General features: G+C 40.8%; 1 protein-coding gene, 1 long non-coding RNA gene and 1 pseudogene across 2 annotated transcripts; 1 reads left to right on the forward strand and 2 right to left on the reverse strand.

The window, feature by feature from the left end:
- Positions 1–8780: 8780 nt before the first annotated feature.
- LOC126266924 (dnaJ homolog subfamily C member 22) lies at positions 8781–55338 on the reverse strand. Its single transcript, XM_049971615.1, has 5 exons — positions 54932–55338; positions 54178–54325; positions 38168–38369; positions 34239–34506; positions 8781–12400 (listed from the first exon to the last, which is right to left on the reverse strand). Exons 1-5 carry the CDS (start codon positions 55169–55171, stop codon positions 12194–12196), a joined length of 1065 nt encoding a protein of 354 aa, XP_049827572.1. The 5' UTR covers positions 55172–55338; the 3' UTR covers positions 8781–12193.
- On the reverse strand, positions 30581–30697 carry LOC126268468 (5S ribosomal RNA; annotated as a pseudogene).
- Positions 55339–55552: 214 nt separating the features above from the next.
- On the forward strand, positions 55553–57515 carry LOC126267469 (uncharacterized). Its single transcript, XR_007549012.1, has 4 exons — positions 55553–55631; positions 56316–56906; positions 57065–57175; positions 57335–57515. It is a non-coding gene; the product is annotated as an uncharacterized LOC126267469 (long non-coding RNA).
- Positions 57516–72089: the final 14574 nt, after the last annotated feature.

The following is a 72089-nucleotide window of genomic DNA, read 5'->3' on the forward strand; positions in this document are numbered from 1 at the left end:
TTATTACTGCTTACCGGCGTTTTATGCCAGCAGGCTAGCGATTGTGTTAATATGAAGTGGTTTGAAAATGCTATTCTCAAAGCTTATTCTCTGGTTAACTTCACTAACCCTGCCACAATCACCAGTTCAGTTATGCCGCGGTTATTCTCTGGTTAGGCATTATTACGTGTTTGCACAATGCGTTTTCCACACTATTTCGAGAATTGAACATAAGCAGCTACTAACTGGGGACATTTGAGTGCTGTAGGTTATCAGAGTATCTTATACTACAATTTCTGCTTCTCTTTCACTCATGTGCTAAATGCCAGTCATTGAAGGTTAACTGACGTACATCTGCACAACTTTAAACAAATACAGTGAAACAATGTGTGTATTACTTTCTTTTCAAGGTAACCATGAATTATTTCGACTATGTAACACAACTTTTCTCCCTTCATCTAGTATATTCATAAAACTTGTCTGGTTATTCTGATAACTGAGGACAGAATGTATAGTACTCGCCACATTCTTTATGAGACAGGAAAGCTCATTCACATGCATTTGGCGTCTCTTTAATAGCATAAGTCAATATGCAGCACTCGTATCCAGGCACATATGCCTCATGGTATTCATCCCACCCTAAGATTTGAAAATCTAACCTTCTACATACATAGAACAGATTCTAACCTAATGTCACCTCCTTTGACACTGCCAAAAACTGACGAAGGAGATCGGATGCACTATGACCAAACTATCAGCTGATGTTTTTGGGTCATCTCTGGCCACTGTGAACGCAGCCTTAATACCGCAGTGATCTGGCAAAAACTGTCTGTCAGAATTTCATGTTCTTGGACATACCAAGACGATAATATGTAATTTTTCTTACCCATTATTCCTGTTAGCTGTTTATTTCCACTCTGGTAGCCTGAATCTATAGAGTTCACTAATAATTATAATGCTGATTATTCACCCACCAAATAAACCATGTAAACAAACATCGATTGGCTGTCACCGGTTCATGTTTATTCAGCTCAGTCGTATAGCCCCAACCACCTTTGTCTGCAGTAAAGTTTTTTGTTTTCAGATGCGATGGGGATTCCCCTGGCACAGACATCACATACATAATGAAAGAAATCAAAAATCAACTTATGATTCCTTCAGAAATCAAATTATAATATGTTAAAAATGTTCAAAAAGCAGCCGGGATGTGTTTCAAAACCATATGAATAATCAAAAGACAAACATGCTCTAGATGCTAGCCACTTTGTGAGATAACGGTCCCTCCCCCCCCCCCCCCCCCCCCCCTTTCCGAGAACATGATTTTTTTTTTTAAAATTAAAAATTAAGTGCGTGGTTTACAACTTACCACAACAGGTCTGACAAAATTCTAGGTGTCCTGTGAACATGTCATTTTCTAAGCTTCCTAAAAGGCTATAGATCATCAAAAGGTAATGATTTTGCAGCTAAAAGTAATGATTACAGATATGCAGATTATGTTAGATTTCGTGCCATTTTGTATAGTGTAATAGCTGAGATGGTTTTTCGTTTCTTATAGAAGTTATTGTCATTATAAAAGCAGATCAAATACTATTTATATTTAAAGTGCTCCTCAGACCATTAGTTTAGATACACACATGTTGCAACCATGGTTGTAAATATAATATATTTAAAAAAAAAAGCAATACAGATGGTCGTACTGTAGGTGCAACCACAACGGAGGGGTATCTGTTGAGAGGCCAGACAAACGTGAGGTTCCTGAAGAGGGGCAGCACCCTTTTCAGTAGTTCCAGGGGCAACAGTCTGGATGACTGACTGATCTGGCCTTGTAACATTAACCAAAACGGCCTTGCCGTGCTGGTACTGTGAACGGCTGAAAGCAAGGGCAAACTACAGCTGTAATCTTTCCCGAGGGCATGCAGCTTTACTGTATGATTAAATGATGATGTCGTCCTCTTGGGTAAAATATTCCGGAGGTAAAATTGTCCCCCATTCGGATCTCCGGTCGGGGACTACCCCAGAGGACGTCGTTATCAGGAGAAAGAAAACTGGCGTTCTACGGATCGGAGTGTGGAATGTCAGCTCCCTTAATCGGGCAGGTAGGTTAGAAAATTTAAAAAGGGAAATGGATAGGTTAAAGTTAGATATAGTGGGAATTAGTGGAGTTCGGTGGCAGGAGGACCAAGACTTCTGGTCAGGTGAAAAATCGTAGAGGGAGACCAAGAGATGAATACACTAAGCAGATTCAGAAAGATGTAGGTTGCAGTAGGTACTGGGAGATGAAGAAGCTTGCACAGGATAGAGTAGCATGGAGAGCTGCATCAAACCAGTCTCGGGACTGAAGACCACAACAACAACAGTGCCAATTGCCACTTTTCGCACCGTACAGAAATTCTCTCTAGATCATTTTGTAATTGGAATTGATCGTCTGAGGATTTTACCAGATGGTAAATTACAGTGTCACCTGCAAACAATCTAAGGGGGCTGCTCAGATTATCACCTAGATAATTTATGTAAATCAGGAACAGCAGACGGCCAATGACACTACCTTGCAGAACACCAGATATCACTTCTGTTCTACTCGATGGTTTACCGTCTATCACTATGAACTGTGACCTCTGAGAGGAAATCACGAATCCAGTAATACAACTGAGATGATCTCCATATGCAAGCAATTTGATTAATAGTCGCTTGTGAGGAACAGTATCAAAAGCCTTCTGGAAATCTAGGAATATGGAATTGATCTGAGATCCCTTGTCCACAGCACTCATTACTTCATGCACAAGAATGATATTTTCTGAATCTGTGTTGGTTATGTAAGTCATTTGCTTCAAGGTGATTCATAATGTTAGAGTAGAGTATATGCTCCAAAATTCTACTGCAAATTGAGGCCAGTGATATGGGTCTGTAATTCAATGGGTTACTCCTATTTCCTTTCTTGAATATTGGTGTGACCTGTGCTACTTTCCAGTCTTTAGGAACAGGTCTTTCATCAAGTGAGCTGTCGTATATGATTGCTAAGAAAGGCAGTATTGTGTCTGATTACTCTGAAAGGAACCTGGTTGGTATACCACTTGAAGCGGAAGACTTGCCTTTCTTAAGTGATTTGTTTCGCAACACCTAAGATATCTACTACTTTTATGTCACTCATGCTAACTGCTGTTCTGGTTTCAAATTCTGTAATATTTACTTCACCTTCTTTCGTGAAGGAATTACTGAAAACTATTCAGTAACTCCTCTTTAGTTGCACCATCATCGGTAACATTTCCATCACTATCGCACAGTAACAGTATTGACTGTTTTTTTGCCACTGGTGTACTTTACATACAACCAGAATCTCTTTGGGTTTTCTTCCATATTTTGAGAATATATTTCATTGTGGAAACTATTAAAAGTATCTTGCATTGATGTCCGCACTAAATTTCGAGCTTCTGTGAAACTTAGCCAGTCTTGGGGATTTTCGTTCTTCTCAATTTGGCATGCTTTTTTCGTAGCCTCTGCAACAGTGTTCCAATGTGTTGTGTGCGCCATGGTGGATCAGTTATGTCTCTAACTTATGTGATATGTTCTATCTATTGCTATCAATACTGTATCTTTGAATTTGAGCCATATCTGGTCTACACTTACATAATTAGCAAGGAATGGAGACAATCTTAGGAAAGCATCAAGTGAATTTTTACCTGCTGTTTTAAATAGATATATTTTGCATTTATTTTTCAGTGGTTTTGGCTGATATGGTTTTGAGCCTCGCTACAATGACCTTGTGTTCACTAATCCCTGTATTCATCACGACGCTCTCTATTAGATCAAGATTATTTGTGGCCTCACAGTATATCTTATTTCTTATGTGCTTTGTAATTAAAGACCACTCCATGTACAAGATTAACAGTACCTATCATGACCATGATACAAGGTCAAAACATGACTTGCATACCAAGAGTAAAATCTTCGAGTCTCGTTGAAAAACTCTGTTTACCCTCTAGATGAATTTTTTAATTTAAGAGGCTAATCTGGAAAGTAAGAACATTTTGGTTTAACTAAATAAAAACAAAATATATCAATACAACACTTTATTAACCAAGATACAGCACCTTACTCGATTTTTCAATGTAGTCGCCGTATCTGTCAAAGCACTTATTGTAACGTGGGACCAATTTTTCAATTCTCATGTTATACTTCTCTACTGACAAAGATTTGAGCCAGGATGTCACTGGCTGTTCGATGTCCACTGTCTGCAAATTGTTTTCTACCCAAAAAATCCTTTAGTTTCAGGAGTAAGTGAAAAACTGCTTGATCCCGTGTAAGACATTTTAATTATTGCTGTGTTTGTGCAGATGCCATAATGCCTTATGGCCTACGATTCCGATCTTCAACATGCACACTGATTAAACATAATGCATCATTTCCTCACTGAAGACCCATTCATTGCACTATCACCAACAACATTTTTCATTTCCCTATAAAATTTGATAGGCTGAACATTTTGTGTGTTTAGAAAATGAATGACACTACACATTTCACATTTGCTGGGATTTTCTGCGAGTGCCAAAATTCCAAGGTGTGCTTGTTCGGCATCAAAACTCAAGTCACATTGAGACGGAGGAAGGAGCTAACTGGCAAGCTCGTGAATGCCTTGACGGGGGATTGGGGCTGGGTGTGGGGGACAATCTTCTTTCATTTCTGGACAATATTTGTAATTATTTCTCCGGTGTAGTTTGGGATGATAAACTGTACAATTAATAATTGTTACTACCATTTCAGAAAGGAATACTGTACCCTACCTCCCACTGAAATTTTTGTTTTTGCAGGGAAATACAGCCTCTAAATGCTTAACACAAGCGAACATGGTCCACAGTAGGTTGTACGTGCAGTTTAATGAAGCACTTTAATTTTAGAAATTTTCTAGCTAATCATGTGAAATAATTGTTATCTATGATTGTATTGTTTCAGACTTCTGTCTAACTGTAGTAAATGATCAAATTCAAAATTATTTGCATTTTTGGTTGCTGTTCCTATACTTCATTTTTATGAAAAGAAAAGTTGCCATTCACCATATAGCGGAGATGCTGAGTCACAGATAGGGACAACAAAAAGACTGTCACAAAATAAGCTTTTGGCCAACAAGGCCTTTGTCAAAAATAGACAACATCTCCACTGTATGGTGAACGGCATCTTTCCTTGTCATAGTATTGCTACATTCCATCTTGGATTTTCCATTCTTTGATAACACTTCTTTTTTGTTTTGTTTTTTTGTATCTGACTCGTTCTAAATCCACACAATTCTTTTGTTTACTGGATCAGCAGAACAGAAATAAATACATAAATAAATAAATGATAGTAGATTCTCAGATACTGGCTACAAGATGATGGAACTTCACAGAATTTCAGGCAAAGAGCATCTAGCCGTATGTAAATACTCTTGTGGGCGCATAATTGATACTACGGAAAAACTGAGCCACCATGACCAGATGGCTCACCATTATTATCACACAGATGAGCCCTGTGATACATAGAAGTCCATTGATTGTGGACTCTTCTGACTTTTGCTGTTGCCTCAGAAGATTCCACAACTGCAGCCAGAGCACTACTAAGACTCTTGTGATGTACGAATATTGACTCTAGTTCAGACTGTTTACTGTATGGACTGTGCACAAACTTAGCTTGTAATTACAGACTTGGGTTGAAACCTTTTGCGCCACATTTTGAGCTAATGTGCACTAAGCAGGACACTCCATAGACTTTCCACTGCACAAATATTTTCGTATCTCCACAAGATTTTCAAGTGGTGCAAAGACTGGCAAGTTGCTCAAAATGTTCAAATACATAGATGTAAAAACACAGAATCCTGAATTACTGTATCAGTGGGTCACAATTAGACGTAAACTCATCTGGATGATCAGTTTTTAGGGAAAAGAAATGAAAACAAAGGATAATCAAAATTGAAGCATGAGAGACTTCAGTTCATTTAATGGTAGGATAGTGTAAAACTGCAATCAGCTGACAATGGAAATTGCTTTGTGATAACTGAGTGGAATTACGGAAAGAAACTGCTTACTAAACACTCGTGCTACTATGCATAGAGTATTACTGAAGTGTCTGGGACTCTTAGTAAATAACACTAACAGGGCATACTGAACTTTTACAAAGAAAGACAGCATAAATGATTACAAAGTTAGGTTTGACCCCTGAAAAATCTGAAGTGGCAGATGCTCGAAGATGGACACCAACTATTCCGTTAAAGCCAACATACGAAGTTTCAAAACACAGTATTAAGTGAGAAATCTCTAGTCGGGTCTGCCCAAGTTGGCCTCTGACAGTTGCAGTGAACAACTTTGTGAATCTTCCTCAACCAATAATGTAACATGATCTTGTAAAAGTCTCTATGGCAACACCTCAGTGCTACCAACTCTGCACACAGCTAATATACTGTTTAAGACTGCAGCCTATGTGCTTTGTAGCTGAAAGCTGGCAACAGTGCTACGAGCTGTCAGGAGTCTTCTTAGGCCATCTTTACTATATTTTACCTAGTTCATTCTACTGCACAGAACTTACATCATTTTGATGCATTTGAAATACTTTTTTCTATGAAATAGTGCAAAGAAACACACTTACATCAGACCCTGTTTTCTTATATTAAACTGAAAATTTGTTGCTTTCACGACAAATATTGTTTATTATTTTTGTTCCCTAAATGGAGATTGAATTCAAAGTTATTGGTACTAAAAATAAAGTTGTTTGAGAATTTAGTTTTTTAATCAAAATTACTTAGATATATTTGCGTCAATATGAAAAATTTTTAACGATTTTGGAACACAAAATCCTACATCACATTTTTCACAATAGTAATAGCCACTTGTCTTGCTTCATTCTCCACAAACCTTACATAATCTCCAATGCTGTTTCGACATTCTGTTGCTGGAATCAAATTAGGAAAATCCAAAATGAGATTTTTCACTTTGCAGTGGAGTGTGCGCTGATATGAAACTTCCTAGCAGATTAAAACTGCGTGCCGGACCGAGACTTGACCTTGGGACCTTTGCCTTTCACGGGCAAGTGACCTTGCAGGAATGCTAGTCTGCAAGGTTCGCAGAAGAGCTTCTGTGAAGTTTGGAAAGTAAGATACGAGGTACTGGCAGAAATGAAGCTGTGTGGACGGGTTGTGAGTATTGCTTCGGTAGCTCACATGGTACAGCACTTGCCCACGAAAGGCAAAGGTCCCGAGTTAGAGTCTCGGTCTGGCACACAATTTTCATCTGCCAGGAAGTTTCAGTTTAGGAAAATGTCTTCCACTGAGTCCATTTACAGGTGAATGATTTCTAGTTGAAGTTCACTCATCTTATCAAAGCTGCTGTCAGCTCAACAATGAAGTAAAGATGACTGCTAGAGCACCTTAGCTTTTTACATAAAACATACGAACTTACAATGAGCACAATGAAAATATCAAAAAAATCTGTATTCCTCCACTTTGTCTCCATTCAAAAGGGTAGTAGCCCACTATCTGGTTGTTATTATTAGAATTCAAAACACAGATTTCATATTTTCTGCATTTCTTTCTTCTGACATTGACATTGGATGCGGTCACTTTGTGTTTTGGCATCAAAAGAATTATGTCCCCAGTGTCTTGACTTTCACAAATAGCAACTGAATGATCCTGTTTGCAAAACAGAAAGTTCACTTTTTTCAGTTTCTAAGCAATTAGATGTTACCTAACTCTTTTCTATTTTTGTGTACTGTAGTGTAAAACTATCTAGAATATAAATACAAAGCTTGTAGCAGATGACAATCTGTTCTCATTGCACTGTGTGTGACTTTGTGGCTTTGCATGCTGCAACTTAAATACCACAAATAAAGTAACATGCAATGTTGTCTGTATCCTTTCCTGCCAATATGAGTGACAAATGCTGCCCCATGTTTTTTTGCGCCAGTATGAACATTAGAGTATCTTCATAGAGATTACATATTTTATATATAGCTGCACAACAGCAACAGTTTCACGTAATAAAATTACAAACAGCCGACCAATTGCAATGTTACAGTATGGGAGCATTGATACAAATAATGTAGTTATACATAAAAAAGGCAGGTGGCACTTACGCCGAGAAACTTACGCCCAGTGGCATATACAGCCAAAATATAAAAAAATTACATTACTATATTAGTGAAGCCCACAAACGGTATACATGTCAGAACTTTAAAATTGACAATAATGGCTCTTGTCAAGAAAGAATTACGAACACTGGTATATGATCCTGTTAATACACATCCACACGAAAAACAAAATTTTAGAGCCAGGCAAAATCACATAAGGGCCAATGTGGTAGCAAAAACATACATTGTGACAAAACGACCATTACATACACATTGAAACTGGTCGGCTGTTTATAATTTTATTTAGAGATGACGGACTTAATACAAACACTGGAATATATTTACAAAGCTGAGAAATATCTGACATTGGTCCTCATCACTTGTTCTTTTGGAGCATAATATGCACGACATAGGAGCTACTTGGCTCATCTCCAGAGCGGTAAGCTATCATTATTCCGTGCCCTATATATAAATGGAACGGGAATCAAGCCCAATGTTTCATACAATGGGAAGTACCCTCTGCAATGCATATCATGGCAGTTTGCAGAGTATATGTGAAGATACACAGATACATGCAGCAAAAATGGAGAAAAATGATTACACTGAACACACAATAACAAAACACATTTGCTTCCAGATCATCATCATGCATGAAGTTAAAAGCTCACACATGTACATATATCTTACAAGGGCAAGAGAAAATTTTGACACAGAAATCAAACTTTGTGAAAAAATATTATTTCTGCAAGAGTATACATATAAGAAATTATTTTGTGTATAAAAAATCTTTGAGCCAATGAACATATTGAAGTGCTGTGCAACTTCCAAAACAAATGCTAGAGACTAATTTAGAATATCATTAGTGAATTTAGGAATGTTTAATTACTGTACTCAGAATGAACTGGTACTTTCATTTAAAAAGCAAACATGTAACACTTGATATTTTTAACAAAGTTCTAACACTAATCCTATGGATCAGGAACATGTTTTAGACAGTATTTTAAGCTTGCATTCATTACTGAGCAAGATATATCTTTGTATTGCACATGAAAACTTAGATATACTATGTTCAAACATGATGAGAAGGACGGAGTAATACAATAATATACAAACAGTTTGTAACATTGTGCTATCGGTCATCTACTTCATAAAAAAATTGTTTTCAGAGTTTGGCATAATATAATTGTGATACGCAAAGACTATATGGAAGATGTGATATATGTGATGTTAGAGTGCTTTGTTAAAGTGTGTTTGTAACGTGAAATGTGTAAGTTACTAAATAATATTTTGTCAGTTACTAAATAATATTTTGTCATGAATTAATGAACTGAAAATGTTTGTGTATGTAATTTCATGTATTTGTGCAAGTTGTCATTTGTATAAAATGGTACACGCTTAGGGACAATGTGTAGGATATGCGGTATGTAAAAGATGTTGAGGTCTTGTACTGCCCGGAAGTCACTGTGAGAAGTGTAAAAGGTGGCTTGGGCTTTTGAAGCACTACCTACACAGAAAGCAGGAATGAGAGGGCACAGTCTGTAGTCTGAAGTGAAAGAGGACTAAGCAGGTGATGCCTTGCCTGGAAATTGTTGCACAACTGTCCCCGATCACAAACTGCTGAATTGATGTAGGTCGTTAGGCTAAGTTACGGACTTTAAAAGATGCCAAGAAGAATTTCAAGAAACGTGTATGCCATACCATGGATAGTATAGCCACCATTACTATCTGCCATGCCCAAAAGGTTAAGAAATGTATAAATAGAATTATAGAAGTATGAACCATTAACTCAAAATTAATTTTTTAAAATAATTATTGTGTTGATCACAAAATTTTGTTCATCCTGTTGTTTTACTCTTAATTACTGGCCTATATAGGGTCCTTTCCTGGTGTTTGATTATTCCGAGTAAATCTGTTATAAAAACATTTTAAGTACTTCATTCAGTATCTACAAGCACTAGTTTTCATATCTGAATAAATGTCTGTAACTAATTGTTGGGAGCTAATTTTTACAGCACACATAACAGTACTGTATGATTTAAGTAGTAGAAATGCTGAGGTGAAATTTTGCTGAAGCACTTAAGTAAATGTTTTCACATGAATTTAACGATTTTAATATTTTTACTCTCTCTTTGTGGTAGTAAGTAAAGTGAAAGTGATTAAATAAGTTTTGCTAAAAAGATTAACTTGTCAAGCATAAATACTGAGGTTTTGCAAGATTAAGCTTTCAGTGAAGTAAAGATAAATTTCTTTCAGTTATAACTGAAATTCAGTAAGATACAGAGTTATAAAAATAAAATTGCTTATGTGGCTCAGTAACACTAAAGTACCATTGCATGAAAATACTGAATAACCATATAGAGTGATCACACCCTACCTTTTTCTATTGACAGATAATTTGCTAGGATAAAGATATGAACCATGTGTCTTAACAAATTTAAATGTGTGTATTGTGCTATTAGAATAGTTAGGTATTTAATTTTTTTGTTACACAAAATGCAACACAGAAGTATCCACTGGCCAGTTCTTTTTTAGCACATAGTGACAATTGAAAATTTGTGGCCTTTCTAGATGAAAACTATGTATGTATGTGGGTGTAGCAGCTAAAAGATTCCTGTGTCTTTCTCAAAACCATATCCTGAAAAGTTATATTTATTTGTTAAGTTAAGTTAGGGAACAGCAAGAAAGTAGGCCAAATTAACTTATTCTGCTTTTCCTAAACTTAACCATTTCTTCGCTGAGATAGGCTAGCTACTGTAAATCCATTAGACAAACCACTTAATGAACTTGCTACAGAAAGGTTCTAGATTCAGTATTATTCCATTTTTTAATGTGTTTCTTTCTAACACCTAGGAAACTCTTAGGAGAGGAACTAATAGTCTGACTTCCATATCCATTAGTTATACATCAAGGTCAAGTTCTATAAAAAGGGTTACATTATTCGACAGTTGTGGATAGTAGGCACATTTATGATGTGTAAACTATAAGCACAATTTCCCGTATAAGAGTGTTGTAAGTGGCTTTTCCCATCACAGGACTATTTCTTTTGTCGAAGTGTAGAAGTCAACAGAATGGAGCTACTTACAGACACCTGTGTTTCACTAAATTTTAGTTACACATACAAATGTGATACTAAATAACACACCTTTCTACAACTAATTTAGGCAAATCTCACAATCATTAAACAGTGATTATTATTTGAAAAATAAAGTGGAAGTAGCTGCACCAATCACTAAAATAAGTACTTCACAATTTCTACAGGTATTCATCTCCTTTTGTTCACATATCATATTACGTTGCGATGACCTCTCACATCCGTTTCATTATTATGCAGATGGACTTGGACATGGCTTCATAGAAAACTGTCAATTTCACTTTATTTCTTGATGTTTTGAAATGGCACCTTTAATCCTGAAAGTATGAGGTTCACCCTTTTGCGCTGTCAGCAGAATTGCAGATAAAATGAAATTTTGAATTAATCTCTCTGTAAATAATCACCTGAATAACTGAGACACTGGAAAAGGAAGAAAACTATACAATCTAAGGAGTTCAACCAACAATAACAGCGTAACTTCTATGTGTGCAATATAGTCAAAGCCGTAGATTACACCAGGAATGCAAGCAGCTTCATGATCCACATGCTTATTTACCTCAATAAAATATCTTTGTTTCATTATTTACATCAACAATAGCCCAATATAAAAAAGGTTTCAAGAACCTTTCAGTTATAAAAATAAGAAACATTGTCTGAATTACTTCCTTTGTGTGTCAGATGTTTATAATCACATGACTCTCAACAGATCACAAAACATAGAAATATTCCTTACAGCCTGAACTCTTTTCACAAAATGCTAGGTGAACTCATAGTTACACTTATCATTAACAATACCGGGTCAAAAATACACTTAAATCTATTTTTAAGATTGATTTCCCCTCACAGAACTCAGATATATTGCTTTGGTAAAAACATTAGTAAACACTATAAAATAAATAAACCACGAAAAACTCTAGAAAACGCAACAGCACGTGCGCGCCACACACACACACACACACACACACACACACACACACACACACACACACACACACACACACAAACGAAAGTCCTCACAGGGATCCATGTTCTCCAACATTAAGGATTGTATCTTTTGTTTCTGCTACTTCTCTTTGCCCTAATGCTGGAGACAATTTCATATGCCTGCTGAATTTCCATGAATTTTTCCTGTGCCTCTCGCCGTTTGTCTGGATCTTTCACTTTATCTGGGTGGTATTTTCTTGACAAAGCTCTCCAACTGGATGTTATCTCAGCCTGTGTCGCACTGCTTGATACTTCCAAAACCTGCAGTGAAATATTATCAGATAAGTCAATGAAATATCATTATACCTTACCTGTGAAAATAGCTTAGCAAACATTAATAGACAATGAACAGCACAAACAGAATAGGACAATAACGTTTCAAATCAAATTTGTCTCCAACAGAGTTGAGAGTAAATGGTATTCCAAATGTAAGAACAACAACCAAATGCCAAAACAAGATAAGAGAAGGACTGAAAGCCTTGTCAATGAGGAAACACAAACATATCAAACTACTTCTTCTAGAAAATTACAACCAAAAATTTATCATCAGATGCAAAGCATTCTGTAAGCTACAATGAGGAGCACACTTACAAACACAGAAACAGTTCGCATTTTAAGTTGAGCTTTCTACTGATACTGAATATCATAGTCACATACTGATATTAAATATCTTGGTTACACTTGATACCTTCACTGTAGCAATGTGCTTCAGACTGCATTAGGATATTTTAAAAGATTGCCAAAAACATAAACAGCTTTTGGAGGTAGCCTTGTCCAGGGACACTTCTTTCAAAATTAACCATTTTGTAGGACAGTTGACAGCACAGTAAAAGTCAAATGATTGACTACTTGTCCTTATGCTTTGGCATATGACGATTTGTGTTGGGCGTAAAAAGAATTTCATCTCTACCAGAAAGACTTATTTTAGGAACAAAGCCAATTACATCACTCAAGATATCTCTTGATTTATAAGATTGTTTTGCAACAGTCATCACCAGATCAAAACTTAGAACTTGTGAAATAAGGTTCAGTGACAATAACAACAGATTCCATCACAACTAACACTGGACCTTGTTTTACACATTCTAAGTTTTGATCTGATGACAGTAGCAGCCAAAAAAATGTTATAAATAAAGACAGCCACTGTTTTATCGGGGGGGGGGGGGGTTGATCATTTTCAATGTACAATACAACTGATTCCCATGCTTTCAGAATTTGTCTTATTGCACCAGAAGATTGTTGCTTTGCTGATACCGCCTCCTCCGCCTCCTCTGAACTTCTCTCCACAACTTTCTGCTGTGAAACACACTGCAACTCCATAAGCTCTTCGGTGATCATTTCTTGGCTGTGATCTTCCACAAGTTCATCGATATCATTGTTATCCACTTCTAGCACCATGCTGTAGGCCAAAGACACAATCTTGTTGGCTACAAGCTCCACAGGTACCGACTCAAATGCCTCAGTATCACATTCAATAACACTCCAGCCAGAGCTTCTTCGAATTATAAGGGAGAATTCTCTTGGTAACCACTTCCCATGCCTTTTGGGTCATCTTGACGCAGGTAACAATGTAGAAGTGATATTTCCAAAACTCTCAGAGCGAGAGAAGTAGCATCAATCAACTCAAAGCAATGCTCAAAGAATGCTTTAGTGCATAGCTTCTTGAAGTTATAAATAATCTGCTGATCCATAAGCTGGAGTAACAGGGTGGTGTTGGGAGGCAGAAACTGAATCTTGATGAACTGAAATTCTTCAAGGTGGTGGTCTTCTAGGCCTGGAGAATGGGCAAAATCGTTGTCCATAGCAAGCAAGACACGATGGAGTGGCAGATTCATCTCAAGCAAATATTTTTACACTGAAGGATGAAACACTTCATTGATCCAATCACAAAAAAAGATCACATCACCCAAGCCTTGTTGTTGGACCTCCACATCACATTTAATCTGCACTTCTGGACTTTACACTTCTTGAGGGCAATTTGCGTATCAGAATGGTAAACATGCAGCATTTTAGTTTTCAAATCGCCGCTTACACTAGCACAAAATAGTAATGCGAGATGGTCTTTCACTGGCTTGTGGCCAGGCAATGAATTCTACTCTGCTTTTATAAAAGTACGCTTCAGCATCTTTTTATAGATTAGACCCATCTCGTCACAATTAAAATCCTGTTACGGCAGGTAACACTCAGAATTCATTAGTATCTTGAAGTTGCTGATTAAGTTCTCAGCTGCCATTGTGTCGGCACTGGCTGCTTCGCCATCCTCAATGCTGTGGATGCTGGTTTTACTCTTAAACTTCTCAAACCACCCATGACGTCCCTTAAATACTTCTTCGGCCACTGATGATCCTGGCAGACTGCATTATGTACTAAAGATATTGATCATATGCTTCTGCCAACAATGAAAGGTGTTCATACTGTTGAATATTTCCCCAGCCGTGCACAAACGGCTGGTGATATTACATTAAATCTTTGTCACTCACTGTGTTTCAGAGAGAAGAAATGTAAACTGTCAGAAATCTTGTTGGAATTTAAATTGTAGGTTGCTGAGAGACTTACCTCTCTGCATTATGTGTAACAAAATACATGGTCAAATCATTATGCCAATAAGGTTGTAACAGAGCAATGTGGGAGTATCCTAGCTGTTCTTATACCACCCCCCAACATCAGTATTATTTTGTTTTAACCTGATCTAGTTTTATTAATAATATAATTCCTGTGTAATTTCTCAATCACTACTGACAATAGTACAGCTAGTTCAACTTTAGAGAAATATTCATGACTTACTACACACATTAACTATGCAAAGGCGAAACCTACGATGAGCTGAAAGATGTTTCTAGATTGCTACAGCTCATTTCAAAGCCCTAATTTTTCTCTTTACAAAAATTGTTTAACTTACTACAAAGTCTTAACATTTCAAAACTTAAGCATGTTCAAAATTTCAGTGGCCTAAAATGTTCCAACCTTAAAAGGTAATGATTTCCAAAATTCAGTACCACATTGTTATGACCCTGATTTTTTTTGTTGGAAACAGCTAATTAGTTTGGCCTCAGCAGCAAGTGACTGTGGTAGTGTGTGCATGCGTGCACACATGCGTTGTTCCAATGAAGGCCTTTTTGGATGAAAGCTTACTTATTTGACAGTCTTTTGTTGTGCCTATTTGAGACAGAATCTCTGCTGTATGGTGAGTAGCAATTATTTTCATATTGCCATTATTCTACCCTGGATTTTCCACTGTATCATTGGTCCTTTAATTATTCCAGAGCTTCCAGTGAATTTTAGGAATCATCTTTCACAATGAAATCCTCTCTTATAAAAGTGTACCTATAATTTGGCTACCATTTTCTAATTATAGTGCTATTAGTTAAACAACTTCCACAACTGCCAACTGTACTTTGTTCCTTTCAATTTTCCTGGTTTTTGTATTAATATCTAAAATGTAATAGCAACATATTTCAACAAACAGTAATTATCCATATCATGTCTTAAATAGGTATCGTACAGCCTGTAGCCTGATGTGAGTTAGAGGCTAGTAGTTATCATACAAACAACCTGTCTTTGTAAACATCGTGTAGTTGTTTCTATAGAACATACAGGTATTATGTGTGTGTCAGAAAGGCCACAGCTGGGAACTTGCACCTGATCTACATTTCACCATTGCTACTACGTGGTTACTACATCATAATCACGTAAAATAATATATTACTCTGCCACAAATGAACGTCGTGGTATGGTATCAACTCGTGTAGCTTACAGATCTGGTTCAAATATTAAGATTGCTCCATGTAACAAAGCTGATCATATGAACAGATCGTTGTGCATAAATAAATATGAAAAGTTTGAAAAATCATTTTCTACAGTACAACATACTTTATTCAACATATGTTCATAAAGTCCATTATTAGCAGGAGGGCAATCAACAACAAAAGACCAAGAGATGTCTAAGCCATATTTGCAAACCAGTGAAGTTATTAGGCGATGCTAAATGTGTGAGGTATATGGGGGAAAAAATCATCATCAGTAGAAAATTCAAAAGTTTAGAGGCAATAAATTTCACTCTCATTGTTCAAAAATTTCGTGTTTATTTGCTGAGCCTAGTTTGAATTTCAGAAAGATCAGTGAACACACAATGGCAAACTAAAGTCTTTATATTATATTTACTCCTTCTCTTCTACTTTGATAGATACTTATAATACAAGTTTATAAGTGATCAGCCTGTCTGCAAAGTAAATTTTATTGTGGACCAGTAACTTATAATATTTTTCTTCTCCTGGAAATAAAGTCTTTCATAGCTACACTGTTTCTCTATTTGTTAAGTACCAGTTTCCAGGCTAAAGCTTCGTTTCCAAGCACTCATGCATTCAGAAGTTGTCAAAAAGCTTTTTTCATGGAGAAAAAATATAAGCTTTAACACTTTCGAGACGAGCGACGTAGCTCCTACGTCGGCCGTTTATCAGCAATGTTAACGACTCGCAGCGCATGACTTTCATATTCTGTAGGTTTAAAAGTACTGTCTGGTTAACCTAGTACCAAGAAAAAAATTATAGATGGCAGCATATGTCATTGTTGGTGGTGGTACAGGAGTATATTTTGAGTCATTTGCTTTGCCGCGCTCACGCTCTACTTACAACAGGCGCGCGGCAATTCAAAACTTTACATTGTTGTTGGCTGATAGCTTCGCACTTTATTTTCGTCGTGGCCTTGTGGGATAAAGAAATTGCAGATTTTGACATTAGTGATGTAAGCTATTTTTTGTCCGAATTTTCCGTAATTCTGAGGTTTGATTACTGGTCAGAAAAAAGATCACTTTTACGAATTTTCTTATAGACGAAAACAATCCCTCTGACGGTGAACCGTCAGGAAAACCTGAAGATGAGGCTGTTGACATCGCTGTCACAACAAACACAACTGGTCATTGCAATTTGCCATATTCTTCTGGCCAGTGGACAGATGACGGTACAACCACTCCCCAGCTTCCTGTTTTTTTCTGAATCCTGTGGAATTCAAGATGGGATTGACCAACATTCTTCAGTGTTTGTTTGTTTCACGTACTTTTTCGATGAAGGACTGGTGACACTGATCAAATGAGAGACAAACTGCTTCGCTAGAATGGCAATAGAGACAGTAAGTGCTACAGAAAAACTGAAGCCTCCATCAGTATGGCGTAAGTGGACAACAGTGAAACTCAGTGAACTGTATACATTTTTTGGTATTAATTGCATATGTGCTTAGTCAAGAAACCAAAACTGTCTGACTACTGGTCAACAAATCCCGTGTTGCAGTCCTCATTTACAGCAAAGTGACTGCCAAGAGATAGATTTTTGTCAATTCTACAAATGTTACATCTCGTAGATAACGCAACATATATTCCTAAAAACCAGGTGGCCACAATCCTATTCATAAGGCAAGACCTATATTCGACAGATGCGTGACCCAAAGTGGAAAGGCTTACAAGCCAGGCGAAAATATTAGTATAGATGAAGGAATTTGCCCTTTCCGTGGTAGACTGAGTTTTAGAGAGTATATGAAAAATAAGCCTAATAAATATGGCGTAAAATTTTTTATGCTATGTGAAAGAGAAAGTGGGTACGTCCTGAACTGTGAAATTTATTTTGGGAAACAGTCTAATGCCGATAACAGCATTTTACACATTGTAAACAGATTGTGTCATTCGTTTCATAATAAAGGTCACACATTATACATGGACCGATTTTACACCAGCCCTGATTTACTGGATTATATGTGGGGGCAAAGAACTAAGGCAATTGGTACTGTGCAGAAAAATAGAAAAGGACTACCAAGGGGGGGGGTCTTGCCGGCAAAAAAAAAAAAAAAAACAACAACAACAACAACAACATTCGTTTCACAGACGAGATCACTTACTGTTTGTAAAATGGAAGGACAACAGAGACTTTTTTCTTTTGACAACAAAGCATAAAATGACTGCAACAAATGTCAGTGTAAAAACTAAATTTGTAATGGTGGAAAAAAATGAAGCCAGACTGTGTTTTGGACAGTGATAGTGAAAAAGCTGATGTGGATCATAGCGACCAGATAATGGCGTACTATCGTTTTGAACTAAAACAAATAAAGCGGTGGGATAAAGTTTTCTTTCACATTTTCATGCTCATGACTGTAAATTCATACATTTTGTACAAAATGCCGCAAAATACAAGCAAACATCTGGTTGAATACATTACAGAGTTAGCAGAGAACTTGGTTCACAAACGTGGCCTCTCAGACTCGTGCACTTCTCAGAACAGTTCACCCATCAACAGACTAAGCGGAAAACATTTTCCAAACTTAATTCCACCCACAAAATTGTCTAAGTGGCCTTAGAGAAGGTGTAAAGTATGCGCAGAAACAAGCAAGGCCAGATATGGTAAAGTTTCAAGGAAAGATACGTGATGTTATTGTGAAACCTGTGACATAGGGCTTTGTTTTCCAAAATGTTTCGAAATATTTCATACAAAAGCCAATGTAACTGTGTGATATTAATAAAATAAGCCAATGTAACTGTGTGATATTAATAAAATAAAAGTTCATATTTCAACAGTTATTCATTTAAAACTAACAACTTCAATCCTATGTCCCTTAGGGGCCCTAAAACTTTTTTTTTCCACTGTGAAAACAGCATACACTCAAATTAATATAAAGCCCTTGTCACTGACATAAATGTTTATTTCTTTGCAGTACTCTGAAGGGAATGGACGTAGTTTTTAAATGCAAAAGACAATCTATTTTCTGTGGTATAGAATCTGCTGTAGAAAATTCAGAAAAACTATGAAATCGCTCAGTACCAGCCAGTTGAGCATCCACACTCGCACTCAGTCCTCAAAGTGTTAAAAATTCTTCAACTGAAGCTCGTTCTCGATGACTGAGAAACCTTAAACAGCAAACAATAATACTAGAAGAGATGAGTGTAACAGTAGTTGGAAAATGAGGGAGGTGGTGGTGGTGGTGGTGGTGGTGGTAGTGGTAGTGGTAGTGGTAGTGGTAGTAGTAGTAGTAGTAGGAGGAGGAGGAGGAGGAGGAGGAGGAGGAAAGGGCGAGTGCACACGTAAAGGTCCTCATAACATAATTCAGCAGTCAAGTCTATAGATGGCACTTGCAGTATGTAATTAGCTACAGTTCACTGTAACTATATTTCTACAGCAGATGGAAGATTAGCTGGTTTAAAGGTGGGAGAAGGGACCAAACTACGAAGGTCCTAATAAAACAATGCCTCAAGTGTGAGAATAACATGGACTAAACATGTAACACAAAACGGAAAGAAAGGAAAAGCCACAAGAACGAAGAGAAGGCAACAAACACTAAAAGGAACAAAAGAGGAGAAGAAAACAACATAGAGACGCTAGAAACAGAGAGGAGTAAAACATGAGAGCAAATTACAGTGGCTGGCCAACCACGAGAATAAAAAGGGAAAGCCAGCCAATCTACTACACATTAAAACCTCCACTCTAAAAGCACTAGGGTGGAGGACACAGAGGGACAAAGGACATGCACTAAAACCTACATAGAAGTATAAAACCCACTCTCATGGATAAAACTTAAAACTAAAGCTGCTGTGCAGACACTGTCGCCCAACACCGAAGCAAGGTGCTTGGAAAGTTAAAAGTCTGCCGCAGAGCGGCTAAAAGTGGGCAGTCCGACAAGAGGTGGACGACTGTCATTTGGAAGATACAGCAACACTAAGGTGGGTCCTAGCAATGGAGTAGGTAACCATGCACTAGTCACGTATGGCCAACGCAGAGCCGGCAGACGACAACTGATTCCCTGTGAGAGGCCTGCATGGAAGACTTCCACACATTCATAGTCCCCTTAATGACACATAGTTTGTTGTGCGTGCTGTTACGCCATTCCGTCTCCCAAAGCCGGAAAACCCTGCAGTGTAAGACAGAATGCAGGTCAGTTTCGGAGATGCTCATCTCCAGAAGCGGTTTCCATGTCACCTGTTTTGCCAGCCTGCCGGCAAGTTCCTTGCCACGGATTTTGTGTCCTGGGGTCCACACAAACACCACGGAACGGAAGTACTGTTCCGGGGCATAGATGGACTCCTGAATGGATGCTAACACAGTGTGGTGAGGGTAGCACTGGTAGCTTGTAGGCTGCTCAATGGCTCACCACGGCATGAGCGGATGTACTCAATAGCACGAGATATGGCCACCAGCTCTGCAGCGAAAACACTGCAGCCAAGTGGCAAGGAGTGCTGCTCAATATGTCTTCCATGTACATGTGCAAAGCCTACACGACCATCAGCCATTGAGCCATCAGTGTAAACCACTTCAGAGCCCCGGAACACGTCAAGAATTTAAAGGAAGTGACAGCGGAGAGTGGCGGGGTTAATGGAGGGAGTCCTTAGGGCAAAGCAAAAGGTCCAGACAAAACTGCAGCTGAGGCATACACCATGAAGGCGAACGTGAATGGACCGCAAGTAGAGGTGGTAAAGGGATGGACTCCAGTTCAGAGAGAAGGGACCGCATGTGAACCGCAATCGTTTGCCCCAATCTGGGCTGCCGAGACTGCCGCGGGTGGGAAAAGGAGACGGTGATTCGGATGCTCGGGGAACTATGACTGTGTGCTGCGTAACGATTTGCACCCCAATTGGTGTTGCTCAAGCAAAGGAGGGCATTGAGGTGCTGCCAGCACTTCTGCTTAAGCTGACAAAGATGAGGGAGCCAAGTCAATCGAGCATCGAAAACCAGTTTTAGGAATTGATATGTCTCCACTACAGTGAGTGGATCGTCATCAAGGTAAAGTGCGGGTGCTGGATGAACGGTACAATGCAGACAGAACTGCACGACACACGACTTTGTGCCTGAAAACTGTAAGCCGTGGGCTACAGCCCATGACTGCCTTGTGGATGGCTCCCTGGAGGTGCCACTCGACAACAGTACTGGAGCAGCAGTACGAAATGGAGAAGTCGTCTGTATACAGAGAGGGTGAGACGGAGGGCCTGACAGCTGCTGCTAGACGGTTAAATAAAGACACAATTAATACAGAGCACTGTGGGACTCCATTCTCCTGGATATGGATGGAACTATGGGAGTCGACAACTTAGACAAAGAAAGTACGAAGCGGCAGGCAGTTCTGGATAAAAATTGGGAGTGGTCCCCAGAGACCCCACTCATAAAATGTGGCAAGGACATGATGTCGCCAGGTCGTGTCGTATGCTTTACATAATTCAAAAAAAGACGCCAATCAGGTGTTGCCATCTGGATAAGGCTGTTCGGGTGGCAGACTCAATGGACACAAGATTATCAGTGGTATAATTACCCTGGCGGAAGCAGCCCTGATTTGGAGCCAACCCAACCGCCGACATACCATATGTTCCAGTAGCTAACAAAGAATACTGATGGGCCGATAGCTATCCACATCAAGCGGGTTTTTACTGGGTTTGAGCACTGGAATGATGGTGCTCTCCCGCCATTGCGATGGAAAGATGCCATCGCACCAGATCCGTGAGAGATGTTTAATCATCTGGCTGTGGATGCGATCAGGCCCAGGAGCTGTGTCGGCACAATGTGTAAGGACACTGAGGAGCTCCCACTCTGTAAATGGGGCGTTATAGGATTCACTGCAGCATGTAGTGAATGAGAGGACGTTCCCATCCAGCCACCATTTGAGTGTGTGAAAGGCTGGGGGGTAATTCTCCGTCACAGAGGTGGTTGTTGTTGTTGTTGTTGGGATGTTTAAGGGGGACTAAACAGCTAAGGTCATCAGTCCCCCATTCCAAAAAACCGGCGAAACAAAATTTACGGAACAGGTAAAACCCCAAGGGGGGAGGAGACACCCCTCCCCCCAGTCACTGAAAGAACACCAATGTGTCAGCGAACACTAGAGACAAGAAGAGTACAGACGAACACTGGACAGAAAGAAATGGAAGAAAATAAGAGGGTCGGAGACTGGTTGACTGACCATGGGTACAAAAATTGGGAAAGAGTCAACCATCCGAATACACACATTAAAATCTGCAACCAATGAGACACTCGAGGACAAGATACACAGAAAGGGAAAGGGACAGGTCCCCCCTAAATGGAACCATACAAAGGACTACCACGGATAAAATTTAAAACGTCGTCAGCCATGGAGGCATCGTCGCATAAAACCAAAGGCAACGTGCCCGGGAGATTAAAAGTCTGCCGGAGGATGCGCAGGCGGGGACACTCCAACAAAATGTGGGCGACCGTCAACCGGGACCCACACTGACACAGGGGGGGATCCTCCTGACGCAAAAGATGTCCGTGCGTCAGGTAGGTATGGCCGATGCGGAGCCGACACAGGATGACAGAGTCCCTGCGAGAAGCCCGCAGGGAGGACTGCCACACATCGGTCGTCTCCTTGACAGCCCGCAGTTTATTCGGAGAAGTCAGGCTACGCCACTCGTCACGCCACATCTGAAGCACCTTACGGCGCAACGCCAGCTGCAAATCACGAGCCGGGAGGCCGATCGCCAAAGTGGGGGCGTCGACCGCCCCTTTGGCCAGCCTGTCGACACGTTCATTCCCCGGGATGCCAACGTGACCTGGCGTCCAAACAAAGACCACCGAACGACCAGAGCGGGTAATGGCAAAAACAGACTCCTGAATAAAGGATACCAGAGGACAAGAGGTATAGCAGCGGTCGATAGCCTGGAGGCTGCTCAGGGAGTCACTGCAGATGACGATGGACGTACCTGAGCAGGAACGCATATGCTCAAGAGCGCGCAATATGGCCACCAGCTCTGCAGTAAAAATACTGCAGCCAGCCGGCAAGGAGCGCTGTTCAACATGGGCAGCGTGGGCAAAAGCGTAGGCAGGACGACCATCCACCAGGGAACCATCAGTGTAGACAGGCTCACAGCCTGAAAACGAGGCGACGAGCGCAAGAAAACGGTGACGGAGGGCCACATGCGGAACCGAGTCCTTGGGTTCCCATGCCAAGTCCAGGCGGACGGACGGACGGGTCATACACCAGGGAGGCGTGGGTGCACAGGCCCGGAAGGGCGGCAGAAGAGGGAACGACCCCAGTTCCGACAGCAGGGACTGGACACGGACAGCAATGGAAAGCCCAGACCTAGGTCGCCGGTCGGGCAGAGGGAGGACCCTGGCAGGGAAAAGCAGGCGATGATTGGGATGGCCCGGTGAGCAATGCACGTGGACAGCATAGTCGGCGAGCAGTCGGTGGCGGCGAATCCGCAGCGGGGGAACCCCGGCCTCCACCAGCGGACTATCCACGGGGCTCGTACGGAAAGCACCAGTTGCAAGCCGAACCCCACAGTGGTGTATGGGGTCCAACAACGTCAACACTGAGGGCGATGCAGACCCATAGGCCAGGCTCCCATAATCAAGCCTGGACTGCACAAGGGCTCTGTACAATCGCAACAGTGTGCTGCGATCTGCACCCCAAGACGCATGGCTCAGGCAGCGGAGGGCGTTGAGGTGCTGCCAGCACTTTTGCTTCAGCTGAGTAATATGAGGAACCCATGTGAGCCGGGCATCAAAGACGAGTCCTAAGAAGCGGCTAGTGTCCACCACTTCAAGTAGGTGACCGTCGAGGTAAAGTTCCGGATGAGGGTGGACCGTCCGACGCCTGCAGAAGTGCATAACTCGAGTCTTGGCCGCAGAGAACTGAAATCCATGAGTCAGAGCCCATGATGCCGCCTTGCGAACGGCTGCTTGCAGCCTGCGTTCGGCGACTCCCGTAGTCGTTGAGCTAAATGAGATGCAGAAGTCGTCGGCATACAAAGGAGGAGACACCGACGACCCCACAGCTGCAGCCAGACCATTAATGGCCACTAGAAATAAGGAAACACTCAATACCGAGCCCTGCGGGACCCCATTTTCCTGTATATAAGATGAACTAGAGGCGGCACCGACTTGCACCCGGAAAGAGCGGCGCAATAAAAAGTTTTTGAAGAAAAGCTGGAAGCTGACCACGAAGACCCCACTCGCGCAACGTAGCAAGGATGTGATGCCTCCATGTTGTGTCATATGCCTTCCGCAGATCAAAAAATACAGCAACGAGATGCTGACGGCGGGAAAAGGCCGTACGGATAGCAGATTCCAGCCGCACCAAATTGTCCGCAGCAGACCGGCCCTGACGGAAGCCACCCTGGGATGGAGCGAGGAGACCGCGCGACTCAAGGACCCAACACAAACGCCGCCCCACCATACGTTCGAGCAATTTGCACAAAACGTTGGTTAGTATAATGGGGCGATAGCCGTCCACCGCCAGAGGGTCCGCACCGGGCTTCAAGATGGGAACGATAACACCCTCTCGCCATTGCGACGGGAACACGCCGTCGCTCCAAATGCGGTTAAAGATGGTGAGGATGTGTCTCTGGCAGTCCCTGGAGAGATGCTTCAGCATCTGCGCGTGGATGCATTCCGGTCCTGGCGCTGTATCAGGGCAATTGGCGAGGGCAGCGAGGAATTCCCTCTCGCTGAAAGGAGCATTGTATTTTTCAGAACGACGTGTGTGGAACGATAACGGCGTCCGCTCGGCGCGCTCCTTTAGAGAGCGAAAGGCAGGAGGGTAAGTTGCAGTCGCAGAGCTCGTAGCAAAGTGCGTGGCAAGGTGGTCAGCAATGGTGGCGGCGTCCGTGCAGACAGCGCCGTCCAGGGAGATTCCAGGGACACCCATAGGGGTCTGGTATCCATAAATCCGCCGGATGCGGGACCACACGAGCGACGGGGAGACACGGGAGCCCAAGGATGAAATGTACCTCTCCCAGCATTCCTGCTTACGCCGTGCAATAAGACGACGGGCCAAGGCACGGAGCTTCTTAAAGGCGATGAGGGTCTCCAGAGACGGGTGCCGCTTATGACGCTGGAGAGCCCGCCTACGGTCGCGAATAGCCTCAGCAATCTCCGGCGACCACCAGGGGACAGACTTCCTCCGAGGGAGTCCAGAAGAGCGAGGGATGGCAGTCTCGGCCGCAGAAATAATTGACGAGGTCAAGACACGGACCACCTCGTCAATGTCACCCTGTGGGAGAGAAGCAATGGTGGCAGCGGAAGTAAAAGCCGGCCAGTCAGCCCTGTTGAGAGCCCAGCGGGGCAGGCGCCCAGAAGAATGACACTGGGGCAGTGACAAATAGATGGGAAAATGGTCACTACCACACAGGTCAGGATGCACTCTCCAGTGAAGGGATCGGACAAGTCCGGGGCTGCAAAGAGAGAGATCGATGGCCGAGAACGAGCCATGGGCCACACTGAAATGCGTGGGAGCACCGGTGTTCAAGAGGCTAAGGTCGAGCTGAGCCAACACATGCTCCACAGCGCGACCACGGTCATCGGAGACAGTCCCACCCCATAGAGGGTTGTGGGCATTGAAATCGCCCAGAAGCAGCAATGGCGGCGGGAGTTGAGCCAGCAGCGCAGCCAAGACATGTCGGGGGAGTTGCCCATACGGAGGAATGTAAACAGAGCAAACAGTAATAGCCAGCGAGAGCTCAATCCTGACAGCGACTGCCTCTAAAGGCGTCAGAAGGGGTACTGGTGAGCTACAGACAGTGGTGAACAAAGAGGCAAACTCCACCTGAAGCTCGTTGACAGTCAGCGCGGTTCTTATAGTATCCCCGATAACCGCGAAGGGCAGGGGTCCGCATTGCTGGAAACCAAGTTTCCTGAAGAGCAATGCACAGAACAGGGGAAACACTCAAAAGCATCCGGAGCTCAGGCAGGTGGCGGAAATAACCGCCGCAATTCCACTGGAGAATGGAAGCAGGAAGGGACTGGGAGGGCGTTAAATCCACTAAGAGGCAGACGGCGCCGCAGAGTCAACGGCCGCCACCGAGCGAGAGTCAGCTGTGTCCATAGGAGAGGTCCCCGAGGGTTCCGTGAGGGCGAGATAAGCGGCAGAGGCGAGGATCTCCACCGCATCCCCAGAGCCAGAACTATTGACAGCAGGCGGTACTGAAACTGCCGGAGTGTCCTTCTTCTTGGACACGTTCCGGTCCTTCTTCTCGCGTCTGTCCTTTGGCTTAGAGGGCTGGGAGAGTTTCTCTGAAGGAGCGTCGGAGGCTGACGACGACGCAGAAGCCCTACGACCAGCAGGTGGATGAACCTTCAGCCACTGGCTGACATCCGGCGGGGTAGCAGAAGAAACGGAAGAAGGGAGGGCCCCGAGGGACCCCTTCCGCGAGAGAGGAGCCGGCAGAGACAATGCCGGCAGAGAAGGGGGAGGGGGAGGGATCGAGCCCCCTGGTTTTGGAGCAGATGTCACTCCTGAAGCATGTGCGGGGGGAGTGACAGAAGGGGGTTTGCCCCCAACTGCTAAGGGGGCAACAGAGGAAGGCTTGCCCCCAGACACAAGGGGGGCAGACAGAGATGGACGGCCTCGAGGGCAAACTGAAGGCGGCACAGAGGAGGCGACAACTGCCGCCCGCGAGGGCGACGATAACGTAGCTGCAGCATAAGAAGTTTGAAGAGGGACAGGATGCAACCTTTCAAATTTCAGTTTTGCCTCGCGATAAGTAAGCTGGTCCAGGGTCTTAAATTCCATAATCTTCCGCTCCTTATGAAGAACGGGGCAGTCCGGCGAGCATGGAGAGTGGTGTTCCCCACAGTTGACACAGACAGGCGGAGGCGCACATGGAGAATCGGGATGGGAGGGGCGTCCGCAATCTCGACATGTGGCACTGGATGGGCAACGGGAGGACATATGCCCAAACTTCCAGCACTGGAAGCACCGCATCGGGGGAGGGACGTATGGCTTGACGTCACAACGGTAAACCATTACCTTGACCTTCTCAGGCAATACAGCACCCTCGAAGGCCAAGATAAAGGCACCGGTGGCCACCCTGTTGGTCTTGGGTCCTCTGTGCACACGACGGACAAAATGCACACCACGTCGTTCCAAGTCAGCTCTCAGCTCGTCATCGGACTGTAACAAGAGGTCGCGATGGTAAATAATCCCCTGGACCATATTTAAGCTACTGTGGGGAGTGACGGTAACAGGGACGTCTCCCAGCTTATCACACAAGAGCAACGCCCGTGACTGGGCTGGGGAGGCCGTCTTGAGGAGGATGGACCCATTCCTCATTTTAGACAAACCCGCCACTTCCCCAAACTTATCCTCCAGGTGTTCCACAAAAAACATAGGCTTTGTCGAAAGAAAGGAGTCACCATCACTTCTGCTGCAGACAAGGTATTGTGGTACATAAGGCTCCTGCTTGGCACTAGATCTGCGTCCCTCCCATGGCGCAGCCAACGAGGGGAACGACTGAGGATCATATTGTGCAGCATCGAATTCAATTTTGCCTCGCTTAGAGACGCTGGTGGCAGTGCGACCACCAGCTTGCTGAGATTTATTGCGCTTCATTGCGCCACATCCGCCCAGATGCCACCTACTCCGAACGAGGGCTCTCCCCAAGGGCGCCACCCAGCCAAAGCAACGGGTACCTGGCCGATATCCCATTTCCCGGAGTCCCCGTGCCCCAGACAAGATGGGCACATACTCCTTGGCATGCATGGGGAGGAAACAGCTCTGGCATCTGTAGTGCGATCCCTGCGTGGTCAGGGGGCTACCACCAAGAGGGTACATGACGACCCCACCACAACGGACTGGCTACCGTGCTGGATTTTAGGTGTTGAAAGGGTCCACAGTTGCCGTGGGCGCTAAGAAGGGGATTGCGCACAAGACGAGGAGGCAACCCAGAAGACATGGGGTGTAAATCCCTCCACACGACAATAGATAGCATGCAATATGGAGGTGCACGATGGACCAATAGAAAAACACCACGTAAGGCGTCCTTCCCCAAATGGCACGCACTAACAACGGAAATTTTGAAAATGGCAGGTCAAACCCAAGTGGGGACCATCACATAAGGCCGAAACTTTGAAGACTCCTTTTAGTCGCCTCTTACGACAGGCAGGAATACCGCGGGCCTATTCGTACCCCCGAACCCGCAGGGGGGCCGTCACAGAGGCTCGAGCAAAGTGCTCAGCAATCGCGTTTGCATCGGTACATAACTCACCATTTATGGTAACACCGGAGACAGCTGTTGGGGCCTGGTACCCGAAAAGACGTTTGATCTTTTCCCAAACTTGGGAAGGTGATGTGTGGCACCCAATGGTGGAAACGTATCTGTCCCAACACTCCTCCTTCCGTTGTTTGATAAGATTGCGAACATGGGCACGGAGCCATTTAAAGGCTATGAGGTGCTCCAGGGAAGGGTGGCACTTATGCCACTGTAGAGCTCGCTGACACTCCCTAATTGCTTCAACGACTTCTGGCGACCACCAAGGGACTGCCTTACACCTCGGGCAACCTAAAAAGCGAGGGATCATGTTTTCTGCTGCAGAAACAATTATGCTAGTCACCTGCTCAATCATCACATCAGAGATTCAGAAGTGACAGGAGAGGTGAAAGTTCCCCAGTCCGCCTTGTTCAAAGCCCATCTGGCAGGCATCCGTGTGCCTGACGCTGGGGCAGTGACAGGAAGATGGGGAAGTGGTCACTACCACACAGGTTATCGTGTGCTCTCTAGTGGATAGATGGGAGAAGTCCTGGGATTTAAACTGATAAATCAAAGGCCGAGTAACTACCATGAGCCACACTGAAATGTGTGGCGGCCCCAGTATTTAAGAGACAGAGGTTGAATTGCGACAGTAAAGTTTCGACACATCTGCCAAGGCCAGTAAGCATGGTACCACCCCACAAGGGGTTACGGGCATTAAAATCTCGCAGAAGTAGGAAAGGCTTAGGGAGTTGATCAATAAGTGCAGCTAATACATTCAGGAGCACTGCACCACCTAGAGGAAGATTTACATTGCAGACAGTTATTTCCTGCATCGTCCTTATTCTGACGGCCACAGCTTCAAGAGAGGTTTGAAGAGACACTTGTTCACCACAGACTAAGTTTAGGACATAAATGCAAACTCCACATGACACTCGATTATAGTCGCTACGGTTCCTGTAATATCCCATATAGCCGCGGAGGGCAGGGGTCCGCATTGCTGGGAACCAGGATTCCTGGAGGGAATAAAATCACGTGACGTTTCAACCCGTCAGTGTAGATGAGAACAGGGATGTCAATGCTCTTACAGCATTTTGACATTGAACGGAAAATACAAAATGATTTAAAGTGACACCTCACAGTATCAAAGATGGTATTACTGAAGTGGACAAGCCCATTTAGCTCTTATTTCCACAACAAATAGTAGTTTGTTATTTGTAGCTGGATGAGTAAAATCAATTAATACTGAGCAGTGTGTATATGTAGACAAGGAAAAAAAATTCCCAGATTTTTTGGTTAAAAATATACTTTCTCCCGGGCGAAAGTACACTTTTTCTATGTTAAGTGACAGTATACTCTTCCTCGGCACTGTAAAACTCTCCTTTGAATGTTTATTGTTTTATATACCGACGTAGAGTTTCCCAGCACTTTAGAAAATGAATCTCAGGGGGGAAAAACACCTTTGATGTGCAGCAACATGTGCGCTGCATATTTTCGTATTACGAAAGTATAAATTTGAATTCCACCAAACACCGCATGGCACTTTCCGAAGCACTGAAATCGAGATTGCGATACACTTTTGCAAGCGTGATCTCGCCAGCTGATGACAGCATAGGACACGTGATGTAGTCAGCCAATAGCAATATCACTCTTAAGTATCGCGAACACACAAATAACGAAAGTTAATGGTTTAAATAAACATACATAGCACTCACATATAATATTGGTCTCTAAGTTTAATAAGCTGGAAGAGAAGCTAAGTTTCCACATATAATGTTGATCTTTTTTGCGCATGTGGCACTTTAAATTACATCACACAAATGTACCAGTAAAATTTTTAATAAAGACGTAAATGTCTGATCTTCTGGACTCTAAAATTCTTCTAAATGGTCGTCCTGAAAGAGTTGACTTTTAAATGAGAGTGAAACGCTTTGCGATTTAAGAAATTCATCGTACATTCTTGCATATAGTTCATCTTGCGTATAAGTAAATATGCTTTGAATGTAGCGCTTTTCAAAACACCATTCGCAATATTTTCCCGCGACCTATTAGACATAGGTTCGGTTCAGCAGTTGCAACAGAGCGCCAGATAATAGGCGTCATCGCACTTGCGCAGCTACGATAACGCAGGAAGCCCTTATTTTTGTACGTGTAAAACATTAAAAGATCTTCCACTGTGTCATAAAAGGAACAAGACAAAAGGGGATACTTCAAAAGCGTCGGAATTTCATGAACCATACTAAAATGCATAATTCGGCTTCAAATGCACAATCATATGTAAATTTTCTTGGAGTAAGCACTCCATCTTCACGCCACAAGTGGCCCATTGGGACCATCCGACCGCCGTGTCATCCTCAGGTGAGGATGCGGATAAGAGTTGTGTGTGGTCAGCACACCACTCTCCTGGTAGTTATGATGGTTTTCTTTGACCGTAACCCCTACTATCCAGTCAAGTAGCTCCTCAATTGGCATCACGAGGCTGAGTGCACCCCGAAAAATGGCAACAGCACATGGCGGCCGGATGGTCACCCATCCAAATGCCGGCCATGCCCAACAGCGCTTAACTTCGGTGATCGCACGGGAACCGGTGTATCCACTGTGGCAAGGCCGTTGCCCAAATTTTCTTGAAGTACCAGTACTATATTATCTCATGTTTGGTTCAATATAACAAAATGCCATACGTGCACTTGAAATGCAGCGAAAAGTTGAAACTAGCCAATAGTGTGAAATCAAACACTTTGTTTCAAATAAATTGACTGTCTCAGCAGAAAAGATTAATAAAAACCGGCAAAAATAACTTCATTGTTCTGTAAGGCAATTAATGCTTGACTGTCAGAAAGGTGGAAATAAAATCTGAAACTAAAAACATATTTTAGCCTTCTGTAATTATGTGAACTATTTTAATTAATTCAATAGCTCACGGCCACAAAAATCCGTTTTGTTATGGTTTAGCGTGCGAGCAATAAACGAAGAGGAAACAACAAAATCACTGAACGTGAACACAGGTCACGTGACGACGAACCACTTCCCCACTACAACTCAGACTGCCCGGTTTTCTCCCGGATGAAAAAATTCCCGGGTTTTTCCCCAGTTTCCCGGTTGTCCTGGGTCTTATACACCCTGCTGAAGCATCATAAGTTAGGCCACTAGTCAATATTTTTGATTTCACTGATACAAATAGTGAAATGAACTGGCTGCAGTCCATTCCAGGGCTCTGGGACCACAGTTCACATGTTCCAAAGTAAAAATCTATATATAGACATGCCTCTCCCTATCACTTTTAGGGATGTAAGGCCACATAAATGAAGAAGAAATATATACTTTGAAGTACAATAAAGCTGCCTGATGGCAAGCACTATTTTAATTTCTAATACTTTTAGCATACAGATCATCCTCTGCACATTAAATCGGTCTGAATGTACATAAACACAGTAGCAACAATATCTGAGTCAATTATTCCTTCCACAACTCATTCTGTGATCTTCGCAAAATAAATGTATTTTTTATGAACTTTAGTATGATTGTGAAATGATGTGTTTAATGTCTCACCTTAAAAGAACTGTTGTAATGATTCCAAAATGGGCTTCGCACCCGCAATCATCAGTTTGACATTTTGATGATATAAACAAACACATATGGAGATTGTCCCTGAGGATCCAGCCAAAACACACCACTTAGGGCACAGGTCACAAAATTTTGACCTTCCAATTTCGCATTCAGGATGAGAATTTTTGAAAGTTACATAAAGTTCATTTAAATTTGACATAACTAGGTGTTTATGCTTTGTTACTTTAACTCATTTATAACAACTCTTGCTGTTTTTGCAACCTGAACACATTCTATTGTTTTCATCATCTTCAAAAAAAGCTGCTGGATCTTTTTAATTGTTTCTTCACTTATACCTAGGCCTACTCCTTTCTTCTTTCCTAAAACTGGAAGAATGTCTTGCTCTTTCAATAATTTTCGGGCTAGTTTAACCAAACAATGAGAAACGTTAAATTCATGAACTATTTGTTTTCTCTTGATCATGAGTTGGGGAGCAAACTTTAAATTTAAAGTTTTTCCTTTTAGATGTCACTGAACATTTAATTTTTAATTTCTCTATTAAGCTGAAATATTCAGTGTCAGATGATGCCGGTGGCAGGTTCTCTTCTTCTTTAGAAACAATGTTGGTATCTGTATTATTAAAGTACGACTCCAAGTATATTCCAATTTTGTCTGAAATTTGCTCTACCTTCTTTTCAATAGCTGATTTTCTTTTTCTGCTATTTAATTTTATTATTTTCAAAGCAGGAGATGCATCTAACCTAGAACAAGCAAAATCCAATATGCTAATAGCTTCCTTATTAGGAATATAAATGTCCTTAACAAGGTTACGTGATTCTGGTTCTGGATTCACAACAAATACTTTTGAATAACAATTTGGGCACAGGGAATTTCCAGGAATCACATTACATTTCATTTGGGAAGCTGTTTCACTCTCGCATACAAAGGACAAATGTTCAAGTTTTATTTCCCTCAAACCTTTAGCAACAGGTATTTTATGAACTTTAGTGGATCACAACAATTTTACCAAAAATGTGGTTGTACTTCAGAATATATTTCTTCTCATGATGCTCATACACTGATCTTACTGAAGAACTTATTCGAAATTTAAACAAAGTTTGTCTAACATCATCAAAGTCACTGACATTTTCATTTTTCAAATTTTCTGAAACTGAACCGTAAACTGTTTCGTGACACCCTACACTTGCTACCTGCCCAACAGAGCACTGTTCATCCATGTTACTGAATTACAGTTAATGTCTGAAAATTAATTACAAATTACACACAGAACAAAGCATATAACACATTCTACACTCTGTACTCTGACAGACGTTTCACAACACACTGACTACAACAATGCCACACCCAGCAATAATGTACTTCTTTATTGACAATAAACATAAATGTAAATGGTCATTTTTATTACCATAGAACAAAAGAGAAAGCTAATAAACTAAATGAATATTGGATGATAATGTTAACTAAATATATGTCGCAATTAAGTTTTACTACAATGAAACAATAAAACTTTTAAATAGGCAACAGCCATAAGATCAATTGTAGAGTAATGTGAATTATTTCTTAATTTTCAAAAATTAATATCTTTGTTCACAGTCTGATACCAAAGTTGAAATTTTTACAGTAGGTTGTAATCATATAGGTGTACAAACTGTGCAAAAATCATATTTTTATATTCAGTCCCACTTGAGATAACTAACCCCAAACTTTACAAAAAAAAAATGAAAATTTTCAAATTTCAAAAATTCATAAAAATTAAGGAAACATTTGAAGGTGTTCTTGCTCTATATGAGGCTAGTAGTGTATGATATCTAGGTATAGGAAAAAATAGACTCTCATAAACCACTCGTTTGTTATTTTTTTGGACCTAAAAAGTGGATTTTTGAAAATTTGGATACCAAACTTTGGAGGTCATTTTTACTGGTTATTTTCCAATTTAGGGTATTTTGTGTAATAGACAATGTTGAAAGGACACTTCTCTAAAAACAGTCATGTCAATTGCAATGTTCTAACTTAACCCAGTGCAGAGATATTCAAATTTTCACTAATGTCACCAAACTGAAAAATCATCTGGTGCCTACAAATAAAAATGGCCACCATCCAGTAAAGGAGCAAGATAAATTTTAATAAACTGTTTTGAACTTCTCAAATATAGGGCAATCACATAGATATAATATAACATAAAAATAAAATATAGGGCAAATTAAAATATTTAAAAATGATGAAGCAACCATTACTGGACCACTTCATACAGACTGGGCCATTTATGCAATATCAGTTAAGGTAACAGTCAAAGAGTGTTGCATCAACTTTGCTTGAATAATCAATAACCAGTTACATAAATGCTATCTCAAGTTCAATGACATTTTTAATGGTAGACAGACATATAAAATGTCAACCCAAGTAGTCATGTAGTATTAAAATAGCTCCTCATTTTTCTTAAAAAAAATTTTGAAGGACTTCACTACACTCCAAACTAGAATCTTGAGACATATTTTTTGTAATTAAATTAGCAGCAACAATATCACTGGTAATTACGTTAACAACATAGTATTGTAACAAAAGAATTCAAAGATTTGAAGAAAATTTTACCTTGTAGGCATTTTGCTCCCCATGAGGATCTGACAAGTCAACAACCAATTTCCATGTCTCATACCATCCATGATGCTGAGCAAAGTTGTATGTGTCTTTTAATGACTGTTTCAGGTCGGTCCATAGTGGAGATGTAAAAAGATGATGCAAAGCTTCATGCACTCTAACTTCTTCACCATTACTGTCTGTGAGTTTAGCATTGAAGTATATGTAGCTACACCACAATGACATATACAGTGATAAACACAATGTGAACACTGTCAGCCGCCTGAGAAAATAGAAAAGAAAATTATTACCATGGTGGACACACACTGTTTAGGGTTTCTGACCAATATAACATGTCACTAGACATGAAAATATTCAGTGTTAAATGATGTAATTACAGTTATAGTTATCGTGGTTAAAATATGATGGGCCAAAGCTAAGATTCAGCTAGACATCTTGGAAAATCGGATTTTCTGCTGGTAACCTGTGTTTTATGTACACAATATTTCGATTACATAACTCGCCTCCTCCATCAGATGCTCCCCGAAGCTGAATCCAGTGTTTAATGGGTCCAGTATTTATGCCTATGTGGGACTATGCGCTCAGTCATCAGTCTGCGCCACACAAGGCTCTCCATCCAACATAGGTGTCAGTCATTAGCAGCAACATATCTGTTCAGACTGCTGTTTATTGTCAGTTAATAATTATGTCATTGGAAATGGAGAAGTACGGACAAAAATTTCTCATGCTTTGATGTTCCTGTCCAGAGGAAGACAGGTAGCACTTTTGATCATAGCACTTACCAAAAACCAATTCACACCAATCTATATCCATGAGCCAGTGGCTGCCACTGTCCAGCCCAGAAGAATGGTGTGCTCAGAACTCTGGATCATAGGGCACAAACTCTTTTGGTTCCAGACAACTTGATAATGGAGAAAGAACAACTGGAGTCTGTGTTCTACAGGAATAGATATTTTTGCAGAGATACTCTGGAAGCTCTGCATCCTGCTTCTATGGCAGAGGAGTCAGCAGTAGCACAAGAAGAAGCAAAGAAGGCTGCTTTTTGCCATATACCGGACCAATATATGCCAAAATCAGCAGAATTCTTCTCAAATATAACCTCAAGAGTGTTTTCTGCTCACCAAATTAGATTGAAGCTTTGACAGGGAGTGTTAAGGATGACCTGGGCCAACAGAAACTGGGCATTTCACATACCATGTCAATGTTGTATGTCAGATATTGGCCAGGCCACCAGAACCACTGACATCATGTATAAGGAGCACCAACGGCACACCAGACTCCAACAGGCTTCCAAGTCAGCTGTAGCAGAACATTGTTTAGATAAATCAATCCATGAACTACGATTATGTCAAGATTCTGATACAGATACCTGTGACAAAGCAAGCTCGGGTCTCTTAATTCCTCTCTCTTTTTGTCATCTGCCTTCTTAACTTCATTTTATTTTAATTTTTGCAAAAGTGTCATTAATGTGCATGAGTATAATTTGTGTTTCCATAAAAGAGAAACATTGGCCCTTAGTCTTAAGGAATATAGCACCAGGTCTAATTCTCTGCTTAGTTTTGTGTATGTAATTAATTTCCTCATTTATTTTAACTATTCCTAGTTAATACCTTTCGCTACAGATCATTACAGGGTGAAATCAGTAATTGTTTCGGACTTAGATTCTACTGTTAACTTATAAAGAAATATAAATACTGTACTAATTATAAACATCTGGAAGAAGACCCATTAGGATTCTTCAAGTATTTATTTGGCTCTATTCAAAAACATTAGCAAAGCTAGCCCTTAACTAACTCCAAAATGATTAACAGGTTTGTCAAAAGTATTGTTTGTATAACTATATCTGTTAATTTCATTATGAATATAATAGAGGGAAACATTCCACGTGGGAAAAATATATATAAAACACAAAGAAACCAACCATTTTCTTGAATGCCTGGAATCCTTACCCAATCTGTTATCCCCGGAAACAATCCTTGTAACTATTGATGCCACTTCCTAATACACAAATATCCCGCACATCCAGGGCCTCGCTGCGATGCAGTACTTCCTTTCACACTAATCACCAGCTACCCTACCTAAAACCTCTTTTCTCATTACCTTAGCCAGCTTCATCTTAACCCACAACTTCTTCACTTTTGAAGGCCAGACATACCAACAATTAAAGGGAACAGCCATGGGTACCAGGATGGCCCCCTCTTACGCCCACCTATTTATGGGTCGCTTAGAGGAAGCCTTCTTGGTTACCCGAGCCAGCCAACCCAAACTTTGGTACAGATTTATTGATGACATCTTCATGATCTGGACTCACAGTGAAGAAGAACTCCAGGATTTCCTCTTCAACCTCAACTCCTTTGGTTCCATCAGATTCATCAGGTCCTACTCCAAATCCCATGCCACTTTCCTTGACGTTGACCTCCATCTGTCCAATGGCCAGCTTCACACATCTGTCCACATCAAAACCACTAACAAGCAACAGTGCCTCCATTATGACAACTGCCACCCATTCCATATCAAACAGTCCTTCCCTACAGCTTAGGTCTTCGTGGCAAACGAATCTGCTCCAGTCCTGAATCCCTGAACCATTACACCAACAACCTGAAAACAGCTTTTGCATCCCGCAACTACCCTCCCGACCTGATACAGAAGCAAATAGCTGGAGCCACTTCCTCATCCCCTTAAACCCAGAACCTCTCACAGAAGAACCCCAAAAGTGCCCCACTTGTGACAGGATACTTTTCAGGGCTGGATCAGACTCTGAATGTGGCTCTCCACCAGGGGTATGACTTCCTCAAATCTTTCCGCCATCCACCCAACTTTCAAAATCTCTTGGTTCATCCCTATGAAATCCCCAAACCACCTTCCCTACCCTCTGGCTCCTACCCTTGTGACCGTCCCGGTGTAAAACCTACCCATGCACCCTCCCACCACCACCACCACCACCTACTCCAGTCCTGTAACCCGGAAGGTGTACACGATCAAAGACAGAGACACTTGTGAAAGCACCCATGTGATTTACCAACTGACATGAATACATGAGAGAGTGAGAGAGTGAGAGAGAGAGAGAGGGGGGTGGGGGGGGGGTTCGTAGAATGGATCATTATGACAGGAAATCCAACTGCAGCACATAACCACAATGACAACATATAGACTTTAATTCCATAGTGAATTTTACTTTTTTACAGTCATTCTCTTCCTTTTTGTCCTCTTCGCACTGATCTGCCACGACTGTGGCCCATAGTCTTGATCATACCAAAGCATTATCACAGCTGCACTCGTCTGGACATGCACAGCAAGAAACTGCCAACAGTTTGTCAATCTCTTAAGATTCTTCTGCATAGCCCAATCAGCATTTTGATCAGGTGCTCATAGATCAGAAGGGATCTTTTATTGTTAAATACATCACAACCCAAGTCAGTAAAAATTTTTACCAATGCCAGAGGCAAATGCAGTTGTTGTAAAGCATTTCGTACAAGGATGGCTTGTAGGCTTTACACTACACCATCACATAACCACAGATCAACAAGAAATGTTCAAATTTATGGTCACACAGAACTCTGATACTGTTACTGCAAACAAAATGTTTTGAGAGCTATAGCCTACAACATAGCCACATGTGACATTGCAGAGCAATTGTGCCACCAGTCCACAACTGTGCTCAAGGGGCACACAACATAGGGTCAATGAGTTGCTCATTGATTCTGCAGAGACTACACACATGTTTAAGGAAAAAAGTATTATAATTTATCTTTAAGAAAAGGAAAGCAGCAGCAATAGATATAGAGCAGAACAGTTATCTCACTGCCTTTCCTGTAGAAAAGGAGTGGTTGATAAACTTTCCATAAAATTAACAGATGATTCCTAAGGTGAAAAAAATATTCTAACTCATCTCTGATTTAAGAAAAATAATATTTCGCAGTTACCTGCAAAGAGACCTCCTCTTGTGTGTCCTCCTCCATTGTTTGGATTTATTATCAAATGCTGATGCTGATAAAAAAGTCATTGTAGTAAGCCATGTGGAATCATCTGGAAAGTATGTTCGGAAAGGATATACTGCGAAGGCTGCGGCTAGTGCCCACCATATTGTTCCTTTCTGTCGGCCAATATTACCCACAGCCCAAACACCTGCCAGTGAATATACACCAAAATATTGAGAATGTAACGGTGACAAACTGAGAACAAAAAATGCACAATAAAATGACACAAAAATGATAGTGTACAAGTGGGAAGACAGATGGCACCCTTACAAGCCAATGAAGATGAAAAGGAACATAAAGAACAAAATGAAATGACACCATGTTTACAGAATGACAATTATATGAAAGGTCGTCTGATATGAATTGTCCTGTGCTATTATGTCCAATAACAAAGCTGCCAACCTTCAGAAGAGGCGGTTATTACTGTAATCACATGGCAAATATGGAGGAGACCAAAGGAGCCATCCCCCCCAAAACATTTTGTAAATAAGAAGTCTGACAGTCCTTTAGGCACTACGTTTCACACACATTCTGATCCTAAATAAAGAAGATTTTACAGGATAAAGAATTGCAAAATTGAAAAGATCAGGTTCAATGGACAAGGCTAAAAATTTGTTTAGTTAACATCAAGAGTGCTGTAGAAACAGTTTAGTAATTTTCAAATACTACAGAATCAATACACATATATCTCAACTAAAAAACAGTGTTTTTTTTTAATCTAAAAAGATGAATAAAATCACTGAACACACATAATGCACAAAATAACTGAAAATATCATCAGTCTATAATACCTTATGTCCGAAATTTTTTTTAAGGCTTTAAGGAGACGGCTGTTACTATAATAGCATCAGTGTGGAGTGTAACACTAAGTACGAATGAACAGAGGAACTGCACGTCTTGTCACTTCACGTGTTAAGAAAAACTGCAGCAGCTTACAAATGCCTTGAGCCTTGTGACTTCACTTTATACGAAAGCAGTTTTATTCCTATCCTTTCAGTTGATATGAACAGAACGAAAAATTTTGACCTCACTCAGCATAACCATCTTAGTATACTGTGGCGATGAAAAAGTTTGTTGACACATTTACTATATACTCAGGAAGGAAACCATTACCACCTGTTAACACACTTTACTAGCAAATGATTAGTAAAAGGTGAACAATAACTATCCTGATTTTTTTGTGACATCAAATTGTAAAATGTCGATTTCTGTAATCTTTTAGTAACTCCCCTAACTCCATAATTAAGGTGACAAAACTGTAACAATTTGGACATCCGTAATAGTTGGCAGCCATGCTACAAGCATGCAACAACATGGTGCCTCCTGGAGAAATTTGACAAAAGTCTACCAGTACTCTTAACAGAGAGTGTACAACATGGAACACGCAAACAGGAAAACCTGAGACAGCATTTGATTGGAAAAAAGCCTCCCAACACTATTTTTAAGGCTTAATATGGGAAACAAAGAGAAAATGAATGCATCATACAAGTGTAACCTTTATCACAATTCTCTCTCTCTCTCTCTCTCTCTCTCTCTCTCTCTCTCTCTCTCTCTCTCTCTCTCTCTGTGTGTGTGTGTGTGTGTGTGTGTGTGTGTGTGTGTGTGTGTGTGTGTGTGTGTGTGTGTTTTCTGGAGAATAACAAGTATTTAAATCCACCATCTGTGTTTCACTTTTTGTTTTTGTGCCCACCTATTACTTACTGCCACAACTACACACCGAGCAGTGTCTTTACTCATTCTACTGTATGTATTCTACTAAGAATTTTTTAGTAGAAAAAGAACAACATTCTCATTTTCAAGAAGGGTCACAGAACAGTTAACATAATTTTAGGGCTACATCACTGATGTCATTCTAATCCAGAATTATGTCACATCACATACATTACAGAATTTTGGAAATTTTAAGTGTTCGTTTAAAAGTAAGATTTATTATTTATCTATCAGGTAAGTGTCAAATGAGTATTTCACTTGTTTACAATTACTAAATGTCTTGTGGTAGCGTTCTCGCTTCCCACACATGGGATCTCGGGTTCGTTTCCCAGCGGGGTCAGGAATTTTTCCCTGCCTCGAGATGACTGGGTGTTGTTGTGTCACACTCATTATCATCATTCATCCCCATTACGGTCAGAGGAAGGCAATGGCAAACCACCTCTACTAGGACCTTGGCCAGTATGTCGGTGCAGGTCTCCCGAATCGTTCCCTACGCTCCTCAGAGTATGGGACATCATCATCATGTCACATAATTACAATGAATTAACCAATGGAAGTTTACTACAGATGCAATACGTGAGTCAGATCACATTAGAATTTAATTGGGAATGGCAATAAAGCCACAAAAGCTGAGGTACAGAATATTAAACTTACTGCGGCTAGTCTGGACTTTTCTTTTTCACTACTGGGGAAAATCAGTGACATGTTATTGAAAATTTTGATGAGTATGTAGCTGGAGTTATTCAAGGAAAGTAACTACTCAGAAATAAAGGAGTATTCATAGTAGCAGGTAATTTATTTTAAAAGCAAACTGGCACTTTTGGTATCAGTCGCAGTGGACACAAAACTATTTAATTATTTTTAATTTCCTACTTATTATACTGGGTAGGCGCAGTGATTAAACACTAGAGTTATTCACAAGGTACATGGTTCAGAACTGTGTGCAATATCCCGATTTAATGGTTCTGTTGTTTTGCTAAATCACTCACAGCAAATGCTTTGCTGTTTCTTTAAATGATCTCAAAAGTGTTATCATAATGTGAAGACTTGCTACACCATACTATCTTCTTTTGTTCACTTTTTCCCTTTGCCTCCCTTTCTTTCAGTCATGACATTTTTTATTCTAATGTAGGAGTGAGTAGGAGACAGGGGCTGGTAGAAATGAAGATGTGTGTGTGAACTATTTTCATTTCAAAACAATATACAATCCACTGCACTGGCAGATTCATTCTACTCTTGTGTTCATAATTAATTGCAGACAAATATATGTATAGTTTGTAAAACGTTAGGTACCTAGCAGTATCAAACAATGGAAAATTGAGAGTAGAATGTGAAACCACACTGCTAAAGTGTGTGCGTGTCTTCTATTGTTGATGAATGCCTTAAGGGCCAAAAGCTTTATTTGTGACAGTTTTTTTGTCATACCTATCTGTGACTCGGCATCCCCACTATATGGTGAGTAGTAACTTTCCTTTTCATAATATTGTGCCTAGTAGTATGTATGACTGACCAAAAGTCTTCATCAAGAATAAATTTTGGAATAAGTAAATAAAAATAATTAAATATATTAAAAACAAAGATTCCAAGACTTACCAAGTGGGAAAGTGCCAGCAGACAGGCACATGAACAAAACACACAAACACACACAGAGAATTACTAGCTTTCGCAACCGATGGTTGCTTCTTCAGGAAGGAGAGGGAAAGACGAAAGGATGTGGGTTTTAAGGGAGAGGGTAAGGAGTCATTCGAATCCCGGGAGCGGAAAGACTTCCCTTAGGGGAAAAAAAGGACAGGTGTACACTCGCGCACACACAAACACACATATCCATCCGCACATACACAGACACAAGCAGACATATTTAAAGGCATTTGCCTTCCTGAAGAAGCAACCATCGGTTGCGAAAGCTAGTAATTCTCTGTGTGTGTTTGTGTGTTTTGTTCATGTGCCTGTCTGCCGGCACTTTCCCACTTGGTAAGTCTTGGAATCTTTGTTTTTAATATATTTTTCCCCATGTGGAAGTTTCTTTCTATTTTATTTACGTCATCACTAAAATAATTAAATAAGTTTACAGCCTAATTATTTCTTCGTAAAAGTGTACCTACAGTGTTCCACAGTTTTTCCAATGCATGTTGCTGTTGGTAAGGGTTCACATAATGAATGACGCAACTGAATATGACAAATCATGAGTCACACGTGGGTTGACAGCAATTCAAACTGTGCTATTATGTCCCAACCATGGAAATCTTCACAAAATTGGGAAAAATAATTTGTTTGTGACAACCAGAATTACAAGATTGAGTGATTTTCATTGCCTACCACATACTGCCACCCGACTGGTTACAAACACCAATAACAAATTGCCATTAGAATCACGCAACAGAAGAGCCATGGTGTATTGTAAGTGCACTTTAGCCTATTTTTTTCCACCTAGTCTAACTCTTTCTCATCAACATCTACATCTATATTCTGCTAACCACTGTGAGGTGTATAGTAGAGCATACATCCTGTTGTACCAGTTATTAGGGTTTCTTCCTGTTCCATTAATATATGGAATGCAAGAAGAATGATTGTCTGAATGCCTCTGCACGTGCAGTAATTATTTTAATCTTATCCTCACGATCCCTGTGCGAGTGATATCTAGGGGGTTGTTGTTTACCCCTACGGTAATCATTTAATGCCAGTCCTTGGAACTTCATTAATAGACTTTCTCGGGATAGTTAGTTTACGTCTCTCTTCAAAGACTCTGCCATTTCAGTTCCTTCAGTATCTCTGTGATACTCTCCCATGGATTAAACAAACCTGTGACCATTTGTGCTGCCCTTCTCTGTACACGTTCAATATCCCCTGATAGTCCTATCTGGTACCGGTCCCACACACTTGAGTGATGTTCTAGGATGGGTCACACAAATGATTCATAAGCAATCTCTTTTGCAGACTGACTGCAGTTCCCCAGTACTCTACCAATAAACTGAAGTCTACCACCTGCTTTACCCATGACTGAACCTACGTGATCAATCCATTTCATATTCCTACAAGTGTTACACTCAGGTACATGTACGAGTTGCCCTAGTGCACTGTCTATAATAACCTGTGTTGTAACATATAGCTTTTGGTAAAGCGAGTGTTATTGAACATCTAGATATACAACAAAAGATCTAAACAGTGAAATGATTTATTATTAGCTTGTTTGTTTAGAATTGTAAACTGTCTCAAAGTTAAGTTGGTTACTGTTTGTGCTTATACAATGGGAAGGATAGTTACTGCAGTCCCCAAAGTACAACAACAATGGCAAATTTGCTGTGCACTGTCATATCCGCTCACTTGGCAGTTTTTCTGTGCTATGATAATACAGCTCTAAGAAGTGGTGCGTGCAACTGAGTAAAGGAGCCTCTAAGAAAATGGTGCTAACATCACAGACGACATATGACAATCATTGCATTCTATCTGTCAGATTGTTTCAAAACTGTTATCAGTACTGTCAGGCTGTGTCTATGGAACATCCTATTGAATGCATGAACATTCATCGTAAATGTGATGGTCTGTTACACATCAATTGTAGCAGAAGACACAATTTAACTTTTGTCAGAGGAAATATACATTCTAGCAAACAGAAGAAAGTCAGAATTTATAAAAGCTTCAATATTCCAGCACAAGAATGGCTGCAGCAGTGAAGACGTACACGTTAAGAAAAGCTATTTGATTGTCTGAGTAGTATTTCAAGAAGCAGCAGTTCACAACTTGAGAGCAACTAATTTCACAATCTCAACCGTCTGCAGCTCTTGGTCTAGTGGCTTGTGTTGCTGCTTCTGGATCACAGGGTCCCACGTTCAATTCCCAGATGGGTTGGGGATTTTATATGGCCAGGGACTGGGTGTTTGTGTCCTCCTCCTCCTAATCGTCATCATCATTCGTGACAGTGGCTCAACTGGACTGAGTAAAAAAAATGGACTGGGTAAAAATTGTGACTTTGTATGGTCACTGACGACTGCACAGTTGAGCACCCAACAAACCAATCACCACCACCACCACCACCATCACAATCTGAACCTATACACAACATTTCAGACATAAGAACACTTCAAATCCAGAAACTGAAGAAACACAAAAATACAGCACTTGCAACTGTCTTTTCAAAATAGAGTAGTAACAGGCGAAAATCTAAACTGGAGCAAATAGCTGCAATGTGCAAGAAGGCATCAGCATTTTTCAGCGCCGTAACAAAATATAAAAAGCTCTTCCTTCTTGACCTGAAAAAAAGACACTTGCAGAAATGCTTATACTGCCAGTAATTGATTACAGTTATGTTATCCTGCAACGTCTTTCTCAGGAAAACTCATGGCACCTGGATTTGGTTATTGTGTTCGAGATATCAACACTGTTCAAAGTTAACTACCACATGGACAGTATCATGACCGCATGAAGACAGGCACATAGATTTCCATACACTCTATGAGTCCTCTATTGTCTTATAACATATAGTGTTGCTCTGTTCTCTCCTTGACCTTAATGGTTTTGTCTGATCAACATAGTAGAAACAGTTGTTCCCATCAAAGCAAATTCCTTTCTGTCCCAATCTAACACTCAGCCACTGTCTTTAAGTTCTTTCCAGTAGCAGGAACTAGAATCCATCATCACATCACCAAACTGAATAACATCTCTAGTTTCTTAAGACAGTTAGTGGCATATCTACTGAATCAACAGTAATGTCTAACTTTGTCACTGCACATACTCGTTGCCCCATTACACTGTCCTTTCTAACTAGATCTTCCCGATTTCCTAGCTCTCTTACCTGGTGCAGTCTTCTTCAATTTACCTCCCCAGAAATTGCTGTATCAGAAAATATGAATTTTCTGAACTTGTAAATATTTTTTCTATGTGCCATTATTACCATCATAATTATAGTGATGCATGACCTTACCGTGCTTAATTGCACAGCCATTACCGAATTCTGTGCTTCAGAAGTATCACAATGTTATTGATCTGGTTGGTAGCTGATAATTGCAGTGGTCAGGGGTAAGCTGTGTCAGATGGCACTGACTCGATCTCCTGATGGGAGAGATACCTGTTGCATCGAGTTGTTTGTGTAAGTTGAGCACGAGCATAAAGAACTAGTGAACGAGGAAGACCTATGAACACAGATCTACAGAAATAGTCTTCAATGAAATGGTAGTAAGAACTGTCACTCAGGAAAAATTTCTCGCCAATTCAAAGTGTAAGGACCGCTTAGTATCAATTTAATGGACAAATTGGCCAAAGCAGGTATAGCTTCCAAACAAGTGATGGGCAACGCTGATATCCCGATTATCAACACTGCAAGATCTATGACCCCTACACATTCAACTATCATTGTTGCAGGCCTTTTTATCATTCTCAAAGGCCTCAATCAACAAAGTAATGTACACTGTCTGGTCACATTAAAGTGACTGTCAGACACCTGATAGCCTTTTGCAGCACACGCCACTGCAAGATGTGCAAGAAGAGAGAGTCAATGAGGTTTCGGAAGCTACTGACAATGATACAAAGCCACACTGACTACAGTGCAGAGGCCAGCTGTGCTGTGTTTCTCAGGTAGTACACATGATGGGAACAGCCCAATTGAGGTCATCCCACTGACTCTTGGTTGGGTTTAAATACGGGGAGTTTGGCGGCCAGGAAAACTCATCTTGATGCTTTTCGAACCACATATGTACACTGTGAGCTATGTGACATGTTGCGTTGTCCTGCTGGTAGATGTCATCATGCAGTGGAAAAACAAACAGCATGGTCCCCAAGGATAAATGCATACCTGTGTTGATCCACTGTGCCTTCCAGAATGGTTATATCACACAGGGAATGACATGAAAACATTTCACAGACAATAATGCCCCAATGATTGTTGCCGGCTGTTCACTATCAGACACTTCACACCCTACACGCCAATGGCCATCTGTCCAACTGAGCAAAAAATGCGATTCATCTGAAAACGCAACCTGGCGCCACTCAGTGGACATCCACTTGCGGTATTGGCATGCTAATTCCAACATTTTCTGCTCATGAAAAGCAGTCAGCATCAGTGCTTGAACCAGGTGCCTGATGCAGAGGCCCATACAAAGCAATGCTAGCTGAACTGTCATTAAGGAGACACTGTTGGTAGTCCTTTGGTTCATCTGAGCAACACTGAATGTCTATTAAGCCGTACACATCTCCGCAACTGCTGTTCGTCTCTGATCTATGACAGTGGTGCACCACAGTTGCTTCGGTGCCAGTTTTGGATAGCGCCATTGTTCCATGCACAGCACGCGTCGAACATGGCAGCACGCGAACAGTTTACAAACATAACCATTTCAGAAATGCTTCTACTCTCAGCCCCAAGGCCAATTATCATATCCTTTACGATGTCAGATAAACTGCTCAATTTCCACATTACAACAACAATTGCACAGTTTTTCCTCGTATCCCCAACACACTTCATATACCCTCCTCTGTTAGTGTTGCCACTTGCTGTGTATGAGTGGTTAATGGACACTGATGCTGAATGCATGCAGTCGTGTATTACTGATGAAACTAGTGGGAGACAAAACCCTGCAGCAGTTCTACTCTTCTCATGGAATTGGCCAGTCTGCTTCAGAGAATACCTTGTTTTTGAATGCAGTCACTGGCTGTGACGCTACTCTGCTGTTTACAATCCGGGTGAAGTGAAATGTATCACTACATTGAAGAAAAACCCTGAATTGTAACAGGTATATTTAAAGGTATGGAAGCAGACAAAGAAGCCATAGTGGAGTCTGGTGGTGTAAGTGGAGAGTCTCTAAACCACCTCAGATACAGAAGCTACATCAAATACACATTCAAAATAGCACCAACATTGCTTCTTTGCCACCAACTGAGGATGCGGCTTGCCAGCATATTCTCTCAGTGTACCACTATGTACAACAGGGAGGAGGGGTGATCAGTGTTTAACGTCCCATCAACAATGAGGTCATTAGAGACGGAGCACAAGCTCAGATTAGGAAAAGATGGGGAAGGAAATCAGTTATGCCTTTTATCAAAGGAACCTCCCAGCAGTTGCCTGAATTGATTTCCTTAAATCACTGAAAACCTAAGTCACTAACGCAGGATGTGGGTTTGAACAGCCGTTCTCCCAATGTTAGTCCAGTGTACCAGGTACAACAGCAGCTGGGCAGAAGTAAAAGTCTCCAGAATGGGGTAGGATGATGTTTAAGGATTGCTGGATTCCAGTCACTATACTTCAGCTGCCAGCACCCAGTGTTATTCTGACCTATATTGTACGCAAATGCAAAACGGTGTTGTGGCTGCTCCTGTAGCTTCCGAACAACAGGCCTCCACTGCTTGAAGCTCTGCATCAAATGCAATACGATTTGTGAGAATGTCAGACACCTCAATTCACAACACTTAGCATATCCCATACTGGAAGTAGAGAAGAAACAGGAGACTGAAATGACAATGGTTATAGCCAAAGGCAAGCTATGTCTCAGATTATTATTGTTATAATTTCCTGTTGTGAAATCTTATGACCTCATTATTGTAAAAAGCCCTACACTTTGATTTCAAATCTAATGTATTATAACTCCTTATAATTTTAGTAGGTAAAGAATTATTTTCCTATTTTGAGGTATGAACTGAAATTAACCTATTTTTAGCACGAACATCTATGTAATTTGTTTAAAGTAATTATATTAACAATATAAAGATGATTATTATTATTATTACCAAATGCCAAATAAAGAAATATTCTTATGTCTTTACAGAAGTTATTTGAACACCTTGTAACTGAAGGTGTGAAGTTCGCTTTGGGGACGGCATGCAAAATTATGCTTTCGGTTTGGGGGTGGCACGCAAAATTATGCTAACTTCAACATGTGCTACATGCCTTATGGTTAGTCTGATGAAAATGGTCACTATACCTAGTTTGTGGGAAATTTTATCCTCTTTATCTTCATAATCAACTCTGCCAAAACCTGAATCATTTCATAGTTACAAACAAAAAAAGGCCCATTTTTTTAAATTCTATTTCTGATCCATTTCCAGGCAAAAGTTTTGAGGAGACTTTGAAAATTTGGATTCAGCATACTTTAAAATATAAAGGAAACTTATCAAAAAATTTCTACAAATTTTTCCTCCTGATATCACCATTTGACTGGACTAATAAGGCAGCTGCCTCTCTTCAGGAACTATATATCTGGCCTCTCTACAGTTAGTTCTCTAATGTTCTTGTACTTATGGCACTGCTATCGGTACTGTCGAAACATGGAAGTCAACCCACAGCTGCAAAGTTTACAATTTGAGGGAGGGAGGGCATGTCAATCCATCCATTTAATATTCCAGTGATTTTAAAAGGATGGCTGAAAAAACTATGTTTGTCGACATAAACATAACTCGGGTAACAGATATGAACCATTTATAGGCCAGTTCTGCTAACAATTCAATAACCTGCTAGCACCAGGAGACCTCAATGGGCATAGAATTGGTGAAATACTCTGCAATACCTTTGGTTCTTGTGGGACAATTATTTAAAATGAAGTCGACACATAGCTACACTAATTAAGAATCCGAGTTCATCATATTCTGCTTATTAAGCACCTCTGATTGTCTTGAGCCAATGACAATGGTGTTGGCATATTAAGTATGTCTGAACTCCATTCATGGACTGATCTTCTGGGGTAGTGTACATTAAGTTAATCAAGTGTTCGTTCAGAAGACGTAAGCAGAAAAAATACCATGTGAAGTAGATGATTCTACATCATGAAAAAGCCTTTTTGACATCTTCAGAATCCTTACACTTACTTGCATATTTTCTCCTTGATTGTTTTTGTTGCTGGCAACAAAAATCAGCTTCAGCTGAACTATGGTGTACACTAGCCATCTAACAAAAGCAAGAAACTGTGAATCTCAAACAGTTCAAACAAAATTAAAAACATACCAATTAGCCATTTTTTCAACAAATTATCTGTGTATCTAGAATTAAGGAATACAAAATTCTGGAGCTATGTGGCAGGTAGTAGGGTTTGTTGTAAAGTTCCACAACACACAATGAGTCATAAACAGAGCTTTATGCACAGTCTTTTTTTTTATGTCACATTTTTATACAGAAGGTAGCATTGGCCAACACTAGAAGAAAATTTTAAAGCTGAAAGTGCACTTATGATGATCATGGGAAGTCAACACGACAAACTATGAGTCAGATGTAGACAGCAATGAGATTTCCTACGATTTGTAAATGAAGTTAGCTGGTACTTTGTTCAATTAGGTTAGAATTTACTGATTTGAATTTTTGATAACATCAAAATAAAACATCAGTTACTGCACTGACAACCATATACCACAAGCTACAATACTCATCAATCTAATATGGCAATCTTATGTTCATCTTGAGATTCACTGGCTTTGTCATCTCATAAGCAAATTACAACTTTCCAATCAATCCGAGGCCTCAGCTTTATTACAGGTCGGTCTGTTGGCTCATCTGGAATTTGCCAGCCATATGAAGGAATATGGAAACGGTAACCAATATTAAAAGTTCAGTAAAAGTAATTCTCGCTTTCTCCATACAAAAAATAGGTAATTTCCAAGAATCTGTGCACATTGAAGTAGCTGACCCATTTTGATACATATCAAATAGTTGCCTCCAGAGACAAGACACGCAACAAAAGATGAACATATCCAAAACAGAAAGATACTATATGGTATTTAATATCAAAACATAAATCAAGAACCAGTCACTAAGTGGGTGTAACAGTTTTATTTAATTAATGGAAGTGGAAAGCTACAATTCCTATTTCCTACTAATGTATCATGATATACATATATGCGGTTATGCAGGAACCTAAGTGTACAGGTTGAATTTCTGCGACTGAAACCATCAGTAATTACATTTGTGTGTTCCTTGAAAACATTTGTCACGATGCCTGATATACATCTAAGCACGTTGCCGCCTTCTATCAGTAACTCCCCCACTGAATTTCCATTAATGAAATAGAACTGCTAAACCCACGTAATGACTGGTTCTCGATGTACAGTGTGATGTTCAATAACAAGACATCTAGGCATGTTGTATATTTGTATAAGACAAGTACAATAGAGCTTGTACATACGTAGTATTTCCCACTTTGAGACTTGACGGAGTCAAACGTTCGAAATATATAACTCGCTGTGGGTCTGCAACTTTGATGCGCACCTATTCTTACAAATTACCAAAAAATTAATGTAATCAATTCGTGACTAGAGGCAAAATAAATTATTAAATTCAGTGACAGTCATTGGCTTCCGTACACTATCACCCAACTGACTACAACCAATGCCTATGGACTGCTAACATCAGCATGAAATGTGACACTTTGGCAAAAAACTCCTTTAACTTGGCAAAAAAATGCTATAACTGCATGCCCGGAAACCAATACCTGTTGCATCTGGCCACTCTACTTGTGATGAGAAATTTGTAGTGGGTAGTCACCCCACTATTGCACTACACTGTGTGATGAAATACCTGTGCTATTGGAGACGATTACTCTTGCTAGAAGACAATAACTGGTTTATGCGTGACAAGAGCACCACCATATTTTATACAGTTCATGTGACATCACCTCACTGAAATGTTTCATGGATTAGTTGAAGGTTCCCAGAATGCGATTTTCACTCTGCAGCAGAGTGTGCGCTGATATGAAACTTCCTGACAGATTAAAACTGTGTGCCCGACCGAGGCGCGAACTCGGGACCTTTGCCTTTCGCGGGCAAGTGCTCTACCATCAGAGCTTGTACATATGTAGAGCACTTGCCCGCGAAAGGCAAAGGTCCCGAGTTCGCGCCTCGGTCGGGCACACAGTTTTAATCTGTCAGGAAGTTTCATATCAGCGCACACTCCGCTGCAGAGTGAAAATCTCATTCTGGAAACATCCCCCAGGCTGTGGCTAAGCCATGTCTCCGCTATATCCTTTCTTTCAGGAGTGCTAGTTCTTCAAGGTTTGCAGAAGAGCTTCTGTAAAGTTCGGAAGGTAGGAGACTAGATACTGGCAGAAGTAAAGCTGTGAGTACCGGGCCTGAGTCGTGCTTCGGTAGCTCAGATGGTAGAGCACTTGCCCACGAATAGTTGAAGGTGTTCAATGGCCTCTCTGTTCAACGTACCTTAATCCAGGGACATCTGACTATGTGGACATTTCAAGGCATTTGTGTACATCCTGACACACTGACAATGGTTATTGCGCAGACACTGCATACACATGTTGCAGATGCATGCATCACGCTCTGTATATGGCCACATGTATTTGAATTAGTACACAATTTGCTGCAAGGGAGGGCTGAAGGATGAGTCCGGAAGCATATTAACCACAAGCAGCACTGTCTACAGTGTCTACCTTAATGTAACAGACAGACGGGGAAGGACAGGATGTACAGGCCCTTATCTCAAAGTACTGGTTTCCACACACATCATTAAAGGAATTTTCCTTCTAGTTTTGATCACTACTATCTCCTGTACGAGTATGTGACACTGTTTTTAATAGCCTGTATTTATAGATGTAAGATGCCATTTCCTTTAAGAATGCCAATAATCATGGAAAAATTACACTGCAATAGGAGATAATTAGTTTAACAGAAGAGCCAGAAACTTTTTTTGAAAGTAGGGCCTACCTACTTACTTTGTAATTTATTCGATTATAGCTGATATAGATATGAATAGCAGTAAGCAGTGTAGTGGTAATTTATTGCTAATGCAAATAAATGCCAGCTTTACTAATTTCTGTGTCTTTTGAAAATGTATACCTCATTCTGCTCACATTTATGAAGGCTCTCCTTGATGGAATCTATGAAACTTGACAAATGAATAACTGAACAAACAAATGCTCCAGTCTCCAAAAAAGACTAGTTACCACATTTCAACTCAACCATGTAGCCTACATCACCAATGCAGATTTCCCAAATAATTCAATTTATAGCCTTTGAGCTATCCGTTTTTTTTTTGTTTTGTTTTTGTTTTTTTTTTTAAACACTGAAGACAGTCATAAATCAACAGAAACACGATGTGAGTTAGCTAGCGAGCATACAATAACCAAATACAATAAAAACCATGAGTAGTTAACACAAAGACCAACAAATAAATTTTGAATTCCTAGTACTCAGAATGTTTAGACAGTTTCTTCTTCAGAAGACAGAAGCAGGTAGCACATAAGGAGTTGCTCCAAGCAATAAACTAAAAACATTACTCAGAGAAGAAATGTATTATAAAATGAATGAACTCCTAGAGTAAAAAGGCATCCTTGTGAGTAAAAATAGCAGAATTTTTTTTATTTTACTTGCGCCATGAAGACAGAATTGTGTAGGGCTACTTATAACAAATTATAGTGATAAAATGTCAAGTTATTTCTACTACAGGTCAAAATGTGTACTAACATTCATTCTACACTATGAAGTATTCACTTGACTTATGTGATGAAGATAAAAATTTTGTATTTTAATTTAAATCATAATGACAAAATGTAACTTTCATTATATATTTGTGACACAGGAATAAAAGTGTGTACTTCCATTCATCCAGCTACTTTAAGCATTCAATCTAACTTTTACCAGTAGAATGTGGGCTGTAATATTGTCCACAATAATCATCTATAGAAAATAAGTATTTGTACAATACATAAAATGCTCACATAGCTTTTTATTATTTCACTATACAAGACTGCATATAGGACACTGGCGCGACTTTTTCTTGAGCACTGCTTGAGTTTTTCGGTCCGTACCAGGTCAGATTGAAGGAAGATGTTGAAGCAATTCGGAGGCGAGCTGCTACATTTGTTACCGGTAGGTTTGAACAAAACATGTTATGGAGATGCTTCGGGAATTTGAATGGGAATCCCTGTATGGAAGGTGACATTCTTTTCGTGAAACACTATTGAGAAAATTTAGGGAGCTGGCATTTGAAGCTGACTACTGAATGATTCTACTGCCGCCAACATACATTGCGCATAAGGACCATGAAGATACAAGAAATTAGTGCTCGTTTGGAGGCATACTGACAGTCATTATTCCCCTTGCTCTAAACACGAGTGAACAGGAAAGGAAATGAGAAGTAGTGGTATAGGGTACCGTCCAATACGCACTGTACGGTGGCTTACTCAGTATTTGTGTAGATTTAGATATTACCAGTACAACTTGTGTACATATGTAATCAACAGGACCAAACACAATAAAATCAAAATCAAATCTTGCTGCAACAGTCACGACTCAATATCACAGGAGGAAAAGTGACTGCTATTGCTAAGACTGAATTTCCAAACCTGTAGTATTCCAAAATTCAAATCTTGAGTTTGGTATCTTAATATTGTTTAGCTTTGGTGTCTTACAATTTATGCCTCAGAACAAATGTTTTACTAGCATCCTCTAGTTAAGTGTTACTGTAGTTTTTATCCCTATCCGTATCTTTCTCCTAACAGAGAAACAACTTCTTAAATTCAGTAGTTTTGATACTTGACATGTGACAGATAGTTATATGACAAAAACTTCTCTGCTATCAATGGTTGTCAGTTGTGCTCCCACTGATTGTCTTTTTATTCATTAAGTAGGTGTCCTCCTCTGAACCACCAGTGTCCTGTAAATTACTTAAGTTATAACTTTGAGTTTTTTGCGTGCATCTTTCACAAGGCCTCTCAGACTAACTGTTTATGACCCTAATGCTGTGCTCCAGACCCTCTCCTCCTTTGCAGCTATTCAGTGTCTCAGTAACTTGTGTGGACAAGTAACTCCCTAACTTATGAATAATGTGTGTTTCTATTATTATTGCTTTCACCCTTAGCTCATACAAAGATAAATCCAGAAAATAACAATACACGAAAAGTAGTGAATTACAGAACAAATCAGGTAAAGCTGCCAAACAAGCATAATTATTGTGAAATGGACTGCTTTATTGTTGAGTTTGGTTTAGAAAAAGTTCATGTAATATTTCCAGTAAGATCCAGACAGTTGGACTCAGAAATCCAGTGATTAAATACTTCATGCAGAGCAGGCCATGAGAATGAACTGATACACTGTATCCAAATAAATTAAATGTCTGTAGCATATGGTCATCATACAATTCTGTATTTAAAAGGAACATTATTCACAAATGTTTCACTTATCAATTAAACACAAATTCCATCATTATGTTTGTTATTTGTTAGAGCACATTTATTTCTTTGAGACAAAAGATTAAATATTTATAGCACACTTCATTTTGGAACACTCATTGAATGATGCTCAGGTAGGTATTTTAAATTATTTCTCACCTAAGGCACATGCAAGAGGCACGAAGACAACCAACCAGTTCCAGTCAATACCACCAACTTCTTCTTCTGGTATGGCTAACATCAAAACAGAAGTAAATACGTAGGCCACAATTATCATCCCTGTGTACCTCGTCAGTGAGAATGGAGGCTGAAATTGGGCAAGTCATAATTATATGGCACGACGATTTAATTTTCAAAATGTTAGTTTCTTTCATACCCTTCCCCATTAGGCTTTTCCGATCATTGAATACAGCAACGCAGGCAGACATGTCACTTGAACGTCCCAATTTATTTGATCTAATTTCCTATTGATAGAGCTATTGAAATAAAAAAATTAAACTATACAAAAAATTAATCTATAACATTGAGTAACTTCTGACAGCAGATGTTCTATTGTTGGCAACGTTAGGTGACAAGATGACATTGTCAGAGCACTTCTGTGCTCAAAGACCAATGACATGTAACTATTTTGCCGAAAAGATCTTATGACACCATGAAAAAGGGTATTGACAAACATTTGACAAGTTCGTCAACCATTGTTAATACGCTATGTCCCCACAAATCATCTGAAGCTAACAGCGCAAAAATGCATGTTAGAAGTTATTACGCAACTGAAGATAACAAATGTCTATTATTGTTCGTTGTTGCTATCTAGAGCATTTAACTTTATCACAATAAATGGTGTAATGAAAACATCAATAGATATAATGCTTAATTAGCAAGCATAGTATTTAATGTAACACTGAATACTTACTGTATTGTGTTTCCTGATTTTTTCGACGTACTTTTCCATAAACTTCTCATCTTCATTTGCATCTGCCACATATTCCGGGATAAAAAATATATCTCGCAGCCAACCACATCCAACATATCCACCGAGGGTACAACACCACAGAAAAGCCTGCAAATCTCTTCCTAAGTAAAAGTGATGCAAACCAAAGACACCACCAACTAACCATAATAGATATGTTAAAAACACACTCTTCTTCGCCATTTCTTCTCTTCTCGTTGGTCGCGAAAATAAAATAGGTTACCTACTCTTATAAAACCCACAGCATTCACAACTGTTTCGTTGACACACATTCACCGGTCGCGCTTACGGTACTCCGGCCTTACGCCACATGGCCCACGGCTGCCAACGTCTGTGGAATGAACGCAACTGTCAGGTGACTTAAATAATTTTGTTCATCGATGTAATATTTACAAGTTATAAGATAAAATCAGTTCTTACGTACATAAAACTTTTTTTTTATAACGAGCAATGCACAATTGACTCTGAGATATGTCATAGCTGCTTTTCAAATTGTTTTCGTCATTTCATACTTGAGTGATTGGGATGTTCTGTTCCGCTTGGCTATTGTTTCTGCTGATCGAGAAGCTTGGAGGAAATTTCGACAGCTGGGTAAACTCCCCAGACTCCTTACGTGAACTACTATTTCGTCAGATGCCATAAAGTAAGATTTTATGTGTAAATATCAGGTAATCTATGATGTCATTTAAATTGCGATATGATTGATAAAGCGTTTCCTTTTCTTTTTTTTTTCCCGCTAATACCGAAGAGCCGGCGTGTGTGGACGAGTGGTTCTATGCGCTACAGTCTGGAACTGCGCGACCGCTACGGCGCAGGTTCGAATCCTTCCTCGGGCATGGATGTGTGTGATGTCCTTAGGTTAGTTAGGTTTAAGTAGTTCTAAGTTCTAGGGGAGTGATAACCTCAGAAGTTAAGTACCATAGTGTTCAGAGCCTTTTGAACCACTTTAATACTGGACTAGTCTTCCACTTAAACCTAGTAGCTTTATGGAACTTCGAACCGGACATAAAATCTATGCTACAAGTTACGCTTTAGCAGAACATACTGTATTGTTTTCCCTCGTCAACAGGGTGATGTAACCGTAAAGGAACGAATGCGCCCAACTATGAAAGTATTTAAGACAACTAACTCTACTAGCATACGGAACCTATTTTTAAATTGCATTCTTTCCTTCTCTCTCTTTATTAACTAAAATATAATACATTGTACCGTTAGAGTTTAATAAAGTAGATTTGTATCCGGGACAAGTTGATGCTTATGTCCCCCTTCTTCCATCACGATTCAGATTTTCCGTGTTTGCTAAGTTAGATCGTATCATTCGTTTCAGAAGGCGAACAGTTCCTTCTAACAACGCACGTGCAGATGGACCAATAATGTCCAGTCTCCACTGATCTCTATGACAAAGGGACGGAAAATCCCATTGGAAATGATGAAAATAAAAGTTGGCTGCAGCACAGTTCCCAAGAGGTAGGCATGAGACCTCATATTCTGCTGGATTTACTGCAAAAACAACTTTAGCGGTACGTAAGATTTCACAAGTTCACGCCCTTGCAAGTGATTGAAGGGTTGGCAACTTGTACCGGGAAATTCCCTGGAGGAGGTGTTGTGGTTTCGCCACGTGGCAAATGTACTGACGATTGCCAGTAGTGGTGGGCTAAAATGCGATTTTCCGATATCAGTGATTTCTGTGAATGCTGCTTTTCAGTATCTGTTATTCTTAACTGTGATTTGTCGCAGTTAAGAGTCGGAGTTAAGGAACATATGTCGTGTATCCCTACGCCACTGCTATTTCTGCGATTTCTGCTACTTTCGCGATTTCTGCGATTTCTGTGACTCCTGCCATTTCTGCGACTTACCACCGTATGAAAAAGTTACATCTGTCCACACAGAAAATGGCAACTCAACAAACCTATCATTGGTAAGTATGTTTTACGTTTTTTCTTCCGTTGGCTTTAATTTTGTATTAAAGAAACAACTGTGAAAATATTAACAGTGTAATTAATATGTAAGTAGCCGTACAGTACCGCAATAGTTTGTGTTTAGAAAATGAATTCTAACATATTGTTATGTTCACAGGTCCCTGAACTACATTTCAGTCACCCAGTAAAGTGATAACTCAAAATATCATTGTCAACAGATCTGAAGAAATTGCCACTGCGTCTTTAGACCGTTTTCGTCAGACGAGAGGTTAGTTTCTGAGCGTTTCGATGGACTTAATTACTTCAGTGAGATCGTTCTTGCAAATGTGATATTCATTATAGCAAATATTAGCAATCTACTCTGTCAATTATATTGCTAGTAATTAGTGACAGCAAAAATTGTTGAATAATCCTTGTGTTTTTGCAGATGCAGTTCTGAGTCTGATTACTGGTTGCTGTACGTATCTATCCACATCAAGGCTGTTGAGAGAGACTCGCGAAGATTCAAGACTGCTCATAGAGGATTTGCAGTTTACAAGTGAAATAATTGTGAAATAAGTGTGTGTGTGATTAAACTGTGTTTTGTTGAAGTTGTTATGTGATTTTAAAGGAATAATAATTGTTAAATACAGTGAGTGAATAATAAAAATCTCATTTTCCACATGTTAAGCTGTCCAATACCCGTAAATTTCCGCCACTTACTTATTGGTAAACACTTGCTGGAGAGTGACATGCCCCCCCCCCCCCCCCCCTTTCTCCACAATCTTGCTGACACTGACCTGTAACATATCCCGAAGTCTACAATATGCATTTTGAGGCTGTTGATATGAAAGTGGGAAGTACAGATCTTCCAGGTAAATCAGGAATAGCTTATGTGCATTACTTGAAAGTAACACAGGAAAAGCTTACTTATGTAGGTGGTAGTAGTGTCGGCAAAAAGTTCTTGTGTGTGAAGATGCCATGTAGAACACTAGGTGTAAAACTTTTCTCCCGAGTCTTAAACCGTGTCGGAACAAAATTGAGGCATGCATACGACTCAATAATACTATTTTCATTTCACTACACTTATACAGATGTCTGAGTTCTGCAGTGTTAACATTGCAAAGTCCTGTAAGCATGTGGAGTATTAACCAAAACTGTCATATTGGAAGCAGAATCAAACACATTTGTTACGTTACTTGATATTTTCAGGAGAAAAAGGCAATGTTGCTTCTTATTAATATAATACATTAAGAGTCACCGCAGTATTTCACCAACCATAACTGATGCTGAATGTGCATGTCGTCATATAATATGAAGGGCTTATTTCAATAGCGGTACAAGTCCATTACCTCCACTTTTCTGTCTATAATGCTTCTGAAATTAATGATACAAACAAACATAAATAAAGGTTCATCTCTAGCAGGAAGTCATATGCTTGAATATTTCTGGTATCTCAACTGCAGATCTTTCAGCGCTCATTTAACTTTACGACTCTGTATCTCAAAATGAACAAAACTGGACTTGTACCACTATTGAAATAAGCCCTTCATATGCACACACAGCACATCGATCTCTTGAGGCACAAGGCTCTCATAACGAAGTACGTAAGTCGGTCAACAGATGGCACTAGGGAAAATATGTTAACTGCGCTTTTAGTTGCTACTTGCGACTCTTAGTTGCGACTTGTCACAGAAATCGCAGTTGGACTCGATGGCGTGTCGCAGGGATTAGCGTAGTACGAACTTTGGCCAACAGATGGCGCTGTTAACTGCGCTTTTTAGTTCCTACTTGCGACTTCTAGCCACGACTTGTCACTGAATTCGCAGAGAGGAGTATGGAATTCGGCCAACAGATGGCTCATGGCGTTGAATGTGAAATGCTACTTGCGACTGTTAACTGTGACTGAAATCGCAGTTACATTTTGTAAAGTTGTTATCGTGATATCTGTGACATCTCAATCACTGTGATTTCTAACAGATACGCGATTTCCTGCCCACCACTAATTGCCAGTAACCAATCGCTACATTACACGTCAGCAGCCGCCGCAGTGTCAGCGCTTCAGGTTATGTGTCTACGATAGGCCAAGACTTGACGAAACGTGTTCAGTGTCAGGCTACCAGAAAAGCATAAATGTCTTTAAAGCCGCCCTCTCATGGAACGTGACAACGCACGTGGACGAGGACCTGGTGACGTCACAGCGTGGGATTCCATGTTCCACAACACTGCCGAGCGTGAAATAAAGAATCTCGAGCGTCAGATTTTTTGCCTCGTGGAGAGGAACGTGACCAGTGAGATGTGACATCGTTTTGTGTCACAAACAGAATGGAGTACCCCCCCCCCCCTTTCATATTGTATGGCGATAAACATCGTAATTACTGGGTTTTCTTTCTCACAGAGTTCGTGGTATGAATATAAGCTGAGGATCTCTCGAAAGCGTGTCGTTTTAGTTGCGATTTGTTATAATAAAATGACGGGAAACTAGGTATCAGCTGGCCTGAGAAAAGGCTTCCAGTAGTTGATGTTTTTACTGTGAAAATTTTTGGTCTACGAAAGTTTCAGTGATACATCACAATGATATACGCGTGCATGTTTGCTACAATTTGTATATTAATTATCAAATAGTGTCATTTGTAGTTACAGTCTTTACGGAGTCTATACCATATACGGTAATTCAGTAAGTCGAATTTGTAGCGCAGCTGGTAACGTAATGTGCTCGGCCCACAGTAGTGAAGTTAAACATAGCGGGATCGGCCGCATTTCCTTCGAAATATTTTTTTCTCGTCTTTTGTTTTCCAAAAGACTCTGTGTCTTTCTTATTAATTTAACAGAAGCCTTATCTTAAAAGACGATTCATTTATTATAAATAATGTATTTTTTGCAATTCTTGTTGCAAAGATCAACGACTGGAATGTTTCCCCTGCGGCCAGAAGCCTTAACGTGACTTCCAGTCTTTGAAAGTAAATACAAGTTACACACTGGAAGTTTTTGCTGTTACGAAACTTCCTGCAAAATATGTATAGGTATCTCTAACTTTATGGACTCGCCAAGGTTTGTATCTTGCCGGTAAATGTCTTTCTCAGTGATGTCAGCTGCTTCGAAAAATTTGTTGCTTCCATTTGAATGAAATTAAGAAACTAACCTCGATCTTGAAATTTTTACACATATGTGATGACGTACGTTATTTCAGAGGGTCGGTAGTCAATTTAGCTAGTTAGTTAGTTACTTTCATGTTCCGTGGATCATTTTGCACGATAAATCCTCATGATGTGGAACGAGTCATTTTCATTCATATTGCACATTAATTTGTAAATTTATTTGTACTCTAAACATCACCATATAATTATTTTTTCCCTGAAATGAAAACAAGATATAGAGATTGAGTTGGCAATTCCTACGCACCAGCTTTTACATATTACAAAGACAGAAATTCTTCTACAGAATACAAGGAGTTGTCAAGGAGAAACTTTTTCAGTTTATCTTTAGATTTTACTTTGCTGTTAGACATTTTATATCACTGAGTAAGCGGTCAAAAATTTTTGTTGTAGCGTTGTGCACCCCTTTCTGTGCTAAAGACAACCTTAACGTTGAGTAATAAATTTTATATTTTCTAGTAATGTAATTATGTACCTCTTTGTTCCTTTTGAACTGTAGTGGATTATTTACAACAAACTTCATGAGAGAATAAGTATACTTTGAAGCAGTAGTCAGAATGTCCACTCCCTTAAACGATGATTGCTGATGAGCCCACATATTAATCTTACAGCATGTTTTTGGGCAATGAAGACCTTCTTTCTTAAAGATGAGTTACCCCAGAAAATAGTACCTAACATTACTAAATGAAAATAAGCAACTTAACTGATTTCTCTCTCCCCAGAATTTGCTATGATTCCAAGTGCGAATGTGACTGAACTAAGTTGTTTTAGGAATGACAAAAAGTTATTTTTCCAGTTTAAATTCTCATCAATGCGAACACCTAAGAATTTTGAAGTTTCCACCCTATGTATTATTTCATCGCCATGTGTTACACTTATCACTGGTGCAGTACCCCTAGAGGTGCAGGTGTGTCTTTGTGAAATTCAGGATGAGACCATTCGCAGAAAAACAGTCAACGATTCTTTTGAGAACTTTGTTCGACATTTCTTCCATTTCTGTGTGTATACTGGGATTGATTACAATACTGGTGTCATGTGCCAAAATAATTCTGCTTGTAGTGCGTTAGATGATAGATCATTTACATAGTCTATATCAGAACCAGTAGTGGACATACGATTGAGCTGTGAGGAACCCCATACACTATTTCTCCCCACTCAGAATTATGTTCCTGGATTCTGTGGTTGAATTACTACTAGGGACAACTTTCAGCATTCTTTTGGTTAGATATGACATGATCCACTGGTTGGCCATACCATCAGTCCCATAAAACTTCAATTTATCTAGGAGTATACTATGATTCAGACAATCAAACGCCTTGGATAGGTCACAGAAAATACCTACCGAAGCTATTTTGTTGTTTAATGCTTGTATATCTGGTGTGTCAACATGTAAATGGTATTCTCAGTAGAGCAATCCTTCTGGATCTCCAACTGTGATATTCTGAGGATATTATTGTTACCAAGGTGAGATACTGTTCCAGAATACATCATCTCAAAAAAATTGGAAAATTATGTCAGCAGTGAAATAGGTCAGTAGTTCCTGACGTCTCTCTTACCATCTTTCTTAAAGAGGGGTTTAACAACGGCATATTTTAGACTCTCTGGAAAAATGACTTGCGTTGGTGATCCATTACATATTTCGGACAATACCGGGCTTACTATATGGGAACAAATCTTCAGTACTTTATTGGAAAGCATTGCGATTATGGTAATTACGCATGCACAAATTGATATTAGACGCTATATCTTAACTATGCAGTCAAAGTAGAGAGGATATAAAATGTAGACTGGCAATAGCAAGGAAATCGTTTCCGAAGAAGAGGAATTTGTTAACATCGAGTATAGATTTAAGTGTCAGGAAGTCGTTTCTGAAAGTATTTGTATGGAGTGTAGCCATGTATGGAAGTGAAACGTGGATGATAAATGGTTTGGACAATAAGAGAATAGAAGCTTTCGAAATGTGGTGCTACAGAAGAATGCTGAAGATTAGATGGGTAGATCACATAACTAATGAGGACGTATTGAACGGAATTGGGGAGAAGAGGAGTTTGTGACACAACTTGACAAGAAGAAGGGACCGGTTGGTAGGACATGTTCTGAGACACCAAGGGGTCACAAATTTAGCATTGGAGGGCAGCGTGGAGCGTAAAAATCGTAGAGGGAGACCAAGACATGAATACACTAAGCAGATTCAGAAGGATGTAGGTTGCAGTAAGTACTGGGAGATGAAGAAGCTCGCACAGGATAGAGTAGCACGGAAAGCTGCATCAAACCAGTCTCAGGATTAAAGACCACAACAACACCAACAACAATCTTAATTATATTAAATTTAAAACCGAAAATTAGATGAAAATACGATCCAGTTAACGAATTACTTCAACAAGTATGTATCTCAGATCGTTGCACAGCGTTTTGTAGTATTCCACTTCCAGCAGTTCACTCTTCAAGCCATCGACAAGTACAGAATCTGTTTCGCGAGTTAACGCAGTTATTCTACAGGCGTCCACCCTGATAGACAAACTGTGAGGCTTGCGAGCCAAATAAAGCCGACAACGGTCGCTTGATCCGCTTAGAGAGCAAAAATCACGTTAAATAGCACATCCCTCTATATAGGCTCTCTACACTCAGTATGCAGACACCGCCATCTCTCGTGAGGTAGGATATCTCGTCCACGTCAACGTTAGCTGCCTTGCCCAGTGTGAGGACGACTTCGAACGTGATTAATATTGTATCGAGCGACATCATGTTGTTGCTGCTATACGTCGAGCAATGGATATACCTAAGTATTTCTGGTAAAGTTTAGTAGTATTATGCATTTATGAATATACAGACATCAAAAAAGTTTTGCATCACCACGGTTCCCAGAACTCCTGAAGATCAAGGGCTACTACTGCTGTGGATGATCGTTACCTACGGATTATGGCTCGGAGGAACCCTGACAGCAACATCACCATGTTGAATAATGTTTTTCGTGCAGCCACAGGACGTTATGTTATGACTCAAACTGTGCGCAATAGGCTGCATAATGCGCAACTTCACTCCCGATGTCCATGGCGAGGTCCATCTTTGCAACCACGACACCATGCATCATGGTACAGATGGGCCCAATAACATGCCGAATGGACTGCTCAGTATTGGCATCACGTTCTCTTCACCGATGAGTGTCGCATATGTCTTCAACCAGACAATCATCGGAGACATGTTTGGTGGCACCCTAGTCAGGCTGAACGCCTTAGAAACACTGTCCAGCGAGTGCAGCAAGGTGGAGTTTCCCTGATGTTTTGGGATGGCATTATGTGGGGCCGACGTACGCCGCTGGTGGTCATGGAAGACGTCGTAACGGCTGCACGATACGTGAATGCCATCCTCCGACAGATAGCGTAACCATATCGGCAGCATATTGGCGAGACGTTCTTCTTCATGGACAACAATTCGCGCCCCCATCGTGCACATCTTCTGAATGACTTCCTTCAGGATAACGACATTGCTCGACTAGAGTGGCCAGCATGTTCTCCAGACATGAACCCTATCAAACATGCCTGGGACAAATTGATATGTGACCCACCAACCACTCTGAGGGATCTACACCGAATCGCCCTTGAGTGGAACAATCTGGACCAACAGTGCCTTGATGGACTCGTGGGTAGTATACCACGACGAATACAGGCATGCATCAGTGCAAGCGGACGTGCTACTTGGTATTAGAGTTACCGGTGTGCACAGTAATCTCTAAACTAGATCATGCAATACTATCCGTGGCATTGTCTCGTTGTGGAATTGTGTTCTTCAAATCCGTACGCCCTTGATTGCGTAACACTTCCACAGAATACTTGATCACACCTCGTTCCCCGACCGGCAGAATACCATGACTCTGCAGCCTATGTTTTCACAATCTTCATCAACCTATGTATCTATACTGTGCAAACTACAGTGAGGTGCGTGGCATAGAGTACGACCCGTTGTACCTGTCATTGGGGTTTCTTCCCGTTCCATTCATGTGCGCGGGAAGAATTATTGTGTGAATGCATCCGTGCGTGCAGCAATTATTCTAATTTTGTCTTCACGGTGCCTATGAGAGCAATACGTAAAGGATGGTAGTATATTCCTTGAGTAATCATTTAAACCCTGTTCTCGAAACTTTGTTAACAGACTTTCTCGGAATAGTTTAAGTCTATCTTCAAGAGTCTTCTAGTTCAGTTCCTTCAGTACCTCTGTGACACTCTCCCACGGATTGAACAAACTTATGCCCATTCGTGCTGCCCTTCTCTGTACACATGTACGTTTAATATTGCTTGTTAGTACTATTTGGTACCGGTCCACACACTATTCTAGAACTGGTTGCAGGAGCGATTTTTAAGCAATATCTTCTGTATTGTGATTGTACTTCCCTAGTATTCTACCAACAAACTGAAGTCTACCACTTACTTTTCGCAAGACTGAGTCTATGTGATCATTCCATTTCATATCCCTACAAAGTGTTACACCCAGATATTTGTGTAAGTCATAGTATACCACGTTTTTTCGTTTTGTGAAGTGCACAGTTTTACATTTCTGAACGTTTGAAGCAAGTTGTCGATCTTTGCATCACTTTGAAATCTTATCAAGATCTGACTGAATATTTACGCAGCTTCTTTCTGATAGTACATCATTATAGATAACTGCATCACCTGCAAGAAGCTTGATGCTACTATTAATATTGTCTGCTAGGTCATTAATATACAACATGAACAGCAAGGGTCCCAAGACACTTCCTTGGCCACGCCCGAAGTTACTTCTATATCTGACGATGACTCTCCATCCAAGATAACATGCTATGTCCTACCTAGCATGAAGTCCTCAATCCAGTCAAAAATTTCACGTGATACCCCATACGATCGTACTTTTGACAATACGCGTAGGTGTGGTGCTGAGTCTTATGCTGTTCAGAAATCATGAAATATTGCACTACCTGATTGCCTTGATACAAAGTTTTCAGTATGTCATGTGAGAAAATTGCGAATTGGATTTCATGTAATCGATGTTTTCGGAACCCTTACTGATTGACATTGAGAAGGTCATCCTGTTCATGATACCTCATTATGTTTGAGCTCAGAATATGTTCTAAGATTCTACAACAAATCTAAGTCAAGGATACTGGACTGTAGTTTCACTTCTACTACCCTTCTTCTAGACAGGTGTGAGATGTGATTTTTTTCGACTGCTGCCCTGGCCAGCACATTCTCCAGATCTCTCACCAATTGAAAACGTCTGCTCAGTGGTGGCCGTGGAGCTCGTCACAATACGCCAGTCACTACTCTTGATGAACTGTGGTATCTTGTTGAAGCTGCATGGGCAGCTGTACCTGTACACGCCATCCAAGCTCTGTTTGTCTCAATGCCCAGGTGTATCAAGGCCGTTATTACGGCCAGAGGTGGTTGTTCTGGGTACTGATTTCTCAGGATCTATGCACCCAAATTGCGTAAAAATGTAATCACATGTCAATTCTAGTGCAATATATTTGTCCAATGAATACCCGCCGTCCGATGTGGCCGAGCGGTTCTAGGCGCTACAGTCTGGAACCGCGCGACCGCTACGGTCGCATGTTCGGATCCTGCCCCGGGAATCGATGTATGTGATGTCCTTAGGTTAGTTAGGTTTAAGTAGCTCTAAGTTCTAGGGGACTGATGACCTCAGATGTTGAGTCCCATAGTGCTCCGAGCCATTTGAACGAACGTATGAATACCCGTCTAACATCTGCATTTCTTCTTGGTGGAGCAATTTTAATGGCCAGTAGTATATTAATAGTGAGATCGGCATCCACAGAGTCAATTTGGGATAGAGAGAATCTTCCTTGGGTTATTAGTATTACGCTATGGAACAATGATGGTATCCAGACGTGCACCTCTTCGTGCGGAGAAAATCGACGGCCACGAAGGTTTTTCTTCGTACATACATATCCAGCAGTCACAGGCCCCGTAGACCACACGCTACTTCCACAAAATGCCTCCATTCCTTTCTGTTTTGTGCTCGGTTCCTCCAGGTGTCTTCAAGCTCCAGGGCTGCTAGGTCCTCCGCCACGTCGTCCAGCTAGCGCTGCCTTGGTCGTCCTGTGTGGCGTCTGGTATTTGGTTTCCTCTCAAATGCTTTCTTCGCCTGTCATGCTTCTGGCATGCGTGCTACATGGCCTTCCCACTGGATTATTTTGCTCTTCAGCTTCAGTACTATTTTTGGTTGTTGCATCAAGAGGTAGGTTTCCTCGTTCCCCCTCCTTCTCTTTATCTAAGATTGTTCACAATATCTTCCTCATTAGTTTCCTTTCAAACATTAATACTTTTTCCTTTTCGCGTTTTGACTTGCACCATATTTCTGAACCGTACACGACATCTGGGCATACCACTGTTTTATAGATTTTCACCTCAGTATTCCCTGAAATAGATTTTGAGTTGAGCGTCTCCCTGAGAGAATACAAGCATTTAATTCCTACTGCTATTCTTTCCTTGAACTCCATTTCTATGTTGTCGTTGCTGGTAAAGCAAGATCTCAAGTATTTGAACTGGTGAACTCTCTTGAACCTCATGCCATGTATCTCAAGGAACTCTTGCTGCTCTTGTCTTCGTCCTAATTACAAGAACTCCGTTTCGTCTTGAGTCGGCTTTAATCCAATCTTCTGTGCGTAGTTGTCCATTTCCTTGTACATTTCTTTCAACTCATGGACTGACTCACTTAGCAGTACTATATCATCTGCATGCGCTAGACAATTGAAATTACCATCCATGTGTACTCCAGCCAATTCCTGTTGCCTACGTGACATTGTACAGAACACATGAGAGGGCATCCCCTTGTCTGAGACCTGTCTCAGTCTCGAACTTTTCTCTCATGAACCCTCGCAAACGCACAGCTGCCCTTGATCCATCCACACAAATTTGCACCATTCTCACTAGCTTCTCAGGGATTGTGAAGCTACGTAGTGTATTCTATAGGCTGTTCCTGTGGATGCTGTCGTAGCACGTTGAAAATCGACGAACAGGCTACAGATATTTTCATCATATTCCTAGTGTTTTTCAGACAATTGTCTTACGGTGAAAATTCTATCTATTGTCGATCAGTTTGATTGAAACCAGCTTGGTGTTCCTGTATGTTATTCTCTATGAATCGTTGTAATTTTCTGAGGATAATGATAGAAAGTACCTTGTAGGTTGCATTCAGCAGGCTGATACCTCTGTGGTTACCAAATTCCATTTTGCTTCACTTCTTGTATATCGGGCACACTATGCTCAATTTACATTATTCTGGCAATACATCATTCTTCCATATCATCTGGATCAGTTTATATATTTCTAAGTGCAAGCTCTCTCCTCCGTCATTGATTAAGTCTCCTGTTATTCTGTCCTCCCCTGAGGCCTTGTTATTTCTGAGATTTTTTATTGCAATCTTCCCATCTTCTTCAGTCATTTCCCATTCTTCTTCATCTTTCCTTTCCTCTGTGGTGTCTGCAGGTAGCATCTCATATGGGTCTGGACGATTCTTGTCGTTTGCCAAGTTGCTGTTCTTATCTTTAATGAAATAGGTTGGGCTCTAAAATTCACAATAACGATTTTCGATTCAGTGGAAAAATTGTCTTGAATTGTTGTCGTGACTCTGTGCTTCAACTTGCTCTAATAAACTTATTAGATATATTCACTTCTCTGTTCTCAGGATTCGTTTTGTCTCCCATCCGATGTTGAGAAAATGTCGCCTTGTCTGCTTGTTTTCCCTGTCAGCCAGCCACTCCTTCCACATGTTCCTTCTCTTTCTTGTAGCCTTCTGTCACGTCTCATTGAATCATCCTCTCTTCTTCATTCTCTTCTTTCTTCCCAACGTATCCTCCGCTACACTTAGTACTGTAGCCTTTATTTCTTCCTTCTTTTCATCTACATTTCGTCTTGCTTCTAGGCTTTCTAGGATCTCAAACTGGTTTTTTATTTCTATACAATATTGTTGTTTAACTGCATTTTTTCTCAATTTCCCGACTTTGAAAGCAGGTTCTAGTGTCTCCTTCTTCTTCCCATATATGCAGGTGAACATCAGTTTAAGTGTACGCACAATGAGGAAGTGCACAGTCGGCTCCTCTATACGACCTGAAATGCCCATAACTCTCTGGCTATAGTGCTAGTCCACTAAGACGAGATGTATCTGGTTGGTAGTCTTTCTACTCGGTGAGCACCGCGTGCCATTGCGTATTTCTTGTGTTCGAAAGTAAGTCGAACTTACTTTGAGATAGATAAGTTGATCATCCTCTGACCATTCTCATTGTTCTCGTCGTGAAAAAGTGCCTTCCTACTGCTGGTATATATAATTCTTCTTTGCCTGCTTTTGCATTAAAATCTCTCAGAACTATCTTGATATTTCTAGCTGGCGTGCTCTTAATTGTTTGTTCTAGTTGGTCACAGAACTCTTCCTCGTCTGTTTTGTCTTCTGTCGGGCGTGAATACTGATAACTGTGATGTCTGACACTTGGTTTTCGACTACTACGTAGGATATGCTTTTGTTAACAGCTTTGAATTCTTTAACTGAATTTGCTGCTTTGTGATGTATCATAAAACGAGAACCGAATTACGTTTATCTACACACCCTCCATGAAATAGCACATATTTATCTTCTTTGAGAGTACCCTCACCCAGCTATCTTGTCTCTTGTACTGCCACAAAGTCCACATTGTAATGCTTAATTTCTGAGACCATACTCTGGACGGTTCCTGATCTACATAGTCTTTGAATATTCCAAGACCCAAAATTTAAATTTATAAATCGTAGGGCACATCCCATTGCACTTTTCGTCTTCCATTACACCCGTCCATGTCCAAGGCAAGTTTGTATTTTGTAACAAACACCTTTATACGGGATCGGCGGTGGCTGTTGGAAGGCAACTGACCCCAGGCGGATTATGTCTTTCTTCATGGTTCCAAAAATGTGGAAGGGGGAGAGATCGGGACTGTATGGAGAAAGTGTACGGGCTTCACAGCCGAAGTTCTATAGCGTTCTCGAAACAACCTTGGCTACATGTGGGCGGATATTATCCTGCAACAGGAAATGCCATCCGTCAACATTCCTGGGTGCTGGACTTGATGGCGCGCTTAGTTTTTGCATAGTGTCCACGTACTAATGTGCATTAATTAAAGTGCACAATCTAGTCGAAATGCCCAGGAATGTTCACGGACGGTATCATTCTGTTGCAGAATAATGACAGCCCTGACAAGGTTGTGTTGAATACGCTGCGGAAGTGTCGCTGAAAAGCCCTTACACGCCCTCCGTAGAGTCCCGATCTCTCCCCATACGATTACCATACTTTTGTAGCCCTGAAGAAAGACATCCGTGGTCGTCGATTTGCTTCGTACGAAGAGGTGCACGACTGGCTGCACTCGCTGTTGCGTAGGCAAATTCAAATATTTTTCCGTTGTCTAGTCTTACAGTGGAATAAATGTATTAACAGGTATGGCGATTACTTTCGAAATAATAAACAGTTTCCTTTTTCCCATCTGTCTCGTTTTCGTCTGACTGCCTCTTATAGGAGCAAAACGCTACAGTAAACACCGGTTTGCAAACGAGCCGTTAGCAAAATAACTCCGAGAGTATGATTTCGAGGCTCCACTGACTTCAGTAGGCGGCCGGAGTGGCCGTGCGGTTCTAGGCACTTCAGTCTGGAGCGTCGCAGGTTCGAATCCTGCCTCGGGCATGGATGTGTGTTATGTCCTTAGGTTAGTCAGGTTTAATTAGTTCTAAGTTCTATGCGATTGATGACCTCAGAAGTTAAGTCGCATAGTGCTCAGAGCCATTTGAACCATTTTTGACTTCAGTATAAAATATTGTCCAAATGTGTTTAAAAAGTATAAACTTTTTGATTAAGGCTACCTGTAACTGGGCTCAAGTTTTACTAATAAGTCATGTTTGGGGAATGAGGTACAGGCATCGCGGGGCAACGGAACGCTTTGTACTGATGTAATACGAAAATACAATGCGCCAACTGTGTGTGAGATGAGCAGATCACGAGAAACCTCCACGTTAGCCTCCAAGTTCACCAGTCCTCAATTCCCTTGACCTTTTGGTCTGGGACCTTCCCAATGTGGGCACTGTAGAAGAAAAATAGCAGCTAGGTGTACGGACTTGTTAAGATTAACGAGATTATCAAGCCACGCCTGAAAAAATTCGTTACTTACTGCAGAACGAGTGCTGTATCAACCTAATGCGAAGGCAACACGCAGAACACTTCTCTAAAATGTACGAGAATACAGTAACTTTAACATGGATAGTGTTGAAAATAGTAATGTAACTCTTATTAAGCTATGGAATGGGTGAAATCTGAGCCCATTTAGAGAGGGAATAATCGAAAAGTTTACATTTCATATACAATAAAAACAGCAAAAATTTGACGCATCACGAAAGAATTATCCGAATTGACGGAAGTCGATAGATGTGATGTACCTGTATAGACAAACTATTGCAGTTTAATAAAGTTTAGATTATTTATTCTAGAGTGAAAGACTCACAAATTGAGCAAGTCAGTAACGCGTTGGTCCACCTCTAACCTTTATGCAAGCAGTTATTCGGCTTGTAATTGACTAATAGAGTTGTTGGATGTCCTCTGAGGGATATCATGCCAAATTCTATCAAATTGACGCTTTAGATCACCAAAATCATGAGCTGGTTGGAGGGAACTGCCTATAATGCTCCAAACGTCCTCAGTTGGGGAGAAATCAGGCGATTTTGCTGGCCAAGATAAGAACACAAGCAGTAGAAACTCTTGCCGCGTGCGGATGGGCATTATCTTGCTGAAATGCAAGCCCAGGATGGCTTCTCAGGAGGGACAACGAAATGGGACGCAGAATATCGTCAGCTTACCGCTTTGCAGTAAGGATACCGGGGATGACAACCAAAGGCGTCCTGCTATGAAATGAAATGGCACACAAGACCATCACTCCTAGCTGTCGGACAGTACGAAAGTGACTGTCAGGCTGGTGTCCCATGGCTGTACGAGGCGTCTCCAGACACGTTTTCGCTTGGAATCTCATTGAATGGAGTATAAATGTCTTCTGTGAGAGTCTCGCTTTGAACTAAGTCCCGATGACCAGCGAGACGACTCAGTAGACGCTGCAGGCGGTGCGATACCAACCTGATTATCGCCCGCCATACGTCCCGACAGCTATGAGTAATGATATCGCGTGACATTTCTTTACAAAGCAGGTTGTCATCCTCGGCATCCTTATAGCACAGCAGTACGTCAATGATATTCTGCGCCCCGTTTTGTTGCCCTTCGTGGCAAACCATCCTGGGCTTGCATTTCAGCAAGATAATGCCCGTCCGCACGCGGCTAGAGTGTCTTCTGCTTGTCATCGTGCTTGCCAAACCCAGCCTTGGCAAGTAGGGTCGGAGGATCTCTCCCCAATTGAGAACGTTTTAATCATTATGGGTAGTACCTCTTGGAGTGTATATGGACGTCATCTTTCTTACATGTCCACCCACCCACTCGACGCTTCCTTTGTGCTTTGACCGATGCGTCTGTGACAGATGACAGAAAAATTGAGACATACGGGTAACATACGCACAACTGTCTTTTGAAAAGGCCTCCTTCGAGTTGTAGGTGGTTCACAGACGGGCCAAAAATTGTTTCATTATTCACTTTCGCAACAGATAAATGAACTAATTCACTGCACAACAGAACTGTAGCTATACAATTGCTACTACAATGATGTAGGGCCTACACAGTATTATTGTTGTTATGATTATTGCAACTGTTCTTCGTAGCAAAGATAAGAAACAAAGCATTGACAGCTTGAAGTCTTCCGGTTTCCGTCAGTTCAGAATTAAGGCGTTCTGTACTCAAGTGATTTACAAACAATAAACGTTGTGCTCAGATTTTAACCTGGTTGATTTTAAATCTGTGTGCACGGTGAGGGTGATGCAACTTTCGCTGAGGTGAGGGATGAAGCAGAGGAAGCAAATTTTGTAACAAGCGCCTACTCATAAAGTGGATAGTTCGTTTCTTTACTGAGAAGGAGGTGTTGGTAGCACTCGCGACACACTGAGAAATGCTTCA

Source organism: Schistocerca gregaria, chromosome 4 (genome assembly GCF_023897955.1).
Source record: "Schistocerca gregaria isolate iqSchGreg1 chromosome 4, iqSchGreg1.2, whole genome shotgun sequence".
Lineage (NCBI taxonomy): Eukaryota > Metazoa > Arthropoda > Insecta > Orthoptera > Acrididae > Schistocerca > Schistocerca gregaria.

Bases quoted from the DNA above. Each gene is read 5' to 3' on its own strand.
- LOC126266924 (XM_049971615.1), bottom strand. From the start codon at position 55,171: ATGGCGAAGAAGAGTGTGTTTTTAACATATCTATTATGGTTAGTTGGT. The intron at 54,326-54,931 runs GTAAGTATTCAG...GCCCAATTTCAG, and splicing joins AAATCAGGAAACACAATACA to CCTCCATTCTCACTGACGAG. The intron at 12,401-34,238 runs GTAAAATTTTCT...ATTTCACTGCAG, and splicing joins GGGAGCAAAATGCCTACAAG to GTTTTGGAAGTATCAAGCAG.